General features: G+C 35.2%; 1 protein-coding gene and 1 long non-coding RNA gene across 2 annotated transcripts; one reads left to right on the forward strand and one right to left on the reverse strand.

The window, feature by feature from the left end:
- Positions 1 to 22,630: 22,630 nt before the first annotated feature.
- LOC139197251 (uncharacterized) lies at positions 22,631 to 26,006 on the reverse strand. The gene is made up of 3 exons (XR_011582487.1): positions 25,787 to 26,006; positions 24,864 to 24,966; positions 22,631 to 22,866 (listed from the first exon to the last, which is right to left on the reverse strand). It is a non-coding gene; the product is annotated as an uncharacterized lncRNA (long non-coding RNA).
- A 19,027-nt stretch (positions 26,007 to 45,033) lies between these two features.
- On the forward strand, positions 45,034 to 46,646 carry LOC103420167 (AT-hook motif nuclear-localized protein 23-like). The gene has a single exon (XM_008358230.4). The coding sequence runs from the start codon at positions 45,406 to 45,408 to the stop codon at positions 46,276 to 46,278; it is 873 nt and encodes a 290-aa protein (XP_008356452.1). The 5' UTR covers positions 45,034 to 45,405; the 3' UTR covers positions 46,279 to 46,646.
- Positions 46,647 to 72,089: the final 25,443 nt, after the last annotated feature.

Genomic DNA, 72,089 nt, shown 5'->3' on the forward strand with positions numbered 1-72,089 from the left:
TTTGTCTATCTCTCTAAGAGAGGTATGTATGGCTCATCAACACATGTGTGCCTCATCTTTATTAAAAATATGGAACAAATGATGGTACAAATAGATACTGGTTGATATTAAGTGTAGCATTACTAAAAAATTATTTCTAACTAGCAGTGTAATTTACCATATCCTTCATATAAAATAAAGACCTAAAAAACAAAACAGACATGAGAAATAAAGAGGAAATTAAGTACTTGTTGGAACTTAGGGCCAATTTGGGATTGTTGCGCATTTTAGAATAATCAGCTATAGCCATTTAGTACTACCGTCTAGTGGTATTCCTCTTCACTTATAAGTGAGAGGTCTTAGGTTCGATTCTAGCCAAAGGCGAATTTGAACCACATTATTGTTAGCTTATTGTGAGGCTAAGCTCACCCCTCCCCTTTAGTGTAGATAATATCGTTTGTTTTAAAAAAAAAAACAGAATAATCAGCTGTAAAATAAAGCAGTTGGGCGTTTGATAAATTTTAATGTAAAAGTGAAATAATTGTATCTAATGAAAAAATGGACATGGTAGTGGAGGTGGCGGCGATGATAGTTGTGGCAAGGCCAGTAGTGGTGGTGGGGTGAGGGGTCTGGATTAGGATATATATATAGGTTTCATAGTTCAAAATTAAGTTTTTTCTGTGTACTCAGATGTCATAAAAATGAAGATGAAGATTGGCTTTCGTTTTTAGAAGGGTGATACTGGAGAGATCATTTACTTGAATTATATTTTGTAGTGGTTGATAGTTGGATTCCTTTTTAAATCATTAAAACAAGAAATCAACCATCAACCGGTACTCATATGGTCTATAAAATATGATCTAAAAAGATGATTTTCCTAATATTTTTCTTTTTACAAAAATAAAGAGAATATGAGACTTAGAGGACTATCACATACAATGATATTAGGGTAAAGCACAAAAAACTACCTCAACTATTGGTGTTACGACACTTTCATATCTCATCTTTTTAAAATGACAATGTCATACCTTACCTTACAAATTTGTGTCAATGTCATACCTCCGTTAGTTTTTCTATTAATTTTTCTGTTAAGTGTTAACGTGGCTAGATACAGGGACCACTCACTAATCCAACTAGATTAAAATATAATTAAATATATATTTTAATAATTAAAAATTAAAAATATTTTTTTATATTAAATTGTGGGATTCATTTCTTTCTCTCTCTCTCTCTCTCTCTCTCTCTCTCTCTCTCTCTCGCCTCTCTCTCTTCTTTGCATCCCCAAAATACCAAAGCCCAGAAACCCTTCCCACCCGTCCCTCAACCTTCCTCCACCACCCTCTTTCTCTCCTTTCTCTCGCCTCTCTCTTCTCTCTCTCTGGGCAACCTGCGTCCTCAAAATACTAAAACCCAGAATCCCATTACAAATCTCAAAACCCAAAATCCCATCAAACCTCCCTTTCTTCCTTTTTTTTCTGTAGCAGAACAGCTGTGGGAACCGCCGGAACATCGACATCGCGTTGTGGCGGGAGAAGCTGATTTTTTCTAGGTAGTCGATTCGGGGCAGGTGCTTGTTTGCGTCCCCATTTCCATTCCCACTCTCCTCATGCCAACCATTCCTTGTCTGCGTCTCTGGTACCAAATTCTCACTGCCATTACCACCTCCGCCGCCATCCAAGTCCCTCTTAAGCAACTCCAACAGCTGCTTTTGTATCCCCTGCTTCTGTTTCCCACTTATGCCCCCACTATTCTGCCTCTTCATATCATCAGTCAGGTCAACGATGCTGTTCTGGATGGGCACTATCAAGTCCTGCATCCCAAACCCATTCCAAGACGAATTCATGGACGACAAACCCATATCCCAGTTCTGGTGCTGCGGGTCAGGTCGAGCTGGTAGACTCTTATCCTGGAGATCCAGACCCAAAAGAGACGCGAGCTCGAGCGCTGAGGGACGACCGAAAAATCCTTCAAGAGGCGTGCAATCGTGAGCGGCGGTGACGGAGCAGCTGCCGTGGGCGTCCTAATCGTACTTTTGGCAGAGAACGAGTTTGTCGGTGGATAAGCGGACGGAGACGACTTCGGAAGCGTAATTATCACAGATTTGAGAGCGCACATGCTTCTAAGAGAGCAAGTTAACGGAGTGCACGTGCTGATCGCAGAACAAGCAAAGCTTGGCGAAGTCTGCCCCGCAGTAGAGAACCGCTGGCTGGTCGCTGCACCTCTTCTACACCTCCAGATTTGGGGCTCACCATTTCCAAAATCCCTAATTTCCTACCTACCAGTATCAAACTATTTCAAATTTTGCAGAAAAATTCAAAGTTTCAAACTTTGAGAGGGAGATAGGTGAGAGAGAAAGTGGTGGAGGAAGGTTGGGGGGGATGGGTGATAAGGGTTTCTGGGCTTTGGGATTTTGGGGATGCAGAGAAGAGAGAGTGGCGAGAGAGAGAGAAGTGAATCCCACAATTTAATATAAAAAAAATATTTTAAATTTTAATTTTTAATTTTTAATTATTAAAATATATATTTAATTATATTTTAATCCAGTTGGATTAGTGAGTGGTCCCTGTATCTAGCCATGTCAGCACTTAACAGAAAAATTAACAGAAAAACTAACGGAGATATGACATTGACACAAATTCGTAAGATGAGGTATGACATTGTCATTTTAAAAAGATGAGGTATGAAAGTGTCGTGACACCAATAATTGAGGTAGTTTTTTGTACTTTACCCATGATATTAATACCACATTTTTATACCACGTTTTGTAACAAATGGATCATAACAATCAATTTGAGATTTTATTTCATTTAATATTGGATTTTTCTCATCGAATGCCACGTATTGTGGTATAAAATATAATATAAAAATATATCAAGTGTAGTATTACTCGATATAGAGAAATTTTTAAATTTACCCTTATATTAAAGTTTATGTTTAACGAATAATATCACTAGAAAGTTATTTGAGTAGATTACCAGATTGCCAACACCAATTTATTTATTATTCTTGATAGGAGGCCGAAAAGATACAGTAAACCTCATAAGAATAAATTTGATACATTATGATTTAGAACAAGAAGAAGAGTTCTGATTAGCAATTCTAGTGTTAATAGTGAAGAATAGTTCTTCTTTTTTTTTTCTTTTCCTGATGATTATTTTTTGTGGAGTTTGTTTCCAGCCCAAAATACATTTTTATAAGGGAAATGACGAGATGAATCTCCCGGTTCATTTCTTTTTACCGTTTTGGTCTTGTAAAACTATTTAAACAACCTTTCGGGTTTATCTTTTCATTCTATTATCAATGAAATTGGAAACTTCTCTCAATTATCTAGTGTTCCAACTTTTTATTCCAAGGTGACCATTTGTGATCCCCTAAATCTATAACTTTTATGTTGTGTCACATTAAAACACTTACAAATGTCATCACTAAGCACACTACATCTAAAGTCTAATATTCGATTATCCCTTTGTCTGATATTGTGTGCATAGAAAATAAATGAATACAAAATTGGAGCATTGAACCCTAAACTTTGACAGATAGTGGATCAATTAATGGTTCTATTGTTTAACAACGTTAAATTCCATTTGAAACAAAAATGTTTAAAAATGGACAAAACTTCTAATGGGTTACTTAAAAGACCATTTCTACATATTATAAGAAGTATATATAAGGACTAATACTTAAAATTTTAGTTCATGACCTAAAGCTCCAATGACTAAAGTTCAGAAACCATTTCATTCAATCAACTTTAGAAAGAAGCTCATACCATAACCTCTATTCCATTATGGTTCAATAGGTTGGAGTTACAATTCCTGTAAGAAATTTTCTTTTGCTGCTATTTTTTCTCTCTTTTTCCGAAATGCCTACTTAGTAGTTACAAAAGTATGTTCAATCAATCAAACGTATAGCCAACGTATACTCCACCTGGATGTGGACTGTCATAAACAGCATGTAACTAAGTGTCTTCACTTGTATTCTTCTTCTTAAATTCTCCTTTTTGTCATTTTCTTGTTGTCCCATATAAGTAAGTCTCTTTGAAACAGATTTCTTTTACCTTGAATATGATTAATACAGAAAGCTGTAGTATATACGACTCTAAATCACATAAAATATCTTGATATTAAAATAGAAAACACTCATACAATCAAGTGATTAATTATCATATCTCTCTTTAACAAGTTGAAGTTGATGAAGTGTTTTACATAGCTTTTTCCACCCACGGGCAACGACTAAACCAATAAACTTAATATCTTAGTTTCTCAAAACATTGTTTGCATCGTCTCCAATCTACCAAAGTACACTGACAGGGCTGCGCTAGCTCTTTTTACTTGCAACACATTCCTAGTTGGTAATCATGTTTAGCTAGTTGCTTATTTTATTTGATAATCATCATATCCTACTATTAAGTGGAACAAAGTACTTTTAAAGGAAGTGATTGGACTTGAAGTACTTAATTTGTGTGATAGTTCTAAATCATTTATTTTTCTTTATACTTATGTAGTGATTAACGAGGTCTTACTTGTAAATTAAGTTCATTAATGAATATATCTGTCAATTTCACTCACCGGATTAATATTGATGTTATCATCCAATAGAATATTCATGATGCTTGTTAAGTCAGAGGCTAATAATATGATCAATGAAGACAAAGATAATGGCCAACAAGAAAAATACAGATAAAACAGAAATGTAAATTATACATATATTTCATATAATTACATTTTTATTAGGGTACGTACTGTTTATTGACATTGCAAAAATATCATTATCCATTTTTTTATACAAATTTTATTTTGTTTATATATAAATTTGGAGCACAAATAACCTTTTTCTAGTGCGAATAACAATTTTGTTAAACTAACGATATTATATATTGCCTATAAATCATGCATATTGATATATAACATATTAATTATGTGCCATATTTAGCACTTGGTAATACGATCTAGTGGTATTATTCTTCACTTGTAAGTGAGAGGTCTTATATAGATTCTATTCTCAGCAAAGGCGAATTAGAACAAAATTATTGTGATTAGCCCATTATGAGATTTAGCCTACTCACTCACCTCTCAAATATAGATAATATCGTATTTATTAAAAAAAAAAACTATAAGTCATATTTGAAGAACATTGTTGTGAATAGTATCCGATTGAAAAGAGAAAGTGTAGGGCCCCAAAACGGGAACATTTTAAAAAAAAAAAAAACTATAAGCCATATAAACAATTATGGGCCCCCAAAACGGGAATGTAATTGTATCAGATTGAAGGTCTGCAAAATTGAGTGTTTCTCGAACAAGTTTCTCTTCTCAAAACACATGTAAAGAAGTTGAGGTAAAAATGGGGTCTAGATGGAAAAGGGACTTCACAAGTCTTCAAGCTCACGCCCTTCACCACCTTAGGTTAAATTTAAATGAAGTTTAATAATTTGTGGCTCGATCGGCATAACAATACAACATGAAACCAGCATAAAGTTTAGTGGATTGTTTTGAAGAGACTCAATTGCATTTGCCAGTACTAAGAATACCCTTGTGAATTTCCTCCATTCTTACTTCTTAGAAATACTTATGTTAGAAATCCAGATTTTCATAAGAAAATTAGTGTTTGTTTGGTAATTAATGTTTTTCATTTTTTGTAATAGATGAAAAACGAGTGTAAAATGCGTTTGGCATGTTGTATTTGAAAAACAAATTTAGAAAAAATGAAAATTTCAAAAATACAATAGTTAGTCTGTTACAAAAAAATGTAAAATTTATGTTTCTGTGTTTTTCAAATAGAATCCAAAATAATAGATAATATAAGATACATTATGAAGAAAATTACAGTTTTAAGAAGAAAAAAGAAAAACGTGTATGTCACCACCGCCTTAACACAATCATAAAAAACACCTCAATGACTATGCCAAAACCAACATCACCATCTTTGCCACCACCACCACTCACACCATGGCCATCATGACTGGCACAATTGCCACCATCACTCATCATGAGCACAACTGCTACCATCATCACCACCACCCACCACCGTCACCATATTCTCTAATGCCATCACCCATGCCGCCATATAGCCACTACCACCTTCACCATCTCTGCCACAATCGTCTCCACCATTCCCACAATCTCTATCTCAACAACTTGTACAACCACCCTAGCCACCATCACTATCATCTACGCCACCATCACTGTCATCTACGCCACCACAACTCCCAACACCATTGCCCCTACCCCCGCTATTGCAACCACTCACATCCCAATACCCACAACACCTGTCACCACTACTACCACACCACACTCAACGACCGTTGCTAATAGCACCACTTTTGTTATAATATCCGTCTTTACCATCACCACCACCATCTTAAAATTTCTTACAAAAATATTACTAGCAAACACGATTTTTTTTATATTAGTACTAGACACATTTTCAATTTCTTTTTGCCAAAACATCATTTTCGAATTAAACTATCAGACACGTTCTAAAATCATAAACATAGAAATCTTATTGTCCTTTTCATTTTACAAAACAGTTCTTAAAAATTAGTTATGTTAAACTTTACCAATTGGAACTCCGCCTGTGTAAGTTTATCTTACATTACCGGTCCCAAACCCGGATAAAGGTGGAGGGGGAGGGCGTCAGGTAGTCGACAGCCGGCACTCCTACGTCACGTCGAATCCTTATGAAGATGTTGTAAACTTTAACAATTGGGCCCGTAGAAATCTTAGTAGGCTATAGGGTCTCACCCTTTGAAATGTACTGGATGAGTAGACCCAATTGACTTCTTTAGTCCAATCCAATACCTAGATAGCTTCATTCGTTACCTTAGCCGATTATCTGTGCTAGTACCAGGCCCAAATTCTTTTAACCCATTCTTCAAAATCTACCTTGGTTCTTAAAATATCTAAGAGGCTAATTTAGTCCTTGAATTATCACCTCAATAAAAATTAGGTATCTAAACTAATTTTTTTTCAAAAAAATCAGTCCTTGAATTATAAAAAACTACCAATTAGATCCCCGAATATTATATTCGAAACTACTATATTCAATTTTCCGTCAATTTAAGTCATATTACTAGCATGTGATACATGAAGGGCAAATTGATAGTTTTTCATAAAGAAATAATGTATGAAGTTAACTTTGAAGGGTAATTAGTAGTTTTCATAAGAAATAGTGTAAGTTAACTTTGGAGGGTAAATTAGACGTTAGATTCGCAATCTATATGAAATGTTAAGGGCTTATAAGAGAGAAAATGACGGTATTACACTCTAAAGTGTGTCAAGTGACTTAAGTAGATGAAAAATTGGATAAAATAGCTTTGAATATAATAGGAGGGATGAAAGTAGCAATTTTTAATGAATTTAGGGACTTATTTTATCCAAAAAATAATTCAAGTACTTAATTTTTACTAAGATGATGGTTCAAAGATTAAATCGGCACTTCACCCAAAATCTAAATTCCATCCATGGTAAATAACATGATCAGCTCACATTCGCAGCTAGAGCTAGGTCTCAGTTTCTTAAACTTCATGGCTAGGATCTTCTCCGTTAGCTATTTTTGTCATCATTTCATGATTGCATGCAGATGGACCTCAACTCCTCTACGGTTCTACCTCTACTGTATATAGACTTAAGCATCTTGTCCACCTTTTCTCATTCAGTTTGTAGCTACTAGATATACATACATACACATACATATACATATACATATACATATATGTATGTGTATGTATGTATGTATATCAATGTATTAAAAGCGTGAGACGTGGGCCAGGTGTCCGAGGGATAGCCCAACCTAGGCATCACGGGACCCAAATTTTTTAATATATACACTGAACGTACACATATATTATATTAAAAAAAAGATTATTAATCAATAATCACCCTGAGCACACACATATATTATAAATATATATACATATATTATAATATATATACATATATATATATATATATATAATAGAGGATAAAAAGCACAATGAGCACACATATAATAATGCACGCAGACAGCACACACATCTATTATATAAACAAATAAAAATAAAAAAAAGGAAGAGAGACGATAGTGCAAGGAAGAGGCATGAGGCAGTTAAAACCCTACCCAAAATGGGTTTGGGAGTAAAAAAAAAAAAAAAAAAATCTCCTGAGGTGCACCTAGGCGGGTCCGATGACATCTTCTGCCCACTCCAGCAAACATAGGCGTTAGCCTTCGCGCCCAGCCTCAAAGGCGCCCTAGACACACCCCGAGGCTACTTTTTTAAAACATTGATGTATATACATATATACATGTGCTTGATTCTGAGCTTGAACGTCATACATGGCCCTATATAAGTATTTCGAGTAACACTTGCTAATATTTACTTGTTACTTATTATATCTTAGGCCTTCCACTGCAGGTAACAAAATTGAGTTTGATTTTAGTTTCATTGGAATCAAACTCTTACAACAGGCGGAAAATTTTGAATTTTGAGTGATTTCGATTAGTGAGTTCAATATATATATTGAACCCATGAGTTTGATTCTTACACTATAAATGACTAACATTTTAAGAGAGAAAAAAAACCCAATAGACGAGTCCTGTAATTAATCGATACAATTCATCTCTATCAAACTCACACCTTTGTAGCAGTCATGTGTTATAGAAATCAACCTCAAAGTGTCTAATTTCTATATATAGGAAACAAACTCACTTATAGCGCGTTTACGTAAGGGTAATCGGAATCAAGAAACGGAATTGAATTTCGATTACGGCATACTCCGGTGTTTACCAAATCTGGAGGAATCAAAATTTAGTGGGTCCCACACAAATATTGGAATCTAATTCCAATATTTGGCAAATTTGGATTCCCAACATAAAGGAGGTATTTGGATTTCGGATGGCTTGGTGCAATCAACATGCTAATTTTTTTCCCTTTATGCCCTCACTTACTTTCATTATTTCCATGATTATCCCTTTAACCCTAGACTGTTTCCTTTTCATGCAGCACCTTTCTCTCTTCTCTCAGATGCATGCCTTTCTCTCCTTTGAGTCGTAGCTCTCGTCACAATTACAGACAGGTAAATCCCTACTTCTTCTTTGTTTTTATCTCTATATTGAATTTTTTGCCTTGAACGACACGGGTAAATGAGTTTTTGGACGAAGACTCTGACCTTTGATAGAAAATAAATGAAAGATTTTCCATTAATTGTGTTTCCTCGTATCTTGTTGAATCTTTCATTGCTTCCTTCACTTCATTTCACTTATTAGAGAGAGAGAGAGAGAGAGAGAGAGAGAGAGAGAGAGAAAGAGAGGCTGAGTTGATTCCTAACAACTAGTTTTTCAATTTCAACTCCACCACTAAGCTGTAGCTGGAAACGAAATGAATCGGTCCACAAACAAAACTCAGAGTCTCAGATCAAACACAGAACCATACGCATACATACACTGATACAAGTTCAATAACTAAATTAAAAGGAAAAAAAAAAGACTAGCTTGCATACCCCTATGACTTCTACTTGGGTAGCGACGAAAAACGGCGAGTGATTTGCTCTGGTTGTAGGGATTTGAGGTGGTGGGGTCAGACTGCGTGGCAGTTTTGGATTTCTTGGAAGAATGAGCCAATTTTTTCTTGGCTGCAGCCGAGGCGACCATGTCTGCTTGTTTCAATACCCGACCGCCTAAGAAAGCGAAATCTAATTAGTAAAATCGTTAAGTGTTTGAAAAGCAAAGGTAGAGATAGTCATATACCTTGGGGCGTCTCTTTAGATTAAGGGGCAGAAGTTTTTTTGGGTCGGTCACCAAAAATTTGTTAACTACATCCTCGACCGAAGTGCTAAAAAGTCGTGGGTATATGCTTCTCACCAGTTGCTGAAGGTATCGGTGCTGAAAGATTTAGGAATAGTTGGTCGAAGGCGAAATTTCTTACACCGTTCCTGAAGCTCTTTCTCGGTGTCTCTGCACTCCCTTTCTGAGGAGCCAGACAGGCGTCATCAGCTTAGAAGGGAGCAGAAAGTAAGTAGAGGCATCAGGCAACCTTGGAGGTAGCCAAGTTGTCGGGCAGCAAAGTGGGGATGGTAGACTTCCCAACTTGCTCGGCGAGCATCGCAACTGAGAGGAAGGTCACAAGTTAACACGAACGACCCCCAGTTTTGACGCAAACCAGCATGTTTGTTTTCATTCCAGGATGATGTGGGAAGGTTGATAAAGTGTGGGTACTCCTGACGATGACATACCAAAAAATTCATCGTCGGTAAAGACTTCTAGGCCAAAGAAATGTTTGAATGCTTATTCAGCTCGGTGAAGAGGTACTGGTCGATAGGCCAACTGAAGACCGAGTGCTGCAGTAGACTGAAGGTTGGAGATTTCTGGCTGAATGGTGGAGAAATAAATCTACAACTAGAGTTAGAACATCCAGAGAGGTCTATTCAGGTGCGGGTCGATCTTATTGACGGTCGTCTCAGTGAGGCAGCGCAGAAGATTGGCAAGGATAGTCAAACTGAGTGCCAGAGAGTGACCACTGGCCAGGGCTTCCACCACTGGCATATTTTTGACCAGACACTTATTCGACTTGGTACAACAAATAAACTTGTTGTACCAATGAAAGAGGAAGACCTCATGTTTGCCCTTCTGCAGACTCATCTCCTATCGACCGGTAAAATGGAGGATGAGGGTGTTGTAGTTCAGAAAATTCTTACGTAACTTCTAAACTTCATCTTTTGAAGGCTTTTAACTTTCTTGGGTCAACGTCTTGATGGCCCATTCGTCGAACAACGCCTTGAGGTCGAGGTTTGATAGGTATCTAATAAGGGTGGCGTCTATTGGAATGCCAAAAGGAGGAGTCCCGAGGATAGCCAAGATGTCGAGGATGGTGAGGGTCATAGTGCTGAACCAAAGGACCATGGTGTTAGTGGCCAAGCACCAGAAGCTTAGAGCTGCCATAAGAAGTTCTTTATCCATGGTAATCTCCATGGTCGAGAGTTTGAGGGCGTCGTGGATGCCGAGAGCCTCCCACTTCTTGCCAAAGAATTTTTCCATTCATACGACCCAGGCTGCCCAGTTCACATTGGTCAAAGGCCAGGCTCCTTGAGGCTTTGTCTGGCACCACTTTGACTAATCAAATCCTTGCAGCAAATGTGCCATGCAGTATTTTTTTAATAGGTTGGTGATGGATGATGGCACTGTGTCCTTAAAGAGTGGACCCAGGATTTGGTGAGCAGTGTTTAGGTCACTCTCAAAGCGCAAAGTCTTGATGGCATTCCGATCGATGAAATCCTTGCACTTGTTGCACTCGTTAGAGAGCTCTAAGATGAAAGAGGCCATCGATGAGAGCTTAATGATTTCTGAGATGAAGGCTTGGGATTTTCTGGATTTTGAAAGCTTTGAAAGCAAGGTGGCAAGAAAGTTTGAAGGGTTTTGGAAGGCGTAAGGAATGAATGAAAAGGATTCAGGTATTTATAGGCATTTGGGAATGAAAGCTAAACGTTTGATTTTCAAAATTGAGGATAGAATCGAACGGAAAATTGCTAATCATGGAAGATATTCAGATAATCCAAGCCAAAAGATCAAGGTTTTCACGGTTTGAAGACGCACGATTGCGTGCTGCGGCGGGTTTAATGTAAAAGAGACGTTTCGACGGTCACATGTTTTCGAAGATCATGATTAAGGGCTGCTAGGTTAACCCGGGGATAGACATGTGGCGGGACGGTTGGGAGAATCGAGATCGTGGGATCATGTTTCATAAATGTGCGTGGTGGTATTTCTTGATAGGATTCAATGATTGTCTTTAAGTCGGTTTCACTTCTTCAAGGTTGAAGCTCAAACCAACGGGTGTAGGTCAATGACCTCAGAAGTGATGGGGCAATGTTTGGGCCCAAAATATTGGTTTGGGCCGAGCAATAAATTGTTCTCGGCCCAGACGTCGTGCTTCGAATGAAGGAAAAATTTTGTCCTAGCTAAGAACAAGTAAGAACATTTGAATACATATGCATACTATTAACACTTTAAAGTAGGCATGCATTAAAAAACAATTCATAAAACCCATGACTTTCAAAGCCTAGTATATGGTGAACCAATAAACTCTTTAACAACATTAAAGAGAAGTAAAGATTTAGAGTTTCTTTACCCTTGAAGCTCATCCTTGTTTACACAAGGGATTCACCCAAGTGGAGGGCCTTCAAGTCACCTCCAAGCTCCTTGGATATTGCTTGTGATTTCCTTCTCCTTTTGTGCTCCTTTGGTCCTTGAAGATGTAAGGAAATGATCTCCAAAAACACCAAAGATTTGGTGTCTCTAAGTCTCCACACCAAGGGTTAAGTGTGAAGATGAAATAGATGACTTAGAGAAGAAAAGATTGTTGATTAATCTCTCTAAGTGGCCGGCCTCTTTAGAGAAAATGAGAGAAAGTGTTTCACCTCATTTCACCAAGAAAAACCCTTAATGAGAAATAAAGCTATAAAGTTGATTTTATACTTCATTTCAAGTGAGTGGCAAACTTGTAATTAATCCAAGTTTGCTACCCTCACCCTTATGGCCGGCCTTACCTTTGTTATTGGGCTAATTGCCTATTTTGTTTTAGTTGTCATACAACTTAAACATAATGGGCCTTGTGGACCAAAACGCTTTTGAGCCCCGAAGCCCAAAACCAACTTAAAAGCCCAATACGAAGCTTTCGTAAAATTAATTAATTAATTAATTAATCTTGACCATTCTTCAATTAAACCATTTAATTGCATATCCATTTCATTTAATTTCTTCACTATCGCCTTACTCGGTGTACAATCCATTAGGTTCCAATTAGCGAGGTAGTGGGCGATTGTTACTCTTAACGATCGATTGTGAATTGAAACCACATTTCAATTCTCCCTTTAATAATTAGTGTTTGCTAATCATTAGGGCTTCCACAAACCATGAGTGACACCTAGCAGTATGTCATGGTTACCCAAGCTAAGTAGAATTGGTTGGAGAACCTATCCAGTTACAACTACAATGCAATACGGTCCTTCTCTAATACAATACTCTTAATCACATTGTTTAAGTGATAGTTTGTTTCATGTCTACTATCCAATGTGATACTTATCTATATGATTCCTTTGAATATGATTTGGAACAAACTTCCTAAGTCATATTCATATGCTTTGGCCAAAGACTTTAGAATCATATCTTAGAGTATTCTCCTTCCACCATGGAAGGTTAGAGATCCCTTGTTGTGCATTCATATGCCTACACGACTAGATAGCTTGACCCCAACAATGCCGTGGACACTCCGATGGAATGCCGTTGACATGATCAAAGATCAAGGACCTAACCATTAGACATCTATGATGCCTCAGGTCAAAGGACTACTTTGCATATTGCAACTTTCGAGTTCTTACATGACATGTATGTTTGAACTCTCTTTTGATCGTTGTTCAGTGTACTCGATTACTCTTTCGAGCACCTATGTGTTTGTCTTAGTGTCCAACACTAAATGACTTGAGACTAGTCATACTCACGCTTGAGTCAACATAACACATACTAACCTTAGCGGATTGTCAATGCCCAATTGGCAATCCTATGGCCAGGAACGTTTTAGGAATGAACATAAGAGAAAGGTCTCGATAATCTAACTCACTTAGATCACTTATCTCTTAGATCAAATACATTCCTTGGATTCCCTTATTGCTTAAACACATGATACAATAAATAGTGATTAACAATAAGCTTTGCCCTTCATTAAACATATAAACGTTTAATACAATAAGTATTCCAAAAGCTATTACATCAAATGAGTGGCTTTGTGGGCATACTTCCAACATCGAATTCATTGGGGGTCATCCGGTTTATGGCCCACAAAGCCAAGGTCAGCCGTGTCCTATTAGGAATCCATGGGTAGTCGAATCCTGATACGAGAATGAGTGTCGATAAGATAAGGATGTTGGAGTTTGGGATTGAATTCGGCTTGATAACAGGTTGAGTTCAAGTCCTAGTAAGAGTAGGGCTGGCCGAGATAAATGGGGAATCGAGGAAATGAGTCTTAATCCAAGAATGGTTGGGATTCCATAAGTTAGCTACTATAAATAGGGGGACGAGTACATCATTCAAGCCTCTTCAATTCAACACATAAACTGCCTTGCATAAACTTTCGCTCTACGCGAACCCTCTCAACAACCTTGAGATTTTTTACTTTCTTTTTCTGCCGACACATCTTCAGTTTAGATAAACAGCACTGTTGCCGTAGAATCAACCGACTGTGAAGCACCTTCAATTTGGATAAACAATACTGTGATAAGGTTGATTGGTTATCTATCCAAGTCTCGGTCGAGAAGGATTTTCGGATCCTTATTGGCATAGGTCATCTCATCAGCCTTCTCGGCGAAGTGAGGTGTTACTAAGGCTCAGCACATTGAACGCCGAGTTGTTTTATGATTGGATACTCATAAGTAGGCTTTAAAGTTCGGCATTCTGACGGCTGAACCACGTTTACCATCAAGACATATATCTATTTTGAGTATCTGTGCCCTATACTCTGGTGTCGATTCGGCGTGCTTATACTCTTACGAATATAATCACGGTGATGGAATTCGGCGCTGATGATTTGTGAACTTCGCAGAACTAGTAGCCTTGTTATCAGACTCTAGAACCCAAATGCCGAGAGTGTTCCTTCCTCGGCCGCAGTTGCAAGATCAAGAAGTCAGCAGCACATCCAACGCAACATCAACAAATTTTACTCCTCGGCCGAACTTGGCCGACTAGTTGGCATGCCTCGCATCAATCGAAGGACGTAGTTAGCTTATTAGTTACTCAGCCTGCGCACCACGTAGGCTTGGTAGTTTTTAGGGTCAACAATATTGTTTAGGAAGAGTACTTTATCCCTAATTCTTTATGCTCACAAATGTTTATTAATCAAATATTCATCATCTTTATGAAATTAGGAAGAGTGAGGACAAGGTTGTGGGTTGAGCTCTCTTCACTAGTTGCATGTATACTATGATTTATGTTGTTATTTATCCGTTAATTGTGAGACTAGGTATGGAGGAAAAAAAATATAAATTTTTGTGACTGATTGTATTATGTAATGTTAATTTATTTCATTTTGCCGATATATTTGTTAACTTGTTAATTGAAGTCCGTCATGACATTTTTTTTTCTTCATTATTTTGTGGAGACTAATGGCTCATCTAAGTTTGTCCACAAAGAAGAAATTACAAGTTGCGTTGAATGTGTTGATTGTCTATCTTCGAACTATATTTGTTGCATGTACTACTCCAGTCATTGGAAGTATTCCGTGAATCAGTAACTTCAAGAAGCACTGAAATGTAGCATGGTGGCTGAGACTGCCCTGATACCACCAAAGATATGGAAAATTTTCATCAGTTCACTCTCTAAAACACAAGCTAAATAGTTGTTATGTTGTCTAACACATTTATAAAACTGTATCATTCCACCATATGGAATTTCAAACTGTTCATGACATACACAATCCTAAGAACAAAATGAGCATGCCTAAGCATAGCTCAAGTAACATCGAGCACAAAGAGCAGGTTATAAACAATATACGCAAATCATGGTGGCTTACACTATCTTGGCTAGCATTAATACATATTTGATTTGGGATAAGGGCATTTTAGTAATCATATTGGTTTATATTCCGATTCTGCTGAATTAATAAACAACTTTATGGAATTCTATTCCGATTCCACAACATTTAAGTAAACAGTTTTAACAGGAATCCGATTCTAACTTCTCCTCATTCCAACTCCTCCTCAATTCAATTCCTCCAATTTTCATTACGGTTACGTAAATGCGCCATTAAACTAGTGTAGAAGACCTTAGGATTCATGTATGATGGATTAGCTTATGAAGGTGAAGATATTATGCAATGAAAAGTGCTGAATCAACCCCATTAATTAATTCATTTGTGGCATTGCAATATGGTTAAAGCCACCAACCTTTGTCCCCATGCATATGTTACCGTGTTCTGAAAAAGAAGCAACAAACAATACATGTTTCTCTCCAGTTACCCATAGCCTTGTGCCATTTGCATCCTTGATATTAGCAAGTTAAATTTGCAATCCAAATTGCATCGAAAGTTTTTGACGTATAAATAGATAACTAAGTGATGTTTAAACACTGATATGCAACTTGAGAGAAGAATAAAGTCCAAACCATATGGGTGATGAAACGACAGCCACAACGAGGTCATTATCGGCCACTTGAGCCTCTTATGATCGTGGTTTAATTATTAGCAATTTTTTTTTCCTTAATTAACCTTTTTTTTTAATAATTAACATAATTTAAGCAGGGAATCAATTCGGTAATGGTTGTGTTTAATAAAATGTTTTGGAGAGCGTAGGGTTAGGACCACTTTGAAGGCAATAAAGATTAGGGAACTTTAACGAAAATTTTCCGGTACTGTTTAATTTAACGAAAAACCACATTTTTACACTAAAAAGTCAATCCTGATACCATTAACTTTACCCTTTATTTTGTCCTTATTGTTAAAACTCAAAATTTTCAAACCCTTTTCATCAGTTTTCCTTAAATATTAAGTATAAACAGTTTTTGACTGGTTTGGGAACATTTTTGGAGTCTTTGAGCGACTTTTCTATAATCTTCCAAAAATAATACTTTTTTAACAATGTATTCATGCAAATTTAACAATTAAAATTCTAACTTAATCGAGTCAACATCTCGCTCCAACTAATTGATTAGTTTCACTGGTTTGGGAATTTTTTTTTTTTCAATATTCCTGAAATTATGATTTTCCATTCATCCATGGAAAGAAAAAGTGATGAATTGAAAGAGGAATTTGGTTATGCCACACAATGGTTAACCACTAACTAAGTATTGAACTCAAATAAATATAATATGTCATCGCCTATGTGAGTTGAATTTGAAACATCTTTCTTATATGTAAGGAGAAATACATTTAAACCGTAGTATTAATTCGTTCATAATCATTTGTAAACCGAAAACTGTTTATAATTTTTTTTATTAAAAATTGGGGGGAAGACTTGTAGATCTAGATGTTGTAGATTTGGTTGAATTATGGTTAAAATGCCTGGGCAGTGGGCTATGTGTCTAGAAGGATTCCCCAAAGAAAAAAAAAATCGACTAGAACCGGAAACTAGCTAGCTAGTCAAATTGAACCAGCATCTTCGAGACCGAACCGTATCAGTTTTATTATTATTTTCAGAGGCATTTTGATCTAAATGCTTGGTTTTTGAAATGTTTAGACTAAACATCTAAAGCTTTGAGAGATTTGATTAAACTACTTTTCTATAATTTTAATTAATTTTAAATTACATAAATTGTTATTATAATTAATTTACTAATTACATCTTAGGATTAGTACCTAAAACTCCCTAACATTTTAGTGTCGTTCTAAATTGGTCTTAACCTTTTTAAACATTCCAAATAAGTGGCCAACCTATTGAAAATGTCACATCCATTAATCTCCAGTTAATTTTTCAAACATATATTATATTCAAAACCCACTAATTAGGGTCAACATTAATATTAGTCGCCTCAAAATCTGAATTTGAAAAATAGATATATAATATGGAACCCAATGATCAAACAGCTATTGAATTGAATCGAAAATGGACTCAAATTGAAATTACAATAGGAGGGCATATCACCTAACAAAGAAAGTTAAGAATTTAGATAGGGTTTCAAAGAACTTGTTTCTGTTTATGTGATTTACTCATTCGCCGATTCTCGAGTGCTTCGTAAAGCTTCTGGTTCTTCTTTATGGGTGGTAAAAATGGTGACGGCCGCATTATGACAGTCCATATCATTTTAGCAACCTCCATGACCTTTTTCTCGATGTTGGTGCCTTGAGTTGTATGATGGAGTTGGTGGTTTTGTGTTGGGTTTGGAGATGATGCCATGATAGGGGTGGTAGTGACCGTTAGTTGGTGGAGGTTATGCTTCCATGACCTTCTCTTGATATTGGAGACAAAGTACGTAAGCCCTAGTTAATTTAACAGACTTTTAACTGGGGCTTAATGGATGTTACATTTTCAATATGTTGGGTACTTGTTTGGAAGGTTTAAAAAGATTGAGACCAATTTAGAATGACACAAAAAGATTAGGAGATTTTAGGTACTTATTCCTAAATCCTACATATAACAAATTCCTAAAATCCTGCAAAAAAAAAGAAATTGTTAGTTTATCTCCCATTAATTCAATATATTCCAAAAGACAAAAAAAACAATAATTTCTATAATAACAAAAAAATTGATATGTGGGTGCAAAAAAGACGATGATTTTTTAACAAAACCCAAAAGGTGATATTTAAACGTACCAATGTACTCTAAATGATATTATATATCTATATTCTCAAAAATAGCGTACCAATAATTTGGTAAGTTATTGGCACATTATGTAATCAAAAGTGTGTATAAATTAGTATTTTGATATATTATTTATTTTTTGTTTCGATACGTACCAAGTTATTGGTATGTTTATATTATCATTATTTTGGTATGTAAAAAAGCTAATGGCAAGTTATGTGTAATCGTAAAACCTATATGTACTTTTCAAGAAAATATGGGTACATTTCGGCATGAGTACATTTCAATCTAGTAAGCATACATTTTAATTTGGTATGAATATGTTTTAATTTAGCATAGGTATGTTTCAATTTAAGATTGTACATGTCAATGTTTATTTTTAAAGAACGATGGTACATTTCAATTCAATCATACTTGAATTTCTAGAGACGAAAATTTAAAAAAAAATTGAGAAAATAACCATTAACGACATTAGTTACAGTAATGAAGGAAAAAAGTTACAAACAATTTTTGTATAAAACAAAGTTAAATAGTTTAGATATACTAAATTTCTTAAATAATTTAAATATATATTAATTATTATATACCATCAAATTAATCTCACCCTCACTAGATATAATTGAATCCTTAAATTGATGAAGAGATGAGATTTTATAAAATAGCAATAAATTAATTAATATCTTTGAGTTGATTTTTTTACATAGAAATGAATCTAAAATGAATTTAAAAACACTTAAATTAACACTATATTTGGATGAAGAAATTTAAGATTACTAAGGAATTTTAAAATGATGGAAATTGAAATGAAGGGATTTTATTTTCTAGAATTTGTGAATTTTGTTGTTTGGTTAACTTAAAAGAACAATGGAATTGAAAACGGAATTTGTTAATTTTAAACTCCCAGTCATAGAAATTGGGAAATGACACCTATCTACATGGAATCTAAACTTGGAAACTGGAGGCCCCAAATTCCAAGTTTTTTTTTCACGTGGAAATTCTAAATTTCTATGTTATAAATCCAAACAAGGGAATTGATGCACGTCAATTTATAAATTCTGACTTTTATCCAAATTCCAAGTTTATTTCCCTCATCCAAACATAGTGTAAGATTATACATGGAGTAAAGGTTTAATCAAAAGTGAAAGCACTTTAATCTAAAGTTAAAAAGTAACAAATGTTTAATATAGATAAGTCTAAAATGAGGCATCTGATTCTACTTTTCTTTTATTTTTAAACAGAATCGAACCAACAAACATATTACATTTTTCGATTCCAATTCTAGTTTGAAGGGTAAACCGGACCGTGCTCATTCCTAACAAGAGACTTACCCCGCTTTTTTAAGTATAAATTTTCAGTTAAGCTTGATATAAATCAAGTGGTCAAGTGTTAAGAATAAACAATAAAGATACTAAAATTAAATGTTTTTATTTCAAAACTAGAACACTGATTAAACAAGTTGTTTTGAAACCCAAAGCTTGGGGTAGGGGGCCCATATTTAAGCATAAATTAGAGGAAGTAAATTTCCTCTTTGGCATCCGAAGGTTTGTCTTACTAGTTGATCGTGATGACGACGACAAATAAGACAGTTTAAGTGAATGGCTCTCAGTCCCTCAATTATTTGAGCTAGTCAATTGAGATGATGAAGACACACTCAGATGTACATAGCTTAACGCTTGTATTTACATGTCAAACAGAATTTGGCATTGCCACCCAACGACCACGATCGACAAACACCCTAATTCCTCTTTTAACACCCTTTGTAAAATTCATAACAGCAAATTCCTATCAAAAGTATGTGCTCATAATTCATGAAACGGTGTAGAAGTATGGCTCATGGATCATATGAGTGGAGACATAAATTAGTCACATTTAACAGGAAAAAACATGTGAACTGTGCACTTGCTATGACGGTTTTACTCTTGATATCGTAAGCATACCTCCCAAGGAACATGGCACATAAGTCTACCCTTCATGAGGGACTGTAGCACATGTCTACCTTATGAGTATTGGGCCTTTCGTCCAACAATGTATCAAAGGTTCTTCAGTCCATGATATGTCCTACCACCGGGCCATATTCGGTCCTATGGTGGCAGAAAGCTGACTATTCGGAATCTCTCCTTTGGATGTCTGGCGTGCCTGTGCTCTTACCAATAAGGACCTTCAGGACTATCAGCTAGTATGACTGTGGAGACTGGTCTGCACCATCACTAGCAGAATGTTAAGGTCTGCCTACTATGGCCTACAACTTAGCCAAGTCAATAAACAAGGAAAACGGTGCCACTTACTTCTCATAACTCTCTCAAGCTCATAGTTTCTCTCAAACTATCTTTCTTAGGCATTGGAGGCCCTTTGGTGGATTCCCTCCCCCCTTTTTTGGGTGTTCGTCAATTAGGTTAACAGTATTTTGAATTTTGTAGGTGGAATTTCGTCAATTAAACCGTGTACGAAATTTATGGAATGGATTTATAGAAACCCCCTAATTCCTCTTGATTTGAAAGTTGATGTGTTTAATTAATTATGAAAGTGTATATCTGTGTTGGGAATTGATGTAGAGATATATGATACAAACATACACCATTTTTAGCTTCTCACACTCCTATTTAATTTTGTCTGTTAATTTTGTTTGATTTATTGAATCCGATTGTTAGAAGTAAAGAATAGTGTGTGAGAAGTTAAAAATGATGTGTGAAAATTAACTTCATATATGATATATCCCAGTTGGATTTTCCGAGGTTGATGATCCAATGTAGCAGAGAAGTTCTTGTATACGCATCTCTTTATCACTCTGTCACAAGAATGATAAAAACTCAAGTCACAAGTGCATACTCATTTCTCTTTTATCTCAATCATTTAATGAAAGGCATGTAGTGAGATAGGGCATACAACATAAAGTAAACAAGATTTTCTCTTAAGATAGGCATGTTACATCTATAATGTCAATAAATAGAATGAGATTTACATGTCACAAGTACATTAATATGGTAGCGTAAGTTGAGAGAAAATGGTATAATATCTCCCGACACGATATTACCCATATTCAATAAATAATATATGCTTTATTAGTTATGTTCGGAACTACTCAAGATTAAAAAGTTTCTTAATCATAATCTTTTTTAATGATATCACAAGAGAAACACTTTTTAACTAAAATTACAAAGAAACTTAAATTCGGGGAATTGTAGTGATTGATTTTGTAGTTATGCTTGGAACGAATTCTAAGTTGCTTACGTTTCCCTTTTAAGGGAATCAAGCCGTTTTTTCAGAAGTTTATTTGAAATTTTGGTGATGGATATATATATATATATATATATATATATATATATATATATATATATATATATTTTGGAATACTGGGGATGGATATTTGGATACCATGTTTGTAGTGTTTTAGCTAGGTAGATTCATTTGAAAACAACCATGCATTACAAGTTGTGTAGGGTAGATCAATCGGTGGATTACAATACACAAAGTTCAATTCACAAGGAGCCCAAAGGATCATACGTCACATGTGAAGAATGGCTCGCGCCTATCCAACCGGGCTCTAGCCCATGCACAAAGCAGTACTTGCTTTCCAAATCCTAAGAATGTCTTTACCAAGCAAGCAAGAGTCGTCTCATTTGAGAGAGAGAGAGAGAGAGCTCTTAGGATGGTATGGTGGTGGTGTTGACGTGTGAAAATGACCCGAGGGATATGAGAAATGGATAGATTAGAGTTGGTGAATCTGCCAATGACTGCATATGTTTATATGTATCCAGTCGTGTTCTTTTAGACTATAGGATGTAAAGAAATTGTGGTTACTCATTATTTAATTTTTGTTGTACTTTCTCATCCACTAATAAATCAAAATTGAACAGTATGTAATTACGATTTAACCGAGTATTTTTTAATTATATATTGTGATTGAAAGGGGGACGTTTGATGAGATAGGGTTGGCTAGTTGGGTCCTTATTCTTATCACAAGGTCAAGGGGGGTTGGACACTCTGGCTTTCTTCTGCTCTTAAAATTAATTGCTATCGGTCATTTAGTATTAGAACCTAATGATTTTTTTTTCATTTGTAGTTAAAGATCTTAGGTTGGATTTCGTCAAATGCAAGTTTGAATCACATTATTAGTAAAAATCATTGTGTGGCTAAACTCATCATCTATCTTTAATATAGATAATCTTGTTTTTAATAATAATAATAATAATAATAATAATAATAATAATAATAATAATAATAATAATAATCGCTACCTCTTTTGCCTCTTTGTTTGTGTTGAAGGTCACTACCCCCTCCCCTCGTGGGTTTGTCTTTTTATGACATCAAAGTTCAAGCCATGTGCTCTTCTTTATCCACGCCACGCTCTCCGTCAGTAGTCAGCACTCGTCGTATATAGTAGTGGTTGTAGACCGTACACTTACAAGTAGTAAAAGTTCTAGCCTCAAATCTTTTGTATTGACAGAGTGCGAGGAGAGCCTGACCTGAGTATTTCAGAGTCAGACAGACCACCTTTTAATATACGATTCAGAACCTACTCAACACCTCTCTCTCTCTCTCTGCGTGACCTAAAATTCGGGGGCTTTTCCTAGGATAACTGAGGACACGGTTGTTGGCATGAACCCTTCATTTCTTTCTGAAACCAATCTGTTTCCACTTCCACCTGTTGATTGACAGGGATATTAAACTTAGCTTTGCATTCATTCACATCAGCAAGCAGATCGACAATCGTAAACTAACGCGCAGCACAGGTAGCAGGTACATTACATTAGGGTTTGAGACAAAACCCACCAATAAGAAAAAGAAAATAAAAAACCCAATTGGTTAAAAAATTATAGCAAAAAGCAAAATGGACATCTTTTGCTTCCATTCTGGGATTGAGTTGAGATATTCCCTAAACACTTCAGTCGGGTTTTTTTGCTATATATCATCTTAAACTTAATCTATTAAGTTAAGAGACTCAATGCATATATGTACTTTATTCATTCTTTGATGGAGTATTGCTTTACTGCTTATCTGAATAGGAAGATGCATGTCTCGGTATTTCTTCTTGGTGTAGCGTATAGGTTTATTTGTAGCTCTTGATATATAGTCCAAATGGAAAGAGATTGGAGTTTTTTTTAGCAAGCGATATTTTACACTAAGAAAGGAAAAAAAGTTTGAACTTAAAATGCGGTAAGATAAAGAAGAAGACTCTAATCATTAGGACAATCTACAACTTGCTGAAAGAGAATGAAGTTAAAAAGGAAAGTTAAAAGAAAGTGAGGAAAGAAAGGAGTATCGGGGTTAGGTAAAATGTGGCAGGAGTACCGAGTACTGCTATGGTACATGCAGAAGGGCTTTCTTTCTTAAAGAGGTCCCCCGGGATTTAAGGGATGAAAATCTGACCAAGGAGCTGGAGATTGGAAGAGACCAATTCCCAATGGAAAGGCCAATTAAGAGAGAGAGAGAGAGAGTGAACTATGGCCTCGTGGCCGACAGCTATTCGGTGCTCCTTAACTTGCCCTGCGTTTTTGACTTGGACAATGCACGTGATCACCCCTTTCTCCCGAGAAATTTTTAGTTGTGACAGGAACACGGATCGTACATTACGTGTTTTTCTGTAAGTGATGAAATTTTTTAATTTTTAAGTTATTAACCCTTTAACGCACATAATCCATTATTTATATAATGACACGTGATATGACGGTCACATTGAAAAATCTCTCCCCCCCCTCTTCTTCTCCTCCTCTCTGGCTCCGTCTCTGTGTGCCAACTCTTAGTTGCACCATGCTCCATGCGATCGGATTGGGTAAAGAGCCCATGAAGAAAGAGAGTGGGGGAGAATATGACCACATATAGGATGTTGATGTGTGGAATGAAAGTTTAAGCAAAGTGCGAAACTCTAGTGGTACTGCTAGCCATGGTTATCATCTTACTTGTATGTATTGACTAAGTCCCAAGTCAAACCAACCAACTCATATTGACTAAGTCCCAAGTCAAACCAACCAACTCATTTCGCTCTTTGTATAACACTCACACACACACACACAAATCCCTACATATGGACTGCATTATTGTAAGTTTAGACGATATACCAATTATCCTAATTCAATTTTATGCTACGGTTACGATCAATTAAACATATGCCTTTTTAATGCCAGTATGAACCTTAGTTGCTAAGAGCATGTTTCTAAGAGAGAGGGGGAGAATATGACCACAGATAGGATGTTGATGTGTGGAATGAAAGTTTAAGCAAAGTGCGATACTCTAGTGGTACTGCTAACCATGGTTATCATCTTACTTGTATGTATTGACTATGTCCCAAGTCAAACCAACCAACTCATTTCGCTCTTAGTATAATACACACACACACACACAAATCCCTATATATGGACTGCATTATTGTAAGTTTAGGCGATATACCAATTATCCTAATTCAGTTTTATGCTACGGTTACGGTCAATTAAACATATGCCTTTCTAATGCCAGTACGAACCTTAGTTGCTAAGAGCATGTTTCTAACCACAAACTCAAGTACATGGTTGAACAAATTATTAGGTACACATATTTACCGAATAGCCTCACAGTCCAGCTACAGTTCTCTCGTCCATGCAAGTTAGCCAATTACTAAGAGCAGTGGCGGATCTAGGATTTTAATTTAGGGTGGTCCCAACATACCTTGCACTTGTGAGAAACGCACAGATTGTAGAATATATTGTTTACACCTTCCAAAGGCAAAGGCTGCGGCTTGATCAACTCACTATACTCTAGGAAATAGTCCCTGCAATTCCACTACCACCTCAAGTTCAGAAAACAAGCACGGAAACAATATTGAAAGAAAGCACAGATTTTTACACACCCTTTTAGCATCACAAACTAGTTGTACACTCCAATTCACAATACATTACACAAAAACATATGAGACGAATATCGTAGAATAGAACCTGCTTAAATTTAAGTTCTCATTTTGAATTGGAGTGTTCAACTAATTGATAACAACTAGTATGTGAAATTCTGTGTAAAAAGTCCATCGTAATTAGTAAAGACAGCCACCAAATTTAAGTTCTCATTTTGAATTGGAGTGTACACGGTGTAACCAAAGGTTTTGTTCTAATTAGGGCATTTTAGTGATGCTCTGTTCATTGGCCTTCATTGAAAAGTATGCACTTATTACACTCAGCCAAATGCCACACGATTGGAAGACAAAATTACAGAGAGTAACGAAGCAGGTTCAATCCCTTAATGTGTATAGCCAACACATTACACAAAAATACGAAACGAATATCGAAAGAAAGCACCGATCTTCAGCCACCCATTTAACATCAAAAACTAGTTCTATGCTCCAATTCACAATATACAGCCAACACATTACACACACTACCACTTCTTTAGTTAATCTACTCTCTTTCAGACCAAAGATCAAACATTTCATAAGCATAAATTTCCTCTGCTCTCGGACCCCAGCCACCTACACATTCATGATTCATATATACTAACACAGACACAGTAACACTATCAGATAGTGGATCTGTGGATGGCAAAATTATTTAATGGACAGAGACTTCACAGAGTCAAAGAGAGTACAATTACAAAGTACAAACCTCTTTGACCAAGAAGAAGAGGACTAGCGGCTAGCCTCCAGAGTCCAGACCAGAGCTTTACACGGAGAACAGAGATGTCGTCGCCCCGCTCGTCGGTGCAAGTTGCAACGGTGAACATAAACTAGAGTGCAGGTGCAGCAGAGAGTTGATCGATGCTTAAGGAACAGGAGCGGGCCGAGCGGCAAGATTAGGTATTATTGAAGTGAAGGTTCTGATTGCTGAAGGAGCTGATCGTGTGAAGGTTCTCACATGAGTGAGGTTTCAAATTTTTTTAATGACTTGGCTCAAAACGACGTCGTTTTGGCCACGTCATTTTGAAATTTTTTTTGGCTTTCTTCTTCTCTTCCTGAAACGCACAGCTTGCAGCAGCCACCATGGCTGCTGTTCTTCTCCATCACTGCCCAGACTAGGGTGGTCCTTGAAGATCCTCACAGCCATTTTTCCGAGCTTCGGGTGGTCCCGGGACCACCCTGGTCCCTTAATAGATCCGCCCCTGACTAAGAGCATCTCTAATAGGACAACATAATTAGGGTCCTCCACCACAAGGGCTCCAAGGAAATTTTAAAATGTAATAATTCGAGTTGTCTAATTCTTCTTTCAGTTAGCATCTTTAAAGAATTCGAAAGATTCAAACATACTAATGATACATTTCATTGTAGAGGAGAAAATATACAAACATGGTACCTCAGGAAAAGGCTCAAATGACAATTATTTAATTAAGTGATAAAATAGTTTTTGAATGATTTTTTTGCATCGATGAACTTGAAAAAAGACCTAACATTAGGTGGCTCGGATCATTGGAATAAAATGCAAAGCTACAAATGTGCCCCTCAAATAACTTTATTTGTAAACACTTATATACACGATCATGTGTTTAGGGTCTAAACACTTATATACTTGGAAGACTACATTTATTTTTCCACATTTTAAGACTAAATGTTGTAATGTGATGTATTCAACTTGGAAAATGTTAGGAGGCCACATTTTTGCACCATTTGATGTGCTAAGTGATTGTACATGCATGTCATGTCCATTGATGAATTTATCTCATTGGATGTTAGTTGTATGCATCAATTGTCATATGAAATGGTACACCAATGTGGTATAAATATGTGATCATCTTAGCATTACTCATTCAATTAATATTCAATGAGATAACGTCATTTATTTTGGTAGTGTATACACATCATACAATACTAAAATGTGGTATGATTATATTTACTAGTATTTTTTTGTCTTACCTATATTATAAATAAAGATTAATGCTAGGAAGACCACATAATTATACCACATTAGTGTACCACCTGATGGGGTAGGTGATTTATAAAATTAACATCCAATCATATATGGTGCATTTTTGCTCACCACTCTCAAGTGGTGGTAATGCTCACCACCCTACTTATTGCCATTGGATGAGTTTAGTTTTGAGATTTGTGTATGTCCACACTACAAAGATCTCAAAATTTAAAACTCATTCAATAGTGATGGATAGGGTGGTGATCATCACCGTCACTTGATGATGTTGAGCAAAAATATTCCTCAATCAGATAAACTTATTAATTGATGTGGCATGTACATATCACATACTACATTAAATGACATGACAATGTAGTACAAAAAAGTAATCTCCCTCGTATTTTCCCCAAATAAATGTGATCTCTAACATTACTCAATAGTTTTTTGCTAAAGGACAATTTATTAGTGTGTGGCTTATCTACTTCATTTGTTTTAGCCAATTCATATACCATTTGTCAGTGAAACAATACAATTATGTTTATGAAATGCATCAACTTTGTTTATACTATACTTCACCAATCCTGAAACTACTGAGCACCAATCAACTTCATGCCTTTAGGGACCTACTGAAGGATTCATGTTGATCTCTGCCGAAGCACAAAAAAGTTTCTCTCCAACCATGAGACCAATTATAATGCGACATGTGTCAACATTAGAATAAAGCTCTTAAAGTCTCACATCGACCGTGGATGAAAGTGTGCGATTCTCCTACATTATAAAAGGAGAATATTCTCTTACAATTAATCCCTAATATCATTGTTGTACTTAAACCATTATTAGAACCCACTAATGATGATTATGCTTAAACCATTGTATCCTGTAAACTCTATATTATTAATGAGGACTTATCTATCCTTGTGGATGTAACCCAACCTAGGGTGAACCACGTATACCTCTTGTGTTTACTTTCCTTATCTATCCCTTTACATATTTACCTATACTTAGGGACCAGAGCAACCATGCGGAGGTCACAAACTTGATATTTTACGTTGTTCCAAAGTCTACCCGATTTTATGCATCAACAAGCTTCATTAGTATTAATTAATTAGTTACTATTTTTATGGGTTTGTTGTAGATACAGGGTCATGTATATCACATATCAATTGTCTCCTCCTAATTTTGATAGATGCTTGCTTTCACTTTTGTACATTAAAAGAAAATGAATCCAAGGTGTGGGACCATGATTTTCTGGAACCATGAACGTGGCACCTCGAGTGGCAAGAATGACCGGAATGCCCATAACCCATAGGGCATAGTCTGACGACCTTAGTCTGATAGGCTAGGCTTAACCCCATTGAATATATTACTTGTCTCCCAAATAAGGAAACCCTAATTCAAGTCAAATTAGGATATCTTAGGGATTAGGAAATGTAATCATAATCGTAAGAGAAATGGATATCTTATCATATATTTTCTCCTAGATTGTCTCCGATATAATTGGGGTTATTCCCCCTACAAGAACTCTCAAGATCTTTATAAATACCCTAACCTGGATATTTATTTAGCTAAGTCTTTTATGATGAAGGAAGTCTTTTATGATGGAGAAAGTCTTTTATGATCCAGGACCTTCTCTGGACTCTTCATTTTCTCTAATACATACGTATTCTCTCTATGCCTAATAGAGGCTCATCTTGCATACATGATGCGCCATCTACACGTAGACACGTCCATAGAGAACTTATCTCCTTAACCACCTGCCCTAGAACTTTGTCAAGGATGATTCACGACGTCTTGCACATCACACCATTCTTTCTTACAACTACACTCGTGGTTTAATTCTCCCTCCCAGAGATATGTAGGTAGTCCTCTTTTGATTCAACCACACACCCAATCAACCTCATTCTCCCCTCACCAAAGACCATGGGAAATTTCGACTAGATTTCGCCTCCGTCCGCAAATGTGCGCGAATTTGGTTCCAACACAAGAAAAGATCTATGACCAAATTAAACAATATTATATTTCACATATTATAAGGATACGAAAACAAAAAAACTTAGCTACATAGACAAATATAGTGTGTATATGTGTTAATTCTCCCTCTGGGAGATATGTAGGCAGTTCTATTCGGATTGAACCATAAACCCAATCAACCTCATTCTCCTCTTGCCAAAGATCATGGGATTTTCTGACCAGATTTCGCCTCCACCCATAGATGTGCTCGAATTTGGTTCCAATACAAGGAAGGATCTATGCCCAAATTAAATAATATTAGATTTCACATCTTATAAGGATACGGAAACCAAAAACCCTTAGGTACATAGACAAACATAGTGTGTGTGTGTGTGAGAGAGAGAGAGAGAGAGAGAGAGAGAGAGAGAGAGAGAGAGAGTGTGTGTGTGTGTGTGTGTGTGTTGAAGACACATTTGATTGTTCATCATTTATACGCGAAAAACCCCATAATTCACAACCATAAGAAGCTTTCTTTGTCGAATTCTGCATAATGAGGAAAGAAGACGAAGATAATTTATAGTATGGAGAGGAAAAGAAACGAAGAGACGTGCTTAATATCATGATTTTGTTTATATATATATATATATATATATATATATATATATATATATATATATATTTAAGGGATACCACGAGCGAAAAACCCCATAATTCACAACCATAAGAAGCTTTTTTTGTCGAATTTTTCTTAAAGTGGAAAGAAGACGAAGATAATTTATAGCAGGGAGAGGAAAAGAAAAGAAGAGACGTGCTTAGTATTATGATTTTGTTTTTTATTTTTTATTTTTTTTTATCTAGGGGATAACAGAATCAAATTGAAGAGTTAATGTTGTTAAGTGGGGTTAAGTAAATGATCACGTGTCAAGATTTTAAGCAAGCCACAGAGAGGCCACATACACAAATGGCTGCATAATGTTTGAACTTTGTATGTATAGGCTCACACCTATAAAATGAGAAACATAAAAAGACAAATCAAATAAATGCTTACAATAAAACTCCTAAAAAACTAAAAGATTCCAAGACAATATTACTAAACTAGAGCTAATAATAAGGCGCAAATTTAAAATAGCATTCATGCATTATAGCTCCAAAAATGCATGTAAGTTATTATATCGCTTAAATCCATTTGATGTTATAGTTGTCATTAATTTTATATAATAATAGCTTTGGTTCGTGGCCTGCATCAAGAACTAAATGATTTATGATTTTAGAGTTGTGGGTTTATTAGTATTGACTTACTTGATTAGAGAACGTCAAAATGTAGCAGATATATTGTAATCTTCCAAGTTCAATTCCTGATTGAGATTTGTGTCTTGTACAGATCTTTAATATAGTTTGAATTTTTTTAGTGATTATTTTTACTTTGTTAAAAAGAACTTTTCTTTTACATTTTATATCCTTTTTTGAGTGTAATGTTACACTTATTTTTACTTCTCATATGATCTTTTAACTCTTCAGTCGTCGAATCAGATAAATTGAAGAAGAACAATGTTAAAAAATTAACACAAATGTATGAGATGTAAAAATAGATATGTGAATACCACTATCATTTTTTTATATCAATTTTTGGTCTTTGGAGGTGATTTTGCTACCGCATGTTGTGGCTGGGTCCCATTTTACTAACCTGAGTATTTAGGGCGAACTCAAATTTAATTTGATCTTTCTTTTTTTATTTTTGAATTTCAAATGAACACTCAGCTAACATTGTACCAGAAAAAAAAATCCGATGCTCGGTGTGTTCAAAGTATGGGTTACAACTCTATATATAATTTCAAAAAAAATAAATCTCACTACAAAATGTAGATACTCTTAACAGTAGAGATGAATTCCATAGAAATCAAGAAATACACTGAAGAAGGAAGCTTAGAAGAGAAGTAAAAAGAATTACAATATATTTCTTTATCTGTTTTTAGTATTACAGCATCTTACCAAACTAAAGGAAAGGAAAAGGTATTTATACTATTCTATCTAGTAAGCCATATGTGCACATGTGTTGCACGTGTAGTGATAATACCACAGCCTATATACTTATCCAATACCCCCCCTCAATCTTGGCTGGGGTACCCAAGCTTAAGATTGAAACAATGGCGCAGAAAATCAGGTCCATGCAGGCCCTTTGTCAAGACATCAGCAATCTGATCCTTAGTACACAGATACTCCACAATTAAATCTCCCTTTTGAACTCGTTCACGAACGAAATGAAAATCAGTCTCTAAGTGTTTGATTCGAGAGTGCTGCACTGGATTTAAACTCAATGCTATAGCCGATTGATTATCACAATATAGCACTGGAGGAGAAGACAGAAATTCATGTAAATCCTTGAGTATAAGCCGGATCCAAGAAATATCAGCAGTGGTATGTGCCAAGGCACGATATTCGGCCTCCGTTGAACTCCTAGAAACTGAGGACTGCTTTTTAGATTGCCAGGAAACAGGATTCGGCCCAAGATAAACAACATACCCAGTGATAGATCGTCGAGTATTCAAATCAACTGCCCAATCGGAGTCACTATATGCAGTGACAGTAACTGGACCTCCAGAAGTATATGTTAAGCCACAATGAAGAGTACCTTGGAGAAAGCGGAGTATTCTTTTAACCATAGCAAAATGAATATCAGTGGGAGCATTCATATATTGACACACATTATTCACAGCAAATGCAATGTCGGGACGTGTAAAGGTGAGGTATTGTAGGGCTCCAACCAAGCTACGATATAATGTGGGATCTGATAATAAGGTACCTTCAGTGGATAGAACCTGATTATGAGGTTTGCAGGGTGTAGAACATGATTTACAGTCGTCCATTCCAGCCTTGTGAATCAAGTCTTTAGTGTACTTGGCTTGATTAATAAACAGGTCCCCATTAGCTCTATAAGTAATTTGAAGCCCAAGGAAATAAGCCAGTCGCCCCATATCCTTAAGATCAAATACTGCATTGAGAGTTGTAATCACAGATTGAATCATTTGAGAATTAGAACCTGTAATGATAATGTCGTTGACGTAGAGGAGGAGAAGGACAACATCAACACCATCAGTTCGAACAAATAAACTAGAATCTGACAAAGAGGCATCAAAACCAATGGCTTGCAGATAACTAGTAAATTTATCATTCCAAGCGCGTGGAGCTTGTTTTAAGCCATAAAGAGACTTAACCAATTTGCAAACATGTGTAGGAAATTGAGGATGAACAAAGCCTTGAGGTTGCTTCATATAGACTTCTTCCTGCAATTCTCCATGAAGAAATGCATTCTTCACATCGAGTTGTCTAAGTTCCTAGTGATGTGTTGTAGCCAATGCTAAAACTAAACGCACTGTAGTATGTCGAACAACTGGACTGAAAGTTTCTGTATAATCCAGCCCCTTTTCTTGGTTAAACCCCTGAGCCACCAGCTGAGCTTTATATCGTGAAATAGAACCATCACTGTGTCTTTTAATCTTATACACCCACTTGCTTCCAATCACATTTTTATCATAAGAATTAGGAACAAGAGTCCATGTGCCTTGAGATTGAAGAGCATCAAACTCTTCTTGCATTGCCGATTGCCACTGAGGAATAGAAGAGGCTTGTTTGAAATTGGATGGTTCAGAAGCATCCAAAATATCAGCAATAAATGTGAAACCCCCTGAAAAATGAGCATCATCTGCAGGAGTTAAGGATGCCACTTCGGGAAATATAGCAGTCAAAGCGGAGTAGTCCTTTCTGGTAATTGCACCTGTTTTCAATCGGGTCTGAATACCTTGTGATATAGACACATTCTCTGTGGTAGGAAAAATAGATGAAGGAATAGTAGGTAACTCCACTTGTAACTGTTGTGATTGAAGGACAGGCAACATAGAAGTAGGGCTGGAAAGAGTAGCAGGTGAAGCAGAGTCCTGTGCATTTTCCAAAGAACCAGAAGACATAGTGCTGAGATGCCGTGATGTAGAGCTGAGAGGTTGTGAAGCTGAAAGATTATGGAAATCTTGATGATCATCAGTATTAACACCATGTGCCATGGGAACTGATAGCTGAACAAGAATAGGTGTCACACGACTAGTTGCACTAGAAGAAGGTGTAGTCCCACCAGCTATAGGAATACCATTCTTGTAAGGAAACACAGTCTCATCATGATAAACATGGCGAGAAATAAGAATTTTCCCAGTGGACAAATTATAACAGATGGCACCTTTATAACCTTGTGGATATCCCAAGAAAACACACTGAGTGGATCTGGATTGCAGTTTATTAGTATTATATGGTCTGAGGTAAGGATAGATTGCAGAGCCAAAGATCTTCAAATTCACGAGATCAGGTTGTTTGCCAAACAATTTTCCAAATGGGGAGTCCATATGAAGAGTCTTGCAAGGCATCCTATTAATCAGAAAAGCAGCATGTGCTACAGCATAAGACCAAAACTGATGAGGTTACTTAGCAACAGATAACAATGTAATTGTTGTCTCAATTAAGTGTCTATGCTTCCTCTCAGCTAGACCATTTTGCTGGGGTGTGTATGGGCATGAAATATGATGTAAAATACCATGGGTAGCCAAATATTCCTTAAATGCATTGTTGAGAAACTCTCCACCACCATCAGACTGTAACATTTTAATTCTAGACTGAAATTGATTCCCAACATAAGCACAGAATTTGACAAATGAACTGAACACCTCTGATTTATTCATTATAGGAAAAATCCATACAAACCTAGTAGCTTCATCTATAAACGACACATAATAGCGAAACCCCTCAATGGAAACAACTGGAAAAGGTCCCCATACATCGCTATGAATCTTATGAAAAGGTATGTCTACTGTATCAACCCTAGCAGAAAATGGAAGTCTACTCATTTTGCCCTCAAGACAATGTAAACAAACTTTACTAGTGTCATCAGAAGAACAAGCTATATTGGAATTCCTAAGCATAGCTGCTAAGATTGCATTGGAAGGGTGTCCACATCGCTGATGCCACAAAGAAGATTGCACTGTATGTCCCAAATAAGCAGAAGGAATTGCACCTTTATTCAACAGTGTTGGAAAAATATGCACAGGTACTCTGAACAACTCATTATTGCTACTCTTTCCGTGGTGGAGGATTGCCCCTGTTGCCTTGTCCTGCACGAAAAATTGAATGTCATCACATATGAACCAACTGTGATTGTCTTTACACAGTTTCTTAACAGACAAAAGATTAACAGTTAGCATCGGCACATGTAAAACACTCTTAAGAGACAAAATATGAGATGGAGTTCGCAGAGTGCCATGACCAATATTTTGTACATCCAAACCTTCACCATTACCAACTATTATCTTCTCAGTGCCTTCATATGGTGTAGAATGAGCAAGAACTGTTAAATCTGGGGTCATGTGATGAGAAGCACCAGTATCAAGAATCCACGAGTCTCCATTTGAAGTAGCTGCAGAAACTTGAACATTCATAGCTGGAAAACCATTAGAAGATGATGGCACAGCTTGAGACATGAATGAAGGAAGCTGATTAACATTCACAAACTGAGAGGATGGGTTATTGTTGACAAACTGTGACTGAGCAGTAATCATTCCCATATCAACAGCATGAGGGGACATAGGAAACCCTTGATAAGCAAAATTGGCAGATAAGGAAGGAGATGGCTGAGCTCCTTGATAGGCATAATTGTTCCGATGCCTACAGTTCAAGGCAATATGACCCCGTTTGCCACATATTTGACATTCTTGTACAGTTGAACCATTATCATTCCTAAAAAGACATGTAACTGCTACATGACCCTTTCTCGAGCAGATTTGACACTCAGGAATAGGCTCAAACCGATTGGATGTATTTCCTGACCACTGCTGCCAATTATTTCCAGATCGCGATCCATTAAATTTCTGCTTATATCCTCCATTGACCCTTGGTCTATAATTATTTCCATTGAATGATCTGCCAGTCATATTATTTCCTGAGTATCCGTTAGAGGGAAATTGATTACCATGATAACCTGTAACAAAGGAAGAACTTCCAGAAAAACCAGAACCAACAGTCGGAGAAACTTGTGCATTAGAAGAACTGCCTGATGGAGCTGAAGATGCAGGGAACTGAGAGGAAGAACTCCCAGTATGACCATTAGAAACAGTTGCATTAACATACATGGCAGACATACTCTGAACCAAAGACTGCATTCTAGTTTCAAGTGTTTTCTCGGCACCAATTAATTGAGCTCGAAACTCTTTCAGTGTAATCGGTGATTCTCTAGCGAAAATAACAGTCCGAATCATATCATAATCAGAAGGTAAGCCAGTTAGTGCAGCAATGATGAGATCATTGTCTGACACTTTCTCTCCAGCAGCCTGTAACTGATCTTTAATAGCCTTTAACCTTAACAGATATTTATCAATATTGTCACCCCCTTTCTGCATAGTATGTAACTCCGCTTTGAGATGATTGACACTAGCTTTAGACACAGACATATATCTATCCTGTAAAGCCGTCCATGCCTCATGAGAGGTCTTACAGCCTACCACATGTTCTATAGCATCATCACTAAGTGTAGCAAGTAACAAGCTTAACAATGCCATATCAATCTTAACCCATTCTTTATAAGCTGCATTTATCTCATTGGTAACCCCTAATTCAGAAGTGATAACAAACTTGGGAGGGCATACAGAATCACCAGTAAAATGATCAAAGAAATCATAGCCTCGAAGAACCGAGCCAAATTGATAACTCCATTTAATGAAATTATCATCATTCAGTTTAATAGTGAGCATACCCAACAAATTTTCAATCCTCACTTGATTTGCCATGATATGAAAACAAAACAGAGACGCAATCAAAACTATGTCAGTGTGAAAATACCCAGAAAAACCCAGATGCAAGATGAGTCGGTGTATAACTCCAGATGAACAAGAATTGCAAATCTGATTTCCAACTACGAAGACAATCGCTATACAATTGTAGAGAAGCAAGAATCACATATATACTCGGACAATGGCAATCGGCCTTGAATCTATTCAATTACTTCAAGAAACTAAATTCTCCACAAATTTTGGCATCGGCCTTTCATCAAATTCAACATATAATTCTTCAATTAACAAACAAACTATGGCATCGGCCTTCAATTACACTTCAATTTAAACGAAATTTCAGAAGAAGAACACTAAACTCTTTTAGGGTTTCTAACGCAAAGAACAAATGTCCAGAGACAAAGCCCAGAAACAATATCACCTTCTTACCAATCGAAGCAGCGGAAACGATGAACCAGTACCATTGCGCAAGCAAGAATGGCTCTGGATACCATCTTAACAGTAGAGATGAATTCCATAGAAATCAAGAAATACACTGAAGAAGGAAGCTTAGAAGAGAAGTAAAAAGAATGACAATATATTTCTTTATCTGTTTTTAGTATTACAGCATCTTACCAAACTAAAGGAAAGGAAAAGGTATTTATACTATTCTATCTAGTAAGCCATATGTGCACATGTGTTGCACGTGTAGTGATAATACCACAGCCTATATACTTATCCAATAATTTCAAAAAAATAAATCTCACTACAAAATGTAGATACGAGGCTCATTCATCTTCCTGGCTGCGCAACCTGGGCAACTTGTTCGTAACAACGACGTCAAGCTGGGCGGCTCTCTCAACAATTTCCTTCGTCTTCCTTGTGAGCTTAATTTGATTTTTACCAGAGGTGATGATGAATATTTCACATTTCACGCTACAAAGCTCGATGCACGCGTTTGATCTTCACTTTCCCACATTACAAGTACATTAATGCAAAGTTTCATGCTTGAAGTATTTAATTCGATGCGTTCAATGATATAATTGGTCGTTGTTATAATTATATTGTTTAATCAAGGCTTAAGGTCGATTCAGTCAAGCAAGGATGGCTGGGTTGAGAGAGAAGGAGATGGGGCCGTCCAGCTTGGAGGAAGAGGACAAAAGTGGGACCAATCCGCCGCAGCACCACTCCCACTTGCCCATTCATCCCTCGTTTGTTGTTTTTTAATACAACTCAATTTGTCTTCCCCCTCACGTTTCAAGTTAACTCAACCCGGTCAACTTTCTAAGTTAACCATGGTTACTTGTTACAACCAGAGAAACCCTAACCATGGCCAACATCTTCAGCTGCGATGCGACGATCCATCATATAATCCCACCCCACACTTCCCCCCCCCACCCCCAAATTTAAGGTTGTTTGTTTTCCTCAAATGTTTATGTATATCATTAGATCAGTCAAACTTTTAAGGAGTAACCTGCGATTTAATCCTCCAAACTATCATCAATTTTTTTTTAACAAACGATATTATTTACTAAAACAGAGAAGGTGGGCTTAGGGGGTGTATTCAATTGAGAATGTGAGAGATTTTAATGGATTTATAAATCCATGGATTTTTATGGAGTTTAATTGATTTGTAGAGATTCCATATAAAATTTTGATTCAATTCCCTTGAAATCTCATGGGAAGAGGTGAGATTTGTAGATGCTTAAAATACACTACGAAATCTCTCTAATTCTCTCTAATTCCTCAACTTTCTCAAATTCTTTAAAATCAATTTCTAATTGAATACACCTGGAATGTTATAAACTTCTTTAAAATTCTAATTGAATACACCCAGATTTCTAAGGATTTTAATAAACTATCTTAAAATTCTAATTGAATACACCTAAAATTTCAGAGAATCACTTGAAATCCTGATTGAATACCCCTAGATTCATTAAAAGAATTAAAATCCCTTAAAATCCCAATTGAATACACCCCCCTTAAGCCTCTCACAATGGGCAAACAATAATGTGGTTCAAATTTGTCTTTGCTGAGAATCGAACCGAAGACCTCTCACTTACAAGTGAAGAGAAATACCACTAGACTGTAGTACTAAGTGGCGACTATCATCCTATTTGAAATTGACTTTCTAAATTATTATTTTTGAAAAAGTATGAAAAATTAAGTACTTAAACTAAGAATAGTCAATTTACCCACTACTGTTAGATTAAATCCAATTTATTGTTAGTATGCCAGTTTTTATAATTAAAAATGTTACAGATTTCATTATTATGGTAATTTGAATCCAGTTTTAAAAAGATATAGATATTTAATTTTTTGTCAAAATACTTAGAATTCTCTTTGTTTCACAAGTTTTATAATTATTCTAGTCCATGTGTCCTATTTTTATTGGTGGAGATAGGTGGCATGTAAGAATGGGCAACGAAAAAACAATTTTGCCCTTCAATTTGACAGAAATGTGGATGGAGTATAACAATAAGGGGCGAATCGGCTAATTTTTAGTATTTTAGGATCTTAATTTACCAAAAAAAAAAAGAATTTAGGAAATCAACCTCCACTAAAATGATTGTTTGGAAGTAAAACGGCAATTTAACCAACATTTAAAATACGTACTTCCCCCACGCTCCTTTTATATCCTTAATTTGTCACCAACTCACCCCATCCAATTTAAATATTTTTCTTGGTGCCACATCTCTTTCAAATATTTATGCACAACTATACTATAATGCTCATATAGTTGATTAATATCACTTTATTTATCTAAGAATTTCATGATCACCTTATAACAACTTATGAGGTGTTTTTGTAAAACAAGAAAAACTTATGCGTAATTATTGCTAACCAAAATGTTTACTAGCATATTTCAATTTAGTCAAGTTCGCAAAAATAATATGTTCTCTCTGTTCACTCAAGTTCGAAGCCTGTTCGTGATTTCAATCACTCAAATAAAATAAAGTAAAACTTGCAAGTTATTGATTTTTGTTTCATAAAACTATCAGTTCACTATTGTTTCACCTAAAAAAAAGTCCATGTAATTCAAAACGTAGTTCGAATCAAGGAATTTGTTAACATCGTGTTGTACTCGCTTCAAAATTGTTTAATGTTTCATTTATTCTTTTTAATTACTATATAAATTCTTGAGGCTGTGTATTAAGAAATGTAGCACAAGATATTAAATAGGATGGATACAAATGGAATTAAAGAGTCCTACAAAGGCACGTGAGAGGGAATTGTAAATCGCTACTTCATCTCCAACTCATGGGGTAAAGCTTAAAATATAAGCCTTAAAACCCCCCAACCCATCTCCAACCATGGGTTAAAATAAGTAATGGGGATCAAATATATCTCTGAGCTAGATTTCCACCAGGATTTAAGTCTGGCTTAAATTATTCTGGACCCGTCAAACTGTCATATTTCAAACATTTTTTTTGTTTTTTACTTATAATCCAACGGCTATGATCAAATGAGATCATATCAATAGTAAAAGAAAGATTTGACAGCCCAAAATTAAATCTAACATCTAAAATAATTTAAGAAAATTAGTTAAATCAAATTTAACTTAAAACTTTATAAATACCTATGTATTTGTATGATTTTTAATTACTTATTGGAAATTAAATATTTTTAGACTAAAATGTTTGTAAAAATAAATTAAGATAATCTACATAAATTTTATTTTTAAAAAAAGTTACCGAAAACAAAAAGTTAGGCTAAAATCATTATTTAATCATCATGGGCTAAAATTTTAAACCACTAGGGTTGGAGGAAAACAAACAGTTTATGGCTTATCGCTTAAAATTTTCTAGTTAAATTTTTAGGTTTTATCCCCAAGGGTTGAAGATGGTCTTAAGAGGAGTCATTTACAAATTAAATCCTCTTCTACATGTTTTCCTAATGATCATGAAGAGCATTTCACACTAGTAAAAAAAAACTCTTGTGCGACGAAATACACATCGTCGCCCAAAGTCACTTTGCACAACGAAACAAGTCACTTTGCAAGACGAAATTTTGCGCAACGAAAAACACATCATCGCGCAAAGTGACTTTGTGCGACGAAACTTTAAACTTCGTCCCACAAAGTCTTTACAAAAATAAATAAAAAAAAATTATTTTTTTAAATCTTTACGCGACGTAATTCAAATATTTCGTCGCTTAAACCAATTTATTTTTGTTTTTTATTTTGTACGTATAACACTTAAGAAATTGAACGGTATATATATTTATTAAGTAGCTTTAAATTTATTATTGTGGTTCGGATCGGGTTTTTGTTAGAAAAATATATTATTGTAGTTCGGATAGGATTTTTTTAGAAAAATATATTTTAAATTGACAATCGAATTGGTTTATTATATTCATATAGGGTCAAAGAGTGTAGCTGTAAAAAAATCATCAAAATTGGAGTTGAAATAACTATTAAATCGTTATTTTTGGGGTATATGATCTTGAAGTATATACAAACAAGTTTGACAGTTGGATTGTTGAAACTAGTTTTGTAGAATGCATATCCTATCAAAACAATAGATTCACTAACACTTAAGAGTTTATTTATACTTTCATTAAGTACAACATAAAATTTTGTGGTATCCACTAATGTAAATATTTTAAATAGAAGATCGAATTCAGTCATTGTATTCATATAGAGTCAAGGAGTGTACTTGTACAAAATCATCAAAATTAGAGTTAAAATAACTGTTAAACTGTGATCTTTCGTTTATAACTGTCGAAAAGTTTTATCCCGTTACTTGATATCTGAATGTCTGTTTTTTGCGATTTTTGGTGTATGCGATCTCGAAGTATATACAAACAAGTTTGACGGTTGGATTGTTGAAACTTATTTTGTAGAATACGTATCCCATCAAAACAATAGATTCACTAACACTAAAAGTTTATTTATACTTTCACTAACACTTAAAGTTTATTTATACTTTCATTAAGTATAACATAAGATTTTGTGATATCCACTAATGTAAATATTTTAAATTAAATATCGAATTCATTCATTATATTCATATAGAGTCAAGGATTGTAGTTGTAAAAAATCATCAATATCAGAGTTAAAATAACCGTTAAATCGTGATTTTTCATTGATAAACGTCGAAAACTTTTGTCCCGTTACCTGATCTCTGAATGTTTGTTTTTTGCGATTTTTGGTCTAAGCGATCTCAAAGTATGTACAAACAAGTTTGACTGTTGGATCGTTGAAACTAGTTTCATAGAATGCGTATCCCATCAAAACAATAGATTCACTAACACTTAGAGTTTATTTATACTTTCATTAAGTATAACATAAGATTTTGTGGTATCCATTAGTTGAAATATTTTAAATTGAAGATCGTATTCATTCGTTGTATTCATATAGAGTCAAGGAGTGTAGCTGTAAAAAATCATCAAAATCGGAGTTGAAATAACCGTTAAATCATGATTTTTCGTTTATTCATATAAGTGTAGTTGTATACATGCGTCGCACAAACCAATTTATTTATTTTTTTATTTTGTTTTATATTATAAAATTTAAAATATAGTTGTTTTCATGAGTTTTTATTATTTTTTTTAAAATTTGCGCAATGAATATCAATATTTCATCGCCTAACCGTTATTTATTTATTTATTTTTATATTGTTAAATTAAAATTTTTTTTTATTTTTTATTATTTTCTTTGCGAGATGATTAAATTGTAAAATAAAATTATTTTCTTTTTTATTATTTATAAAAATTATTTTTATAAATTTTGCACGACAAACCAATATTTCGTCGTGCATAATCCTTAAATTTTGCACGACAAACCAATTATTTTCTTTGGGAATTTAAAATAACTTTTTAGGGTAAATTACACAGTAGCCCCTCAGGTTTTGAGGTTTATTACAACCTCATACAACAACTTTAAAACATTTCACTTTCATACCTCAAGTACTATTTTATTTCAATATAATACATCTGTTAGATTTTTCATCTATTAATCCGTTAAATGCTGACGTGGCTACCACATTTGTGCCACGTGGCTACCAAATATCTGCCACGTGGCAAAAAAATAATTTTTTAATTTTTTTTTTAAAAACCTGAATTTTCTCAACAAAAAAAAAAAAAATTGAAACCCACATCTGCAACCAGCGATCAGAAGGAGGAAAAGAAAAAAGAATTTGTCCCTCCCCCAACGACCAGAAGAAGAAGCCCCCTTCCCGTCCCCCCCCCCCCCCCCCGCACCCAGCGACCCTCCCCCTACCCCGACCCAACTCCCTTCCTCCTCCTTCTTCTTTTTGCAGATCTGGGTTTCTTTTTTCTTTTTTTTTTTTTGATTTTCTTCCTCCGACAACCCTCCTCCCGTCCCCCCCTCCCCCGCGCCCAACAACCCTCCCCCCACCCGACCCAGCTCCCTTCCTCCCTATTCTTCTTTTTCTTTTTCTTCTTCTTGCAGATTTGGGTTTCTATTTTTTTTTTTTTTTTGATTTTCTTCCTCCGACGACCCTCCTCCTGTCATCTACCCAGCGCCCAGCGACCCTCCCCCCACCCTGATCTCTTCTTCCTCTTCTTCTTCTTCTTCCTCTTCCTCTTCTTCCTTTTCTTCTTCTTCTTGCAGTGGGTTTCTATTTTTTTTTTCTTTTTCTTTCTTCCTCCCTCCTCTTCTTCTTCTTGCAGATGTGGGTTTCAAATTTGTTTTTTTTTTTTGAGAAAATTCAGTTTTTTTTAAAAAATTTAAAAATTATTTTATTTGCCACGTGGCAGACATTTGGCAGCCACGTGGCATATATGTGGCAGCCACGTCAGCATTTAACAGATCAATGGATGGAAAATGTAACGGATGTATTATTTTGAAATAAAATAGTACTTAATGTATGAAAGTGAAATGTTTTAAAGATGTTATAAGGAATTGAAATAGACCCCAAACCTGAGGTATGAAAATGTAATTTACCCTTTTTTTAAGACTTTGAGCGACCAATTTTTCATCACGCAAAACTCTAAAAATTTGCGCGGGCACCAAAAATGGGACACGGGAATTTAAAAAAAAAATGTTTTTTAAAGACTTTGCATGACCAATTTTTCGTCGCGCAAAACTTTGTGTGACCAACACTTCGTCGCACAAAGCTCTAAAAACTTGGGCGGCCACCAAAAATGGGACACGAGAATTAAAAATTTTTTTTTTTAAAGACTTTGCATGACCAATATTTCGTTGTGCAAACTCGTATCCTTTGTTGCGCAAAGTAATACGGCTTTTAAAACCAAAATAACTACATCATTCTCAATGTCTTTCTCTACTCTTACCTCTCCTCTCTCTTTCCCTCTCCCCAAATCTGACCCTCTCTCACACTCACTCCTCTCACTTAATCTCTCTCCTCTCTCTTCACTATCTTTCACTCTCACTCACTCTCTCATCTCTCTCTCACTATCTCCTCTAATTCTCTCACACTCACTCCTCCCTCTCATTCTCACTCACTCTCAATCTTGCCAAAAGGTATATTCTCTCAAAAATTTAATTTTTTTTCATTAATATGTGTATTTGGAGTTAGTTTTGAGTTTGGTGCGGGGTTTGGGGTTGAGTATAGGATGAGGAGTGGAGTTTGGGTTAGATTTGGGGTATACCAATTTTAGGGGAGATTATGCCAATTTTTTGTTATTTGACCATATTTTTTTTTTTGTAGGGAATCGTCGAGACTTTGACTACTAAAGTTGAGGATTAGGATGCTATCGAAACATATCCCCACCACTACCACCACAATAGACTTGTATTAGGATTTTATTATTGTACTTTGTTAATTTATGTGTACATTTTGAATATATTATATATATTGGATAATTTGATCACTATTTTTCATATTTAATTTTATTTTGAATATGTCAATTTAAATTAAAGTAATTAAAAAAAAATCTTACAATTAAATTTAAAAAGTAAAAATTCAAAAAATCTTGCACTACCAAATATTTCGGTGTGTAAACAATTAATATAATTAAATTAATATAAGAGAAATAATAAAACAAAAAGTCAAAAACCTTGCGTGACAAAATATTTCGTCGAGGAAAATATTAAATTAATTAATTTTATTTAAAAATTTTAAAAACAAAATTTTAAAATTTAAAATATTTCGTCGCACACAAAGCTTTGTGTGCGACAAACTACTTCGTCGTGCAAAGTAGCTTTGTGCGATGAAGATTAATTTTCGTCGCACAAACTCTATCGTCACGAGCTTGGCAAGACGAACCATGCGTGACCAAACTTTCGTTGTACAAGGTTTTGCGTGACGAAATTGTACTTTGTGCAACAAACTTATTTCGTCGTGCAGAGAGTTTTTTGTAGTATTGTCAAATCCCTCACATATAACATATTGTAGTTCATTCCTTCAAAACTTGACCTCAATTTCTTGGGACTTAAAAATTTCTCACCCAAACACAGTTTGACGTTATACACTAAGTCTAAACCCTATAATCCTACTATTGTGAAAATAAGCTTCGTATATAATGGAGAAATATCTGACTAAATCAATTTTGCCAGGACCATAAAAGTTTACTTAGCTTGTACAATTAAGAAGGTTTTTTTATATGACAAAACTAAGAAGTTGAGTTAAAGTCATATAACTAATTCTCTTACATATGAGTTTTGGGTTTAATTTACATTTGTGCATATATGATTGAAATTGTAAATTTATGGGTAATTGCCCACACAATTAGTTCATATGTACCATAAGTAAATGATCATAAACTACTCATTATTTCATATCCTATTTTGATTGTTGTTGTGTGTTAATTGTGTTAACAAGTCGCTACCACTACCATATTATTGGCTTAACTAAAATCTCCCAACTCCAAATAATGTTAGTTAAAAAAAAAAAAACCTTTGTTAACAAGGTCCTTGTGTCCAAAAAAAAAAAAAAAAAAACTACACATATAGTTTTAGGCTTTGTTGATAAATAAATAAAAAAATGTTTTATGATCCTATTCAAACCCTAAACCTTGAATTAACATATATTGTAAAAATTATAAAACTAAACTCAAATAAAAAAAAGTGAGACCAATGATGACACTTAGTAATAGGATCTAGTAGTTTTTCATTTTGCTTGTAAGTGAAAGCTAGGTTGCATTTTCGTAAAAGGTAAATTCGAAACTAAAATATTATAATTGACTCATTATGTAATTTAGTACAAATCTCTTATCTCTTATATTAATATATCGTATTCAAAATGAATAAGATCATAATTCCTTTCTATAATTTTTTTGAAGATAGCGTCTACTCCACTCTCTAAGGTTGAGAGTCATAGTTCCAACCATACCCCTCTTCCTCACAATAAGAAATCAATATTTAAGTAGTATATTTAAGCTTTTGGTCGCCCCCCACCCCACACAGCACCTTTCATCCATCCTCTTCTTCCCCTTCCCTTTCTCTGCACTCGATCTTCCTAGTTGCTGTTGTCGTTGTGTTTATTTTCTTTGAAAACATCGAGTGCCGGAGCACACCCTTGCTATCCTCTCTATATCTCCCTTCTTCTTTCGTTCTTATTTTAAAATTTTCCCACTTTCATAAAATAAACAAAAGCAGAAAAACCACAAACAGTTTTTAAATTGCTTCCCAGTTTCATATATTAATTTTATATAAAAAACATTTTTAATATTTTCTTCCTTGTTTTCTGTTTTTCTTTTGATGTGCCCATGGCCGGTTTGGATTTAGGCTCAGTTCCTCGCTACGTTCACCAGCTTCACAGGCAAGACTTGCACCTCCAACAACAACAACAACAGCAAACCGATTCTGAAGACGATGCAATAGTCAAAAGGTCAACGGGCCAGTTCTCAGGAGATGACCATCATCAGGGTGGCCTCGACCTCGGAGGCATCAACGGCGGGTCAGGAGACATCGTGGCTCGTCGTCCTCGAGGCCGTCCACCTGGATCCAAAAACAAGCCAAAACCACCAGTCATCATCACAAGAGAGAGTGCAAACACTCTCAGAGCACATATTCTGGAGGTAGGCAACGGCTGCGACGTCTTTGACTGCGTCGCCACGTATGCCAGGCGCCGCCAGCGTGGGATCTGTATTTTGAGCGGAAGTGGCACCGTCACTAATGTGACCTTGCGGCAGCCGGCAGCAGCAGGGGCCGTAGTAACACTTCATGGACGGTTTGAGATTTTATCCCTTTCAGGGTCATTTTTACCACCTCCTGCCCCACCCGGGGCCACAAGCTTGACCATATTCTTGGCCGGCGGGCAGGGGCAGGTTGTCGGGGGCAGCGTTGTCGGGGAGTTGACCGCGGCAGGGCCCGTTATTGTGATCGCCTCATCGTTTACTAATGTTGCTTATGAGAGGCTGCCTTTGGATGAAGAGGAACAGTTGCAAGTACAGGTCCCACAGGGATCCGGGGGAAGTGGTGGCGGCGGCGGTGGTGGTAGTGTTGGAAACAACCCTTTTCCTGACCCGTCCTCGGGGCTTCCATTCTTCAATTTGCCATTGAATATGCAGAATGTTCAGTTGCCAATCGATGGGTGGGCTGGAAATGGAAATAACTCAGGGGGTCGTCCACTATTCTGATTTTCTGTGGGATCATCATCGATGTTTACTTTTAGAACCTTAATCAATTTAGATTCGAAGCTGCTTCTGCGTGCGTTGTGGGAGGTTAAGTGCATACTGGATGAGATGAGCTTTGTTGGAGATAAAAGGTTAGCAAATTTCCTGGACTAGCTATCATCGTTAACATCACGCCCATGTTTTGCAACTTAATTTGGTCTTGTTGGTTCTACCTAGTACCACTTCTCATGTTTAATTTTTATTTATTTTTCTTTTCTGAACCTCTTTGTTGTTGTTCTTCATCTTCTTCCTCCTCTTTTCCTTATGTCTTTTGTTTCAATGGATTTTCGATCGGTCTATTGGATTCATGGAAATAGTCTTCTGAGTTTATCCGATTGTGGAATACACTACTCTTTACTTTTTTCTTTAAATATATGGAATGGTTTGAGGTTTCAGCTTTAAACAGCTAGTCACCTAGCAATTATTTTACTACGTTCATAAAGTAGCAGAAGTCCCTGAAATTTAGGGGGTTCGTAATGGATCCACCAGATTTTTCACTTACCTTTTCTTAATTTATGCTTGTTTTAGCATGATTTTCTTTGGAACAGATACACACACACATGTATAACTACATTGTAAGACTGTCTGAAGTAAATCTTGTAGGATCTGTGACTTGGGTATGTGTTTTCTTGCGTTGTTTTCATGAAACATTAATGACATATAAATAAGAAACACCATGACAAATTAGTAAGTAAAAACGAAAACTAGAATGCCCGTTGAGAAAACCCTTGGTCCTTTTTTCTTTGTTTATTAACTTAACTCAACGGTGACTTCTCATTGGATTTATATGTGCTAGTGTCTACATGCTCAACATAAGTTACATTACCAATGGTCATTGCCCTAACTTCCTTGATTAACTTTGTTAATTCGGCATTTTAGAAGATCGCTCTCATCTCTACATATGTGTAGAAAATATAAAACCTAATTAAGCAAGTTAAACTCCTGATTAATTATTAAATTATTTCTTTAATTATATACTTGGGTGAGATACTTTCAAATCTTAAAGGATTGAGGCCAATTAGCAAGGAAATGAACATAAAATGTAAGATGAGTGAGATTAGAAAACACCATATGACCATTACAAAGGCATGGAAGAGGAATTTGCAAAGAAGTCATTTACAAATCCTTTTTACACGTTTTTGCAATGCTCATATGCGATTTTGGTAATCACTCCTATCTAACATTTTTTATAAGCCATTCCAGTAATCTGGTTTCAATTCCTTGGTACTTAGAAAATCCTTCACCTAGACATAGCCTTAAGAAGTTTGTGCTTCCCAAAGCTACTTAATAAATTTATACAAATTAAAAAAGTAATTACGGAGTCATCCATTTAGGCATCCAGCTTGAGACACAAGTTCTTAAGGCGGTTTCCTTTGACAAAAACACTTCTTTGTTGAAGTTTCTGTATAATCCCTATTAGATAGGAACGGGGATACATTGCAGATATGAAGTATACAGATAATATCCCTATATCTGTAAATTAATCACACGCTTACTTGCAACTTGCAGACCAACAAGTTGCTTATACTCACATTAGCTAGATAATTATCAGGAGCTAGCCAGAAGAAATAAACAATAAACAGATCCTCAAAAGCATAAATATATTGTCATTTTATATAATAACCCTCTTAATGCATGGTTTATAAAATGCTTGAAGTCTTTCAAAGCACAAGGCTACATTTTTCTGTCATACTAAAATAGTACTATTTGAAGGAGATATATAATCAAGGCCTTCATAAGGTCGGTATTGAAGGATAAGTTGTTTAAACTAGTAGAGCTGTATTTATGTTTGAAGTTGGTAAACATCAATAATCTTCGACATGCAAGACGTTGATGGGGAAAGTGGTTGTATTTTTGTATTCGATGAAATCTATCGATACTCCACTCAAAGCAATATATGTCATATATATTACTTATAGTGGTAATCTTAATTAGGAGAATATATATCATGTGATTCCTTAAAGCACTTTAGCATACGAATATGCTTACAAGTGGATTCTCATGCTTACATTTATATTGGAGACGCACATTGAACTTTTAACATGAGTAGTCTGGCAACCTAAGAACAAGATTGTCTACTCAGCTTTTGCTATACATAAAACCTCCGCCATATATATATGCTAAAGTTGACGACTTGACGTTAGGACATAAATTCCAAGCTGTGTTTGTCTTGCAACCTATTTCGTTTCTCGTTATATATAAATTCCAAACTCACGACCACGTATATATATGTGTGTGCGTGCGTTTATCTGGTGCAAGTGATCAATTTTGTTTTGTTTTATAGGTTGGAACTGTGAGATGGTTATGGAGAGAGAGTATTGGAAAATAAGAAAGTTAGACTAAAATATAAAATAGGGCATGCGTTGCTGAATGGCAACATGAAAACTTAGACTAAAGTATGAGCTAACGGGGTCATATGAATACCAGATGCATACTCGCTGGATCCTCTTTGTGGGGATGTGGGATCCTCCAATTATATCCGTTCATCGTACATCGTACGTTGTACATCGTACAGTTAGAAATCATTGTAAATTTTTTTATCTAAAATTGAATATAAATAATACCTGACAAAAACTGACTGTACGATGAACAGATGTGATTGGAGGATCCCCAAGATCCTCACAAAGAGGATCCGGTGAGGATCCTCTCTCATATGAATATAATACATATCCATATACTAATTTGAGCTGTCACCTTTAGAGATAATGATCAAGAGTAGTTGAATATAATGCACCCACAGGAAAACATAATTTCTGTGTGTGTGTCTGTAGATTTCCATGAATGCATTACGTTAATAAACAATTGTGATCAAATGAAACTAAAGTGCATAAGGGTTATTTTAATTAACGTGGAATATACAACAACGTGATGCAGTGCAGCAATGATGATTCCCAAAAGTACTCAGTTGCTCAATTTCATGCTGCTTAATTTGAAGGGATATCTCTCTTTAAACGTGGCTTCATACTTTATAAACTTGTGCTTGATTTTTCACTCTGGATAAAATCATGTAAACGATTGATATTGAACTATGTAACTAAGTAGTGTTTTTATAAGGATTAAAAGTGTTTTTCTAAATTTTGTTTAATAAATTAAGATAACTGATTGAATTATAAAAGCATCAGAAATGCTCATCCAAAAAAACTAATTGAACGTGATTCTACAAAAATATTTTTAACAAAAACGCTCATGAGTAATGTTTGCTATGAATGCACCCTATATCTTGTTATTATTCCTTAACCAGAAACCAGACATATAAGCTTTCATGTTGATATATTAAGGTGTCCAAAGTTAAGATGTCATGAATAACGCTTAAAAATACGATGTTGAATACTGTATGCATGCAAGTATGTTTAAATACGATAAATAGCTCCTTTTTTTTTAAAAAAAAGAAAAAAAGAAAAAAGAAGAAGAAGAAATTCAATAAATAAGAAAAGGCCCAATACAAGTTACAAAAACAGCCCAATTGGGGATAGCCGAAAAGTCCATTCAACAAGAAGACCCAAACAGAAAAGAAACCGTAACCCTAATCCCTATCCAGCAGACACCGTCACAACCACCACCACCGACGCTCACTTTGCCGGTAGCCACATGAGCAACCGCTCTAAGAAAATAAACTCCGCATTGAATTCGACAAAGAAATCGTAGCAAAAAACTTTCCAACCCATAGCAAGGAGATATCCCTAGCCAAATTTCGCCACCAAAATTGCCACATCAGGAAAGAGCCGCCAGATATGAACCACCAAATCAAGCTCCTGAAGGTAGACCAAAAACAAAAACAAAATGGAAAGGGATGGGACTAAGGGGGCATCTAAAACACTCTCGCTTTCGGCAAAACGGCATCACGCTTGGTGCCGATTTTCTGGCATGCCAGTTGGGTGCGGAGCCATGAAGGGAGGGTATAAATCTGAAGCCAAAGCAGGAGAGACGCAACTGGATTTGAGCAAAGGCTGAGGAAGGTACGGAGTGTGAGAAAGAAGAGCACATGGACAAGAATGAAGAGGATGGATGTTGGGGGTTGAAGGAGGGTGGTTGTAGGATGGGGATTAAGGTTGTCAAGAGAAAAACATGGTGGAAATCACAGGAAAAACAACCCAAAAAAAGTCTGGGAACTGGCGAAGGACGCCGAGAAAAAAGCCGCGACTTCACAATCCGACAGCAATAGGTAGCGGAAGGCCAGGTCACAAGCATAATACTAACGAAGAGAAGGAAAAGAGGAAGTGCAAGGGGTTGCCGCCGACCCCAACCAAAGGAAGGAGCCAGCAGCGAAGAGAAGAGAGAGTTTTGGTAGGTTCTGTGCGAGAGAGAAACGGGGGTGCGATTAGGGTTTAATGTAAATAGCTCTATATACTGAAAACCTCTCCGCCACATTTTGAATGGGCCGACAAATTTAATACGGACGCCATGCAGTTCTTGTTTCTAGGCATACAACAAACTGTGTCGGTGTCACCGCGAGTGGTGCAACCTTTGAAGCCATGACACCGGTGAAACTAAATAGTAAGGGTAAACAGCCAATTTAGTCCTTAAATTATCATCTTAGTGAAAATTAGGTCTATAAACTCTTTTTTTTTAGAAAAATTAGTCCCTGAATTATAAAAATATGTCAATTACATCCCTAATGTTATATTTGAAGCTACTATATTCAATTTTTCGTCAATTTAAGTCACGTTACTTGTCTGTGATACACATTAGAGGGTAGATTGATAGTTTTTCATAAAGAAATAGTGTATAGAGTTAACTTTGGAGGATAAATTGATAGTTTTTCATAAAGAAATAGTGTAAGTTAACTTTTGAGGGTAAATTAGATATTAAATTCGCAACATATATGAAATGTTAAGGGCTTATAGACAAGAAAATGATGGTATTACACTCTAAAGTGTGTCAAGTGACTTAAGTTGACGAAAAATTAGATAAAATAGCTTTGAATATAATAGTAGGAATGAAATTAGCAATTTGTAATGAATTTAGGGACTTATTTTACCGAAAAAATAATTCAAGGACCTAATTTTTATTGAGATGACAGTTTAGGGACTAAGTCGGCACTTCACCCAAATATTAATGTGAGAATTTCTCGTCATAGAGACTAGTTATACACTTAAGTCCTTTGTATTTTTCTCTTTATTTTTTTTTCATTTTATGAGGTACATCTTATTTTTTAAGAGTTGTGTTTTTTGTTGGAGATCATAACAAAGGGCTCTCCTAACGTTTTGTCAGGCATCGATCGACATTCTTGTACTAGTAAGCGATAGTGACACAGTTAGATGTTAATATTGAAAATTGTATAGTAATATAATGTGATATGCTCGGAATGGGTTAGGCCAGTTGTCTTTTTGTTTTTTGTTTGTATATTCAAACACCTTATGTAAGAGAGATTTGCACACCTGTATTTTATTTATTTTTGGGTAATATTAGGGAGACCAAATTTTTTCAAACTAAATTTACAAACCAAATGATGTGATTGTTGATGATTGGTTTATTAACTAAGTATTGATTAACGTGCTTGTTTCTTATTGGTGATACATCATCATTTAATTTACACATTTGGTTTAAAAATTTAGTTTCCCTAACATTATCCTCTTTTTTTTTCAAATTTTTTTTACAAGAGAATGATTGAAACTAGTTAAATCTCAAATATTCACTCCTAAGAAACGATGTGCTTGAGAGAATTTCCACCTTATGTAAAACCTTAATTACTTTCTGTCATCAAACCCTAACTTCATTAGGGACACCCATCTCTTCTTTGATGAACAACTAGAGCTACCTGGTTGCACGTGTCAGGAAGGGTAGAGCTATTCCTATTAAGACTACCCAGATAGAAATCTAAATGCAGAGGGGCCAATTGCACATGATCCCAAATTTGAAAAGGCTTCCAAAATTTTTGTTATCTAATATTTATATGTAATAGCCACTTTGTATTATGGTCTGGTGGTATTCCTCTTCACTTGTAAGCAAGGAAGAAAATATCGGTAATATCGGAAATATCGGTAGTCCGAAAACACGGAAATATCGATGGAAATATCGGTAAAATATCGATATCGATAAAAATTACATGGAAACCACGGAAATTGTAAGAAAAACTTGGAAATTTTTATTGAAACTTTGTAGGATGTTTATTTAGTCAATTATCTATTAGTTTATCACAAAAAATTGGAAGGAAATGCATTGCATGATGGATTTAACATTATCAAGTTGATTATATAGCGATCTGACAAATATTGTGAGTGTAGAAAATATGTAGTAATTAATGAAAGAAGTCTAAATACACCATAATCATTTATATATAATGAATTAGTACAATATTTTACACTTTAGTACCACATAGAGTTCCTATGAGGTTCAAATTTTTCACTATCTTCATCATCTCTATGTGTAGAATGAGTGTATTGTGAAGAGTAGTTATCAAATGATAAATCCCCAAAATAGTTTTGCATGTAATTGTTAATATGCCACCCATATGGATCCGAGATTGGTTGAGGTTGTCCATAAGAAAAATCATTTGAAGATTGAGTCTGGGATTGTTTCCATGAGTCGCTCGATTCCATCCCAACAGGAATGGGATATGAAGGGTAGGGAAATGGTTGGTTATGAGTATAACCATAGTTACTACTTCCCAATCCAACAGAGTCTGAAGTTCTAGATAACGAGTCATCTTCTTGACTTGACAAAATCCCCTTGCCTCTTTCTCTGCGAGTATAGTCCTTCCCTATGGCACCAATTCCTGGTCCTGCCCGCCTACTGCCATGGTCATCATCCTGTGTTGCATGCGTGAAGTTTGCCTCACCAGTGAAGGGGCTCATATATCCGGGAGGTGGTGGTCCATAATAGTTTCCATATCCACCACCACTACCTCCAGCTCCACTACCTCCAGCTCCACTATGTCCTTCATCATTCCCACCTCCGGTGGTAGGTGAGTCTCCTGATCTTGTACTAGAGCTATCATTAGTATCAGCACGATGTTGTGGTTGTGTAGGATTGGAAGAAGGTGGAATTCCAGTGTTTCTTGGTCTTGGGTGCAAAAGTTCTTCGAAAGAGTCAGAGCTGCTAGATCCCACCTCCTCCTCTAATACTCTTTCTACATTTATCCCTTCATTACGTGCTTCTTCAGCAACTCTGGGAGCTGGGTTGCCTTCATCATCATCTAAATGAAGAGGTCTAATCCATTGAAAAAGTTGGTTACCCTCCGTATCATCATCTTCACCAACAATATCAAACACATCTAGTGGGTCACCACGGTCGACATGATCGATTTCTGCTTCCTTATCTCGAATTTGAAGCTTCATGTTGTAGTAGCAATAAACTAATTTTTCCAAGCTACTATGAGCCAACTTATTTCTTTGCTTTGTGTGTATGAGTGCAAATGTGCTCCAATTTCTTTCACAAGCAGATGAGGAAGCTGTTTGTGATAATACTTTTATTGCTAACTTTCTCACAGTTGGTGCATCCGTCCCATACATGATCCACCATTCAACTACAATGAAAAATAATGTTGATAAGCCTAATAACTCCAACAAATTCTATTATAAACTTATAGTGAAATATGTTTATACTCACTAGGAGACATATTTGTTCGAGCAGCAACTGATGTTGGTTCTCCAAATGTTCTTCTTGCATCTTTAAACCATGTTAGCTGAATACAATAAATTGTGTTAGTTTAATCCAACAAAGTAATTATTATAATTTAAGTAATTGTGTACCTCATTTCCAAATTGGCCAACTGCTGGTGATGCCGGGTCTAATTTAGAGTATACATTATGTACAGCACGTATAAGGTCACCATCATCTCCAACACCGGGTCTGTATTGGTATCGGGGATTCAAATAATATGCTGTTCAAAGAAACACATACTCTAATAAGAGAAATAATACTTATGCAACTAAAAAAATGAATTGCAAATTATGACATAATTTATACCTGTTGCATGCAAATCGTGGTATAATGTTTTATACCATCGGTCTTCAATTATTTTTATGACCCACCTTGCACCATGTTTTCTTTCCAATTCATCCTTCACTACACGCATCAACTCATATACTGCCCCCATAGTAGGATACACTTCTGTGTCAACGATCCGTAAAACTTTGTAAAGAGGTTCAAACACTTGACACACATGTTCTGTTTGAGTCCAAAAAGCATGATCAAGCACTATACTTTCCACCATACGACCTGTATTTGAGCGGCTGAAATTGTGGTTGGCCCAATCGTCACTAGTGAATAGTTGCTTCAACCCTGCTTTCTTCTTGAGTAGGCTGTTTAATGCAATATAGTTGGTGGCGAATCGAGTGGTAGCTGGACGGATAATTTCTCCTTTGCAAAATTCACGCATCTTTACCAACAACCAACCGTGATTGTAAATATAATTTGTGATCGTTCTAGCTCTTTTGACCACAGTAGCAACATTCTCTCTCTTCCCCATTGCCTCAAACATGAGATCAATACAATGTGCTGCACATGATGTCCAAAACACATTATGATGCTTCATTAACTTTTTTCTAGCTTTGACAAATGCAGAACCGTTGTCGGTCACGACTTGGACAACATTATGCTCTCCCACCTCCATGATTACATCCCTCAATAATTTGTAAATATACTTGTAATTCTTTATATGGTCTGAAGCATCAACAGACTTCAAAAAAATTGTCTTTCCCTTGGAGTATACCATGAAGTTGATGATAGATAATCTGGTCGGGCCGGTCCATCCGTCACACATGATTGTGCAACCATTAGTTTCCCACTTTGACCTTAACTTGTTAACATACTCGCCAATGTCTTTATACTCCATATCCAAATATTTGTTTCTTATCTCATAGGGAATGGGAGGTTGTACTCCAACACCGGCCTGTTGACATCCCACTACCATATTTTTGAAATGATGTGATGATGCCTTCGCAGCAGGGACATTTTCATAGATAAAGAACTTGCTAATTAGACGCCCCATTCCCTCCTTCACATTACCTCCCTTGAAATAACTCCAAACACTCTTTTGACGTGCGTTGGATGACTTATATAAACTTGGGGCTATTGGTGGTGTTGGTTGTGATTCTCTAAGACTGCCTCCCCGTCTCATTTGTGCACCACCACTTGTCCCGGAACCTTGTCCCCTATTAGGAATTTTATGAAGGTGTTCTCTTTCCCATGCTGACTGTTTGGAGGCACGTAATGCTTGTTTCAAACTGCGTCGTTCTTCAGGTCCCATGTCATCATCACATTCGTCCTTATCGTCATCATCATCACTGTCAACCGCTTGGCCATAGACTTCTCCACGTAGCCCAGCTCGAATATTTTCCATTCCCTGTGCTATCTTTTCCTTCTGCTGTTTTTTATTTTTTAATAATGTGCTGATGAATGCCTTCACTTCTGGGGGGACATTATCGCATCGTTGGACATTTTTTGATGGATCTAATCCACTAAGATGATACTTCAGTCGTGTCACTCCGCCACTCTTCATTACCCGACCACAATATTTGCAAATTGTGCCATGTTTGTTTCCGTCTATTGGGTCTCCATGTTCCCAAGCTGGATCACGTTTACTGGACATCTTAAACGTACCTATATTTATTTTTCATGAAAATTAGACAATTATTTTTTGATAAAATAAGAGAACCTAAATAATAAAGTTATTCTACAGAAGAATTAAATACAAAGTAAAGAAAATGATTGTAAAAATTTAAGTAATTATACAAATAATATGGAATAATAAAACCTAATATTAATGAATAATAATCCAATTTGATAATAATTCAATTTAATGAATAATAATCCAATTTGATAAAAAAAAAATCCTAATATAAAACATGGTGATGAATAATAATCCAATTTGATAATAATCCAATTTAATGAATAATCCACCAATTTGATAAAAAAATAATCCTAATATAAAACATGGTGATGAATAATAATCCAATTTGATAATAATAATCCAATTTAATGAATAATCCACCAATTTGATAAAAAAAAATAATCCTAATATAAAACATGGTGATGAATAATAATCCAATTTGATAATAATAATCCAATTTGATAATAATCCAATTTAATGAATAATCCACCAATTTGATAAAAAAATAATCCTAATATAAAACATGGTGATGAATAATAATCCAATTTGATAATAATAATCCAATTTAATGAATAATCCACCAATTTGATAAAAAAAATAATCCTAATATAAAACATGGTGATGAATAATAATCCAATTTGATAATAATAATCCAATTTGATAATAATCCAATTTAATGAATAATCCACCAATTTGATAAAAAAATAATCCTAATATAAAACATGGTGATGAATAATAATCCAATTTGATAATAATAATCCAATTTAATGAATAATCCACCAATTTGATAAAAAAAAAATCCTAATATAAAACATGGTGATAAATAATAATCCAATTTGATAATAATAATCCAATTTAATGAATAATCCACCAATTTGATAAAAAAAATAATCCTAATATAAAACATGGTGATGAATAATAATCCAATTTGATAATAATAATCCAATTTAATGAATAATAATCCAATTTGATAATAATCCAATTTAATGAATAATCCACCAATTTGATAAAAAAATAATCCTAATATAAAACATGGTGATGAATAATAATCCAATTTGATAATAATAATCCAATTTAATGAATAATCCACCAATTTGATAAAAAAAATAATCCTAATATAAAACATGGTGATGAATAATAATCCAATTTGATAATAATAATCCAATTTGATAATAATCCAATTTAATGAATAATCCACCAATTTGATAAAAAAATAATCCTAATATAAAACATGGTGATGAATAATAATCCAATTTGATAATAATAATCCAATTTAATGAATAATCCACCAATTTGATAAAAAAAATAATCCTAATATAAAACATGGTGATGAATAATAATCCAATTTGATAATAATAATCCAATTTAATGAATAATAATCCAATTTGATAATAATCCAATTTAATGAATAATCCACCAATTTGATAAAAAAATAATCCTAATATAAAACATGGTGATGAATAATAATCCAATTTGATAATAATAATCCAATTTAATGAATAATCCACCAATTTGATAAAAAAAATAATCCTAATATAAAACATGGTGATGAATAATAATCCAATTTGATAATAATAATCCAATTTAATGAATAATCCACCAATTTGATAAAAAAATAATCCTAATATAAAACATGGTGATGAATAATAATCAATTTGATAATAATAATCCAATTTAATGAATAATCCACCAATTTGATAAAAAAAATAATCCTAATATAAAACATGGTGATGAATAATAATCCAATTTGATAATAATAATCCAATTTAATGAATAATAATCCAATTTGATAATAATCCAATTTAATGAATAATCCACCAATTTGATAAAAAAATAATCCTAATATAAAACATGGTGATGAATAATAATCCAATTTGATAATAATAATCCAATTTAATGAATAATCCACCAATTTGATAAAAAAAATAATCCTAATATAAAACATGGTGATGAATAATAATCCAATTTGATAATAATAATCCAATTTAATGAATAATCCACCAATTTGATAATGGTGATGAATAATAATCCAATTTGATAATGAAAATGGTAAGGGAAATAAAATAATAAATAATATTAAACATATTAAAATTATCCTAGGGAATAATTATACAACATTACTTAATTACTTAAAAAAATTAACATGTAATGGTTAACATTACTTAATTACTTACAAAAATTAACATGCAAGTATTAATTACTTAAAAAGATTAACATACGAGTCCACACACATTTATTTGTTGTTGTATAAATTACAATAATATAAATTTAAGTTTGTAAACTTACCTTAAATATGGAACCCTTTGTGTTCAAGCTTTGGAATGGATCTGGAATGACTTTGAAAATGGTAAGGGAAATAAAATAATAAATAACATTAAACATATTAAAATTATCCTAGGGAATAATTATACAACATTACTTAATTACTTAAAAAAATTAACATGTAATTGTTAACATTACTTAATTACTTACAAAAATTAACATGCAAGTATTAATTACTTAAAAAAATTAACATACGAGTCCACACAAATTTATTTGTTGTTGTATAAATTACAATAATATAAATTTAAGTTCGTAAACTTACCCTAAATATGGAACCCTTTGTGTTCAAGCTTTGGAATGGATCTGTAATGGTTTTGAAAATGGTATGGGAAGAAGAAGAAACGAAAATTCTGTGAATGCCTCTGATACTCCACCACACATACATTGAAAGAATGTAAGTATATAACAGACATTGACACTGTTTTGCATGTGAAAGAATCTTACTGACTGTCACACGATTTCATTATGAAAGCAGTATTATTTGTTGTCCATGCTCTGAAATTGCAAAAAGTTATTTGGATCATTGGATCAGAGAGCTAGAGATAGGTTTTGAATTATTTGGTTTTGAATTATTTGGAGCATTGGATGCTTTTTTTTTCTTACACGCCACCATACAGACAGTCAAAAACAGTGAAGAACTCACACTCCACCACACACACACTTCGAGACCCCCCACACCACACCACACACGGAGCTCAGTCTCTCTCTCGATCATTCCTTTCCTTCCTTTCTCGAATCGTCTCAATCTCTCTCTTCTCTCTCTGACCCTTCGTTCTCAGTCTTCTCCCTCCCTTCCCCCTTCTCCAATTCTTCCACACACACACAGAGACATCATCTCTCGAATCTCGATCCATCTCTCGATCCTCCTCGTCCGTGTCTCCCTCTGCTCCTCCCATCTCACCCGCCCTAAACCCAGCCGTCGACACCACTCGATAACCGCCTTTTAAACCACCTTGTTCCATGGAGATCGACCGGAAATCATCGTAGTCCCAGCCGTCGACACCACTGAGGAGCACGACGTTGTCCCAGCCGTCTTGGATTCGTGAGGAAGACGATGTTCCCAGGCTCCTACTTCTCTTCTTCTCGGCTTTTAATTTAAATTTTTGTACAGATTTCAATTTTTCTGCATGTTGCACCATTGTTGTACTGAAATCGATTTTAGGGATTTAGGAATTAGGGATTCTATTTTTGTACAGATTGCGATTTTTCTGCATGTTGCTTGATTTTTGTACTGAAATCGATTTTAGGGATTTAGGAATTAGGGATTCAGTTCATTTGCTTTGAATTCGAATTTGGGGATTTAGGGATTCGGTTAATTTGCTCCGGCGTTCTTCTCGGCTTGTAAAGTACAATTTTTGTACAGATTGCGATTTTTCTGCATGTTGATTTTTGTACTGAAATCGATTTTAGGGATTCCTGTATTGTAGATTCAGTTCATTTGCTTTGAATTAGAATTTGGGGATTTAGGGGTTCAGATTATTTGCTCCGGCTTTGTTCTCCGATGAGTCCATACAAAATATCGCGATAGTTTCGAAAATATCGCGATATTATTGATAATATCGATAATATCGCGATATTTTTCCGAAAACAAGTTGGATAGTTAATAAAATATCGGGGTCCAAAAAAAACGATAATATCGGCGATATTTCGCCGATATTATCGATATTTTCTTCACTGCTTGTAAGTGACAGGCTATAGGTTCGAATCTCATGGATGGCGAATTCGATACCAAATTAGGTTACTCATTGTGTGGCTTAACCGAACTCCCGCTCCCCTTAGTGTAAAATATGTCGTTGTAATATATATATATATATATATATATATATATTTATATGAAATAATGTTCTATATTTAAAAATTGCTTTTGTTAGCACTTTAAAATCTCATAGTGCACTCCTTATAACCTTTAATTTTTTTCCTTTTTAAATATAAAAATTTGGAGTACAATGAGATACTTTAATGGCAATAATAATACCTTAAAAAAAGGGTTTTTTTTTTCAATTTTATTATATAATAATGTTATATATTCAAGTGAAACTTTAAAGTTAGAGTTTTTGAAGTTTTTTTTCTTGTTTGGTTGTCTAAGATTGAACTGTTTTTTATTATTTAGTAAATGTTATATTTGTAGCTATTTTTATTTATTATTAGTGACATTTTTAAATTTGCAACCAGTGAGTGGTAAATTTTGTTTTGATTTAAGTAATTACTTTTTAGCATCAATACATTGTCCTACCTTTAAAATATATATATATATATATATATATATATATATATATATATATCTTTATAAGGGCCCTTTTATTAATTTCGCATAGATCCCCCAAAATTTTAAAGACCGCCTGTCTAAATGGTCCGGTCTCACCTCGCTGCATACTTCTACTTTTTCCTCGTTCCCAAATACCATTCAATCATTCATTGTGTTTGTGTCATTTAAACTCCAATTATGCTCTCATATGAAAAGATAATAACTATTATTTCAAAAAACAGAAAGAAAAAAAAATTGTATACAAAAAACTCTTCTCACCCAACAATCATGCCAAACTCTCGTTCACAACAATCATGACTCACTCATTCCCTCCAAACCCTGAAAAACCTAATCATATTCTACGTTACTCGAAGGGTTCCATTGATCGTGGAATCATGATGAGAAAAATTAGAATGTCATACATTAGGTTACTGGGTAGTGTCAAATTGATCGGAAATCCATCACCGCATATGTACATTAGTTGGAGGGAATTTGATGAAATGGAAGAGCAAGAAGCAAAGTGTCATTGCTATAAAACTTTATTTGAATGACAACGAGCTGGACTGCTTGAGTTACACATAACTTGTTGTACGAGTTGTGTGGGACTTAAGAGTCTGAGATCCTTTATATGATAAGAATCGTGGAGATTAATAATTGTGCAACTAACTAATTGAAACTCTTATTAAGTAATTATTGATATGTAGAGTTATGATAGGACTTAATCTTATTGAAGAGATAGAGATTATCAACTCTTACTGATAATAGGCTGGTTCGAGTGAAACTCTAATATGATAATGTGAACATACATACATACATACATACATACATACATATATATATATCTGCTGAAGAAGTCCCTGCTTGCACACAATTAGATTCTCAAAAACTAAACCCTATTTGATAGTAGAGATCGTTGTTGTGTGTTGGAAGTAGAAGACTACTTCTGTTATTCATTCCATGGCGACTCCATGACGTAAGTCATCCTTGCAACTAATATGATGTTATGATTTGGTTGTTTGGTTGTTACCGATCTATTTGTTCATGTTGGTAATCCTATCAATGCATTGGTAATATTGTGAGGTTAATTCTTACGTAATTCTTACATGTGGTATTAGAGCCATCCAACGTGGCTAGGGTTCTTTATTTTCACTAAAGGAACATGTATATATTTGATTCTGGTTAAATTAATGCTTCCGCTATACTCTGACCAATTTATCTGCAATTTCTTTTAAAATCAATTGCATGATGAATAATTACATGGCATTCTTTGAGTTGTGTTTGTTACATTTATGCAGAGAAGTACATCTATTCAGACTTGAATGATCCTGGTCTATTGCTTCCGCAGTCCTGAATGAGTTTGTTGTAAACTTGCTGCATATTAAGCACGCATCGAAACTGTTACTTTGCGTACTGGCTAATTTGCTTCTCGTATACTTGTCCATGTAAGAATTACATAAGAATTAAGCTAACAATATTACTAATACAGTGTTAGGATTACCAACATGGACAAGAAATGAATTTATGGTAAAATGTTAAAGGTGATACTACTATGTTGCTGGAATTCTGTAGGCTTCTACAACATAATCTGTTTGTGATATTATTTTGATATATCAATGTAACTCATAAATTCATGAAATTTTAGTATGATATACATTGAGATGTTTATTTTAAATCTAGAAATTTTCACGAGCATTGGTTTGAAAATGAATTATTGGTGAATTTTTAATCTCGAGACTGTACTGCAGAATTTATGCGGTTTCTGCAGCACATTCCATTTCGATTTTATTTTAGCCCACTTGTAAAATCGAAAAAATCATGGAATTTTGGGTGACATTAAATTTATATGTCTACTTCATTTCTGGAAATTTTCATGTACATTAGAGGAAGATTGAATTTTTGGTGAATTAATTAGTCTCGGGTATTTACTGCAGAATGTTTTCCATTTCTGCAGCACATCCTACTTTGAATTTGCTTTTAGTACACTTGTTAAACCTTAAAAATTCTGAAATTTTGGAAAATGTCAGATCAATATGTTTACTCCGTTTCTGAAAATTTTCATTTACATTGGATGAAAATGTCTTTTTAAGTGAATTTTAATCTTAGGTATGTACTGCAGATTTTCTGTAGTTTCTGCAGCACATCATTTTTCGAATTCATTTTTTGGGTCACTTGTAAACATTTAAAAATCATGAAATTTTGTGAAATAGTAGCTATATGTGTCTAGTTCATACCTCAAAATTTTTATGACAATCTAACGAGAATTGATGTTTGAATGAATTTGCAAACTAAAGTAGTACTGCTGAATTTTGGAATTTCGAAAACTACATATGTTTTGAAATATTGTTTTCAATGATTTGTGCACATTTAATGGTATCAATTATTTGACATGTTTAATTGATCCTATTTGCTATTATCTTCTGCAAATTCTCAATACTAATGACTTTTATTGAGCAACACTGATTAAATTTTGGTTGAAAAGAATGTATTGGTTTATTTTGCTCAAACCAATATTTTGTTTGGTCATCAATTATGATTATGATGATCATCGTCTTTTGAGACAAAAATTGGAAAGTGATATCAGTTTACAAATTGATCATTTTGGTCTCAATCGAATAACTGAATAATCATGTTTCCTCTTTCGAGAACTCTATTGTTCAATGTTAGTAACGACGTACTCTTATGCCTAATTTAATCTTTTGAGAATCATTGAATATCCAACAAAATGAATTATTTAATACCGTTCTTAATGATTGTTTTGAAAAATCAGAATTTTAATTTATATGGTGAATATTTTTGTTTCAATGGGAATTTCAGGAAATCACTCACCAACTATAAATTAGTATTATAACAAATCATAAAGTACTTCTAACATATTTTCATCTCGTCAAAGCTGTTGAAACTATATGTATTTTGTGTATTTTATGTTTTGGCTAGCAATGCAAGTATTTTCTTCACATGATTTGTTTATGCCTAAAGGTGTAACAATCATGCAATTTGCAGTTGGTTCAACCCTAGAAAACTCAATTACGTCCATGGTGTATTATTGAAATAGGTATATATGCCAATCTTTTGCCTCAATTTTCTCTGACTTCTAAATTGATTAAAATTATTGTTGAAAAAATGATGTTATTGAGATATCTAAACTAAATGTTTATTTTAATCGACTTTGTTTTAGAATTAAAACATAAATTTGAGTTTGGATTTTCTTATAGGTTTCATTTTAATTTGTGACCTAATTTTTAACATTCACATATAAAAATCGTGATCATTTTTTATGTTTTTATTTATGAACCTTGCAATTTTGAGGAGTGTTTGCTCAAGTGGGAGAAATAATATATTATGGGCTTCACATTCATTGATTTTGTATCTGTAGATAAAACATAAATCATCATATTTGTTTATATTAATATGCAACTAACCTTACATGAAATATTAGTTTGAATCAATATCATTTTTATCAATATCGAATTGATAAATACAATACGACCATATTCATATTCAAGAAGGATTCATTAGTACATTCTGCTCACAAGTGCTTTACTTATTAATTCTTGTTTATTGTTCAAGAAACCGAACTTGTGATTTATATGTTACTGATAGATAATTAATCTGCTCAAAAAATGTTTTCTTATTTAATCGAACTATAAATCAATGCATAGTGAAACATGGAATTAACAAGATTATATATACTTCATCTGCTCAAAAGTGTTGAAGCTATATATGAATGCCCTTGTGCTTTATGTTTTAGCTATGCAAACCTAATATAATCAATTTCTGTCCAAAGATGATTATGGAATTATATGTTCTAGACACTAGTACAAAAACATACTTGCGTGACGGCAACTTGTGCGAAGGAGCGAATTGCGTCGCGCAAAGTATGTTTGTGCAACGGTAACAACAAAACTTCACGCAAAGGCATTTTGCGTGACGAAGACTGACGTCGCGCAAAACAGTTTTGCGCGACGAAGGTGTGCATTCGTCGCACAAAGTTGGGGAAAATAGGCAGTCGAAGTCATGTTTTGGCGCCAAAAACTTGCACGACGCATATATCGCGTCGTGCAAATAGTCTTTGCGCAACGTTTTGTTTCACCGTCGCGCAAAGACTATTTGCTCGATGCAGTATATGCGTCAGGCAAGTTTTTGGCGCCAAAACAAGACTTCAACTGCCTTTTTTCCCAACTTTGCGTGACGAATGTAGACCTTCATCGTGCAAAATGGTTTTGCGCGACGTTAGTCTTCGTCGCGCAAAGTGAAAACAAAAATTTGTCTTTGTGTCCTGTATTCTAACACAAGTCGAAAGCCAGAACAAGGAGACATATTGTAGACCTCCATAGCCACCCTGATCACACTCATCACTCCAACTCTAACACTTCACTCAAAACTGAGAAAACCTAATTGGCAGAAGAACCATTTAAACGTACCAAAGGTGAGAGCTTTCTTTCCCCCACAATTTTGCTACTTTTCAAATTTTCATTTTTTTTTTTATGACTTCTTTTTCTTTTGATTTAGTGTATCTGTTTGTTTTTTTTTTAGACAAGACTCAAGAGGAACATGTAGAAATTGACTCAAGAGGCACGTGTAGAAATTATAAGCTTTGAATTTTATTTTCTGTTGTAAAAATGAATCTTTCCTTGTTGACTGATGTGCAAATATAATGTGACCTCTTAAAAGTTTAGTTTAATAAAATTTATGCAGCCAGGCAAATTTAATCACCTTTTGTAGACCTTAATGAATAATTCCAAAACTAAATTATTTATTCCTTACAATTTTGTGGTATCCACTAGTGTAAATATTTTAAATTGAAGATCAGATTCATTCATTGTATTCATATAGGATCAAGAAGTGTAGCTATAAAAAAAATCATCAAAATCGGAGTTAAAACTACCGTTAAATTGTGATTTTTCGTTTATAACCGTCGAAAAGTTTTGTCCGGTTACTTGATGTTTGAATGTTTTTTTTTTTTTTTTGCGATTCTTGGCGTTTCTCGAAGTATATACAAACAAGTTTGGTGCTTGGATCGTTGAAACTAGTGTCGTACAATGCGTATCCCATGAAAACAATATATTCACTAACACTTAGAGTTATACTTTCATTAAGTATAACAAAAGATTTTATGGTATCAACTTGTGTAAATATTTTAAATTGACGATCGAATCTGTTCATTGTATTTATATAGGATTAGGGAGTGTAGCTATAAAAAATCATCAAAATCGGAGTTAAAACTACTGTTAAATCGTGAATTTTTGTTTATAACCGTCGAAAAGTTTTGTCCCGTTACTTAATCTCTGAATGTTTATTTTTCGCAATTTTTGGCGTCTGCGATCTTTAAGTATATACAAACAAGTTTGATGGTTGGATTGTTGAAACTAGTTTCATACAATGCGTATCTGATCAAAACAATAGATTCACTAACACCTAAAGTTTATTTATACTTTCATTAAGTATAACATAAGATTTTTTGGTATTCATTAGCGTAAATATTTTAAATTGAAGATTGAATTCATTCATTGTATTCATATAGGATCAAGGAGTGTAGCTATAAAAATATCATCAAAATCGGAGTTAAAATAACCGTTAAATTGTGATTTTTCATTTATAACCGTCGAAAAGTTTTGTCCTATTACTTGATCTCCGAATGTTTGTTTTTTGCGATTTTTGGCATATGCGATCTCAAAGTATATACAAAAAAGTTTGACGGTTGGATCATTGAAACTAGTTTTGTACAATGCGTATCCCATCAATTTCTATGGTATATATATTTATTAAGTAGATTTAAGAGTAAATCTCAGTTTACTACCCTCAAGTTTTGGGGTTTTCAACATTTAGTACATTATGTTTTTTTCGTCCCAGAGTCATTCCTAAAGCATTAATTTTGGGACAGTCTTATACATCCGTTAGTCTGGCTATTAAGTCTCTCGTTAACTGATGACGTGGCGCCCATGTGGACAATGACTAGGTGCCACGTGTCAATAAAGGTCCCACGTGGATATTAAAAATTAAAAAAAAAATTAAAGAATTAAAAAAAAAGGTCTTTTTCCTCAAACCCCCAATCCCCCTCCCTTTTCCCTTCCTTATCTCCTCTGCACCTACCCAACCTTTGCACATCCCCTATCTCTTCAACTCCACCTACTCAACCCTCATCCTCTTCGATGGCCCCATGAGCTCGAAGGAGCAGTGATCGGCTGTGCACGATGATACTCTCAGATATCGGGACAGAGATCTCGAAGCTATGGGGCGACAATACTCCCAGATCTCATGGCGAAGATTTTGATTCGGCTGTGCACGGTGATTAGCATCGCCTTCTCCTTGGTCTAGTGGATATATGTTTCGCAGGTTAAGCTCTCCTTAGGAGACCCGAGTCATCCTCGAAACTCAACATGAGGCCCGAGTGACCGTTGCAGAGCAGGAACTACTTATCTGCATGTTGCTTCTTGAACATAGGCTATTTTTCCTCGTCGTCAGAGTTGACACGATGATGCTGCAGCGAGGACTGGAGTTGGTCTGATTCGTTGAGGTCGATGGCGTCGTGGTAGTTGAGGTTGAAATTTAGGGTGACGGTAGGGGTATGGAAATGGGTGGGGGACATAGGTGTGGTAATGTCTTGGGAGTTGAGCTGCCAGGGTTGGAAACTGTGGTGGACATGGCTGGGGTGGTGGGTGTCTTGATAAAATTGGGGGATGAAATGGATTCTACCGTGTGGGTATCAGGGAAAGGGAAGGGTATTGGTGGGTGAGGGATGTAGGGGATGGAAAGGTGGAGTAAGGAAGGTGGTGGAGAGGATGGAGGGGTGTCGGGTAGGGAAGATGAAGGGGTTCTGCGCTTTTTTTTTTTATAATTATTTTATTTTATTTTATTTTACTTTTATTTGATTAATTATTTTATTATTTTAATATTTTTGAATTTTTAATTTTCACGTGGACCCCTTAATGACATGTGGCGCCCAGTCATTGTTCACATGGGCGCCACGTATCAGTTAACGGGAGACTTAACAACCAGACTAATGGATGTATGAGATTGTCCCAAAATTAACACTTTAGGAATGATTCTGGGACGAAAAAAACTTCATGTACTAAATGTTGAAAACCATGAAACTTGAGGGTAGTAAACTGAGATTTACCCTAGATTTAAATTTATTTATTTTGTACGTATAACACTTAAGAAATTGAATGGTATGTATATTTATTAAGTAGGTTTAAATTTATTATTGTAGTTCGGGTCAGTTTTTGTTAGGAAAATATATTATTGTGGGTTTTATGTAAATAGGTTTAAATTTAATTTGTAGTTCGGGTCAGTTTTTTTTTTTTGGAAAGTATATTATTGTGGGTTTTATGTAAAAAAAATTGAATTTGAAGTGAGTAAAATCACATTTTTAGTAAATTTTATAATAATTTTTTTTTTTTAAAAAATACCTTGCGCTACACCACAATGTGGTTGTCAAACGAAAACACTTTGCGCGACATCAAAATGTATACCTGTGTCGCACCATTTGTAATACTTTGGTGGTGCAATTGTAAAAAATACGCCTTTTTTTAAAAAAAAATTTCAAGTTTGGACAAAAACACTTGACCCGAACTCTCTCTCACTCGATCTCTCTCTTCCCTCTCACTCATCTCGCCCTCTCTCTCCCTCCCTCTCCCTCCCTCACATGGCCTTCCTCATCTTCTTTATTTTGAACTCATACCTCTCTCCTCTTTGCAAGCTCGAACCCCAAATCTTGAAACAAAACCTCTCTTTCCTCTTCACAATCTTGAATCCAACCACCACCACTACTTTGTCGGTTGTCTCTCTCCCTCTCATTCTAAACGACTAGCAGCCACCACCCCTTCGTCATGCTCGTCTCTCTCCTTGAAAGTAAGTCCAATTACAAATTATGAAATTGTGAAATTAAGGATTTTGATTGTGAATTGAGATGAATTCTAGAATTTGGGGTTTTAATTTGGGATAAATTACTAGGGCTTGGGATGGATTTCAGGGTTTAAAAATTTGTGAATGGGAATTAGGGTTTTAATTTTGAAATGGGGATTGAATCAGGGTTTTTATTTGGGATAAATTATTAGGAAATGGGCTGAATTTCAGGGTTTAAGAATTTCATTGTTGTTGTTTCTTGTTTGCAGTTTGAAGCAATTTCAATATAGATTTTCAATTCCCAGCCAGCCAGCAGGTATTGACCCAGGTATCATTCTTTTCTTAATTCTTTACGTTAATTTGTTAATTTGTTAATTTGTTCTAACTAATCCTAATGTTAATTTGTTCTAATTTTTCCTTCCTTTTCAACCTTATCTTCTGCTTTACACTGGATACCAACTGGATCTTCTTCTGAATATAAACATGTCTATGGCATCTGAAATGGATTTTTCCTTCTATAAAAAAATTAAAATAAAATTGTGTTTTTGTGGGAATCGATCGATCCTTTGTAGAAACCTGAGCTGCGTATCAAAACCTATGAATTCTCCACAAAATTTTGCATCTGTACCCTTTGTTTTGGCAAAGTTACAGTACTACATGAAGGTTCCAATCTGTCCAAGGCTTATGTCTTCCGTGCACTGCGATTTCAAATGTAAGGTCAGTATAATGATCCCAGATTACTTAAAAGTGACAAGTACTTGCAGAAACCAAGGACCTTATGGTGTTTCCACTCACCTCGTTGTAAATTTCAAGATCATCCACACATAATGCGTTGTATGGATCCACATTGATATACTTTCTTGACTAGCAAAAATATAAAAGTTGTAACTTAAGAGACGATGCTTGTAAGACAGATATTTTTGAAAGCTAACATCCAACATTTTGATCAAATATAGTCAGACTAATCTGAATAGCCACAATCGATCTCTACTTGAAACCAACATGAGGCTATTTCACCTGGATCAAAATTTTGATCAAATGTAGTACTGTAACTTTGCCGAAATCAATAGGATCAAAATTTTGCATCTGCGCCCTTTGCATTTATACCATGTTTACTAGTTAGTCTCTATGGTCATGTGTCTAGTTGAATGGCTTGTATGAAGTAAACTGTTTTTGTATAGTACTTTGATCATATCTATTAGTCTAATGAAGTTTTGGTACCATTGATTGATTACAATGTCTGCTTACTGGAGTGTTTACTGGGCATCCTAAAACATGTTTTAGTTGCTATAAATAGTTATTCAGATATTCTTTAAAATTTATCACAGATTCCCAATGTCGGATTACCCATTCTTTTTTGTTTCACTTGATGCACTTTTTTTTGTTAGTTATGAAAATGGATAGGTAGTTCCTCTTGTTTTCAAATTAAGAATTTTGGTTACCTACTTACTTATATTACTATTGACCCTAAAAACTACCAAGCCTACTTGGCACGCAGGTCGAGTAATTAATAAGCTAACTATGTCATTCGGTTATGTGCGGGGCGTGCCAACTCGACGGTCGAGCATGGCTGGTGAGTAAAATATGTGGATGTGACCTTGAGCGCGCTGCTGACTTCTTGATCTTGAGACTGTGGCTGAGGAAGGAACACGTCTCAGCCTTCGGGTTCTAGAGCCTGAAAACAAGGCTGCTAGTTCTGCGAAGTTCAAATATCAAATTCGACTTTCAATGTGCCGAATGTAGTAACCTGGTAACACCTCACTTCGCCAAGAAGGCTGATGAGATGACCTCTACTAGCAAGGACTCGAAAATCCTTGTCGACCAAGACTTGGATAGGTAATCAGTCGGCCGAGAAGCAGTGCTGTTTATCCAAACTGAAGGTGCTCCTTAATCGGCTGATTCTACGGGTCTAGTGCTGTTTATCTAAACTAAAGATGTCACCGGTTGCCTTCATAGTGCTATTTATCCAAACTGAAGATGTGTTGGCAGGAAAAATAAAATAAAAATCTCAAGGTTGTTGAGAGGTTTCGCGTAGAGCGAGAGTTTGCGCAGGGCAGTTTGTGTGTTGAATTGAAGAGGCCTTGAATGATGCACTCCCTCCTCTATTTATAGCAGCGAGAACCCCTATGGCCGAACTAGAAACATATTAGGATTAGAACTCCTCAAACTAATTTGATTAAATCAACCAATCCAAAAATCTATAAGACTTTGAACTAACCCTTCAAACAAACCAAGTTCATCTCTTAATCCTAAGTACTTTAGCTTTGAGACTCCTTAATATGCCAGGATTTGACTACTCCACCTTTATCCGAAACAATCATCTTCGTAGCAGGATTCGGCCAACCTGGACAGGGCAGGCCTACGACAAGAATCTAAATAAACACCATTGGGCCGAGAATATCTGAACTCGGCCCAAAATAACATTTTAAATAAACACCATTGGGCTGAGAATATCTTAGCTCGGCCCAAATTAGCATTTTGGGCCCAAACATTGCCCCCCTTGCTTTTGAGCTCCTTGGCCTTAAAACTTATGGCCAAGCCTTTACCTTGAAAAAGTGAAATCAAACCCTTAGTATATCTTTGAAAGACAATGAAAAGTCTCAAATATTCTATCCACTCAGGTGCATTTATGAAACACGAGTGCACGATCTTAATTTGTCAGATGCTCTGCCATGTGGTGATTCCTCAGCTTACTCGTCTATTATTAATAATGACATTCGAAACATGTAACCATCGAAACGTCTCTTCGCCATTAAATTCATTTTCATATGCAAACGTGCATCTTCAATCCACAAGTTCTTTGGTCTTTTCACCTAGATTCTTTGAAAATCCATCATGATTACAAAATCCTACGGTCGATTTAGCCCCCAAAAAACTGCTGATCTCCTTCATTCAAATCTTACGATTTCAAAATTCTCAAATCTCATTGCCACTAGCTCTCAAACCTAGAAAACCTTCATCTTATTCTGAAACCCAAAAAACCTTCGTGTTCAATGGCCGCCAATACTTTTGTCACCAAGTTGGTCGAGGAATAAACTAAATGCCAAAGCATCACTGATCGAAATATTATCAAAACCATCTGATTTGAGGATGAGCCAAATGCTTCCCACCAAACCCTCGACCCATTGTTCAAAGACGATGTTCCAGAAGTGATCATCGAAATGCTCAAGGACCATTACCTGAAACCCTTATTCCAAGGGTATGACTGGTTGAAATGGGAACTGGCTAAACCCCAAAGCGTTTGGCCTTCGACCACTGCGGCCTGGGTTGCCTGGGTTAGTCGACTGAAGCCACATTTCGATGATGAATGGAAAGCTCTCGGCATTTTTATTGCCATTAAACTCTTGACCATCGAGATGTGCTTTGATCGAGAGCTCATGATTGCTGCTCTGAGCTTTTGGTGCTCAGCCACCAATACAATGGTCATTGCCCTCGGCCCTCTTGGCCTAACAGTGATGGACATCACAGCCATAATTGGCACATCTCATAACAGCCTCCCAGTCAACAATTATCTCTCCGGGTATCAATTTGACTTGGACCTGAAGACCATTTTTGAGGACCATGTCGTCGAAACCTTGACAAAGGAAAACCAAAAACTGTCGAAAGAAGATGCGCATAAACTACACAAGAACTTCTTCAACTATAACACCATAATCACTCACTTTGCTGGCTCGAAAGGGGAAAATCTTAAGAAGGGTGAACACAGGGCCTTCTTATTCTACTAGTACAACAAATATATTTTTTGTTCCAAGTCGAATAAATGCCTAGCCAAGAATATGCCTGTCGTCGAGGCCCTGGCCAGCGGTCATG

This window comes from Malus domestica, chromosome 06 (assembly GCF_042453785.1).
Source record: "Malus domestica chromosome 06, GDT2T_hap1".
Taxonomy (NCBI): Eukaryota; Viridiplantae; Streptophyta; class Magnoliopsida; order Rosales; family Rosaceae; genus Malus; species Malus domestica.

Excerpts from the sequence above, each read along its gene's own strand:
- LOC103420167 (XM_008358230.4), top strand. The coding sequence starts at position 45,406 with ATGGCCGGTTTGGATTTAGGCTCAGTTCCTCGCTACGTTCACCAGCTT.